The sequence below is a fragment of the Hevea brasiliensis genome, chromosome 3, assembly GCF_030052815.1.
Source record: "Hevea brasiliensis isolate MT/VB/25A 57/8 chromosome 3, ASM3005281v1, whole genome shotgun sequence".
Classification (NCBI taxonomy): Eukaryota; Viridiplantae; Streptophyta; class Magnoliopsida; order Malpighiales; family Euphorbiaceae; genus Hevea; species Hevea brasiliensis.
In genome coordinates this window covers 99,537,742-99,609,830 of record NC_079495.1, presented here as the reverse complement: position 1 = coordinate 99,609,830, position 72,089 = coordinate 99,537,742, and the positions used below count along the sequence as shown (strand labels likewise).

At 32.3% G+C, this 72,089-nt stretch overlaps 5 protein-coding genes across 10 annotated transcripts; 3 read left to right on the top strand and 2 right to left on the bottom strand.

The window, feature by feature from the left end:
- Positions 1 to 20,350: 20,350 nt before the first annotated feature.
- On the bottom strand, positions 20,351 to 22,619 carry LOC110641472 (protein trichome birefringence-like 3). The gene is made up of 6 exons (XM_058143486.1): positions 22,352 to 22,619; positions 22,000 to 22,237; positions 21,701 to 21,872; positions 21,203 to 21,402; positions 20,960 to 21,118; positions 20,351 to 20,846 (listed from the first exon to the last, which is right to left on the bottom strand). Exons 1-6 carry the CDS (start codon positions 22,527 to 22,529, stop codon positions 20,513 to 20,515), a joined length of 1,281 nt encoding a protein of 426 aa, XP_057999469.1. The 5' UTR covers positions 22,530 to 22,619; the 3' UTR covers positions 20,351 to 20,512.
- A 4,633-nt stretch (positions 22,620 to 27,252) lies between these two features.
- LOC110641471 (PHD finger-like domain-containing protein 5A) lies at positions 27,253 to 28,893 on the top strand. The gene is made up of 2 exons (XM_021793195.2): positions 27,253 to 27,368; positions 28,210 to 28,893. The coding sequence occupies exon 2, from the start codon at positions 28,239 to 28,241 to the stop codon at positions 28,569 to 28,571; it is 333 nt and encodes a 110-aa protein (XP_021648887.1). The 5' UTR covers positions 27,253 to 27,368; positions 28,210 to 28,238; the 3' UTR covers positions 28,572 to 28,893.
- Positions 28,894 to 33,702: 4,809 nt separating this feature from the next.
- Positions 33,703 to 36,764, top strand: LOC110641483 (UPF0481 protein At3g47200). 4 transcript variants are annotated; one of them, XM_021793208.2, is made up of 4 exons: positions 33,712 to 33,829; positions 33,938 to 35,852; positions 36,139 to 36,179; positions 36,252 to 36,764. In XM_021793208.2, the coding sequence occupies exon 2, from the start codon at positions 33,938 to 33,940 to the stop codon at positions 35,237 to 35,239; it is 1,302 nt and encodes a 433-aa protein (XP_021648900.2). In that variant the 5' UTR covers positions 33,712 to 33,829; the 3' UTR covers positions 35,240 to 35,852; positions 36,139 to 36,179; positions 36,252 to 36,764. The 4 variants fall into 4 exon arrangements, with proteins under 4 accessions (XP_021648899.2, XP_021648900.2, XP_021648903.2 ...); XM_021793211.2 differs by having other exon boundaries at positions 36,120 to 36,179; XM_021793209.2 differs by having other exon boundaries at positions 36,095 to 36,179.
- A 16-nt stretch (positions 36,765 to 36,780) lies between these two features.
- Positions 36,781 to 50,722, bottom strand: LOC110641484 (selT-like protein). Of its 2 annotated transcripts, XM_058144158.1 has the most exons (5): positions 50,451 to 50,722; positions 50,254 to 50,354; positions 48,888 to 49,206; positions 37,104 to 37,237; positions 36,781 to 36,965 (listed from the first exon to the last, which is right to left on the bottom strand). In XM_058144158.1, the coding sequence occupies exons 1-4, from the start codon at positions 50,622 to 50,624 to the stop codon at positions 37,121 to 37,123; spliced, it is 711 nt and encodes a 236-aa protein (XP_058000141.1). In that variant the 5' UTR covers positions 50,625 to 50,722; the 3' UTR covers positions 36,781 to 36,965; positions 37,104 to 37,120. The 2 variants fall into 2 exon arrangements, with proteins under 2 accessions (XP_058000141.1, XP_058000140.1); XM_058144157.1 differs by having other exon boundaries at positions 36,781 to 37,237; positions 50,451 to 50,721.
- A 10,354-nt stretch (positions 50,723 to 61,076) lies between these two features.
- Positions 61,077 to 64,322, top strand: LOC110641083 (uncharacterized). 2 transcript variants are annotated; one of them, XR_009147647.1, is made up of 3 exons: positions 61,079 to 62,199; positions 62,306 to 62,732; positions 64,137 to 64,322. XR_009147647.1 is itself a non-coding variant. In XM_058144155.1 (2 exons), the coding sequence occupies exons 1-2, from the start codon at positions 61,251 to 61,253 to the stop codon at positions 62,626 to 62,628; spliced, it is 1,272 nt and encodes a 423-aa protein (XP_058000138.1). In that variant the 5' UTR covers positions 61,077 to 61,250; the 3' UTR covers positions 62,629 to 62,875. The 2 variants fall into 2 exon arrangements, 1 of the variants encoding a protein (XP_058000138.1); XM_058144155.1 differs by lacking the exon at positions 64,137 to 64,322 and having other exon boundaries at positions 61,077 to 62,199; positions 62,306 to 62,875.
- The last annotated feature ends 7,767 nt before the right edge of the window (positions 64,323 to 72,089 follow it).

Genomic DNA, 72,089 nt, shown 5'->3' with positions numbered 1-72,089 from the left:
ACTCAATCTCCTCCAACTTCCTTGATTCAGTTTGCATGAAATACACTTCTATAAGCAACAATCTCAAGCATTTACATAAGGTTCTCAATCATTTACACAAACCCTAGTTTTCCAAGTTTCAAATTTGCACAAACACTACACAATCAAACTTCCAAATATTTCAACTCATCACACATTCTTATGGAACCATTTTTCATCACTTAAAAGCAACAAACCTTAAAAACAACAAATCTCAAGTTTCATGGCTGCCGAAAATTCAAGGGTTCTTTCCTCAAGATTTCCTTTTCATTTTCATGATATTTATACTTGGCTAAACATGCTTTTCATGTTTAATAAAGAGAAGAAGAGGGATTAGTGCACTAACCTTTTTTGTAACTTGTTAAACTTCACTTCCTTTGCTTCTTATGGGTATCTATGGCTTCCTTATGGAGTGGGGAGTAATTTTTGTGAAGTGAGCTATGGGTTTTAATGGGTAGAAGCTTGGGAAATCAAGCTTGAAAGCTTGACAACAATGGTGGAACATGGAAGCTAGCAGCCGGCCGTGGGAGGGAAAGAGAGAGAGAGAGAAGTGGAGGAAGAAAATGGTTGGTGGGTTTTGTCTCTAGTGGTATATATATATTCTAAATTTTGTACTTTAAATTTTTAAGTTTCCTAAGTTTTTTCTTTTCTTTTTCTTCTTCGTTTCTTCCTCTTTTCTAATTCAATTCATAAGGTTTTTAACTTATATTAATTTTTATTCTCTCAATTTTTAATTTGACATTTAGGTCAAAATTCATCTCTGGGAGGTTAAATGACCAAAATGCCCTTCGAGGTGCATATCGGGTTATTTTTATTATTTTTTGTACCAATTAATAAATTCTCTAAATTTTATTTTATTTTCTTTAAATTTTCTTTAAAATCTTTAATGTCAATTTTACCTAAATAAACCTTAAAATTGGGTTCCAAAATAATTTCCTATATTTATTAAATTTTCTTTACATTTATTTCATTAATTTAGGTCTCTTCACTATAGTTTAAGTGTATTTTCAGACATTTTGACTGTCCGAACAGACATTAGTCATCAGAACAGTAAAATGTACGGACTACCTACGGTGAGGGCGTTACACTATCACCCACTTTCTATCACACCCTACTCCTCCGTAAGGCATAACATGATCCCGTAGTACACCTAATGAATTACCGTACTTCGCCTACCGGTAATCCATTAAATATACTACAAGGGATTTTAAAACAATTTCCATTCAATTTTAAGTTGGTGGGTAATTTTTATCAAGTATTAAAAACCTTTAATTGACACTAAGTCATAAATCAAATTCTCAATTAAAATCTGGTGTTGCAAAAATTTTTCCAAATTTCGGCAGAGTGCCTGCTGTATTTTGAGAAAACAGTTCTTCAAATCTGAAAGGAAAACACTTCCAATATGTTTTCTCAACTACAACTCCAATACAAATCATTTTCATATCCCAATTCAACACAATCAACTCAATTCAATTTTCAAGCCATACATGGGTTCAAAACTCAAGAGGAAATTTGAATATCATACTCATTAGGATAATAAAATTAATATTACAACAATATACAAGTAAAGAAATTCTCAAATTAATATTACAATAATTTGATTTCATTACATACCAAAATAATATTACAAGAGTTTTTATACAACTGCTCAAACAATTTACATACATATAATTACATGCATACATCAAACTCTAATGTACAAGTGTATACCTTTAATATACCCGAAGCTAATCCCAATGAGTCTTTAAGGCGTAGCTACTAGAAATCTCACTCGACTGCTCTATCTTTACTTTCACTTGCGACAGCATATAAAGCTATCGCTGAGTGGTGAACTCAGTAGTGCACAACTATAATTTAAAATATAATATACAATACCTTGCCAAAATTTTAGCAAAGAATTTCGAAATCTTGAAATTCAATCAAAATTCCAAAAATCAAAATATTCGTTGCCAATAAAATAAATCATTTGTTAAAAAGACTCTGCTCAAGAATTTTAATTTATCAAATCATAACTAAACATTTAAAGTAATTCCAGTAATTTATGGAAACAAATCTTAATTTCAATAAAATCAATTATGCATAACTCCCATTTGAAATCATAATTCTTACTATTCAAAACTCATTCTTCATCTCACTAATTATGCAAGACTAATCCGTAAGGGCCATCTTCGGGGCGATTCTAACTCTCTATGGTCGGGGAGGTCAAATCATCATGCACAGTACACACCACAATAATGCAACTTCCGAAAGGGCCAATGGAAAACTTAGATCTAACCTCTAATAAGAGGAGAATCTAAGCCTGTGCACGTACCATGGTAATCAAAACAAAGCTAACTCCATTGTCTCCTCAACAAATGAAAGAGACGGATAATAACCTAGTCAAGCATCTATAGTGAGATATAAAACAATATAATGAATCTCTTTGTCTTTTTTGTGAGAATAAATCACAACACAATTCAATTCAATGTCAATTCCAATATCCAATAATTTTTATGCCCATCACAATTCAAAACATCTATTTGTATTTTTTTTTCCATGCAAATCCCATTTTAATCACAAATTTCTGAAACTGGATTCATTCAATCCATATCAAAAATAAAATCATAACTTAATCATTTTTCCACAACTAAACTCATTCATACCATAACACATTTCAATAATCATTGAAATAAATTCAATAATTGGTAAACATAATACATAAAGAAACTAAAATTCTTTAACCAAATAAAATATGCAAAACTTTAACAATGTAAAACTAGTTGTACACAAACCTCTCTGTTGACTAATATACTCCACCTTTCGTTTCTCCTTCGAAGATTCCTTTTTTAACTAAAACACATAAATTTAAAATGCTTCAGTATCCATTTCTAATACTTAAATTCTAATAATTTCTTTACAGACTTATCCTACCTATTACGGTTTATAATTTCAGGTCTTTCACATTTTTGTGTATAGTGGTACTATTCATGGCACTATTTGAGTCAAAATATTGACTTTTCCATACTTAATAGGTTTGTTAATTCTAATTGCACTCATATACCACATTTTGGGTGTTAATTTTGTTGGCATTGATTGCCAATTCAATTTTTAAGTCTCCTAAGAGAAATTATAAATTTTTAGTTTTGGGTTATTATTTTCTACTATTCCATTGGTTTGGTTACTGTAGAAATTTGCCTAAATGTCCTTTATCAAAGTTGTTCCTTATTGTCTTAACTTTAATTCCCTTTTTGAATCACTCTATTTGGAGTTTTGTAGCTCAAGTTATACCTATTTTTCTAAGGCTGGCCAGATTGGTTCAAACCCAGAAATTCTGGGCAATTTCTGGTTCTGGCAGTTTTGGTGACCCAAATTTGGGTGACAATTCAACTTGGTTATGGGCAGAATTTGAGTTGGTGTTCTTCATAAAAGTTATAGTGTTATGTCATATCTTTCCAATGCCACAAAAATTAGGTCATTTGGACCTTCTTAGGCCAAGTTATGGCCAAATGAACAAACACTGTTTATTTGGTCATTTTTGTACAGTGGCAGTGTACCAATTCCGGGTTTGACCTAATTGTTCACTAACTTAGAGTCACTTTCTGGGCATGGTTTCTATATGAAAAATGTGTCATTATGTGTCTATTTTCATCTCCAATTGGCCTCACACCAATTGGAGTGGCAGAATTATAGTTTTGGACCCTAAAAAGGATCTAGGTCAGGCTGTCCAGTAGTGACCCCTCACCAATCCAAATTTGACTTAACTTCTCACTATTCAAACAAATTATAAATTACACCATTTAACCATTTTAAACCTCATAAATTACCTTAATTCAAAGATAATTTAACAAATCAAGGTAGAAAGAAAAACTTACTTGTGAGCAGAATTTTATCCCATCTTTTCTTCAATTTCTTTCAATTCTTAACCTTCTAATCTCCCTCTTGAGGTTCCATTTGAAGTTTCTATTGTTTTTTACCAAGAATTTATGGCTTAATTTGGGTTTAGAAAGCTTGGTAACAAGCTTCCATGGAGAAAATTAGAGAGAGAATTGGGAGAGGAGAGAGGGACGGCTAGGGAAGTTGAAGACAACTTTTCATTTTTTTCTTTTTATGAGTATTTTTCCTTAAAATTGACTTGGTCATATTCTTAATCAAATGGGAAATTAATTTTAAGGTCATGTAGGTGATGGCACCATGATGTAATAATCCTATTTTCTTTTCTTTTTCTTTTCCTTTCTTTTTCTCCATACTTCTTAAATTTAATTCTATATTTCAAAATTTTTATTTCTCAGATTTTATTGGATTGTTAGGTCATGAGTCACTTCTAGGGTTGAATTGACCAATTTACCCCTCACCGGTCTGATCCGGTTTGCCAATAATACTGTGTTTCTTTCGAAACCCTAATCTAATTATTTGATCTGGTTCTCTACCTTTTCCTGTGATTTTCATATTTTTTTTAGCTTCGCAATTTTTCTTAGGCCTGCGGTGTCACAATGCCCCATACGAATTTAGGGTTTTGACTGATCTCGCGATCACTTTCTGGTGCAGTCACCCATCGCTGTGACCCCTTGCTCATTTAACCTTTTATGTTCTATTTTTCTGATCTGTATTTAACCTTCTGATAATCACTACTAATTTATGTTCAGGGCTTTTCTAGGTGACTTAAATAAGATTCTAATCCTCTTAATTGTCCGGACCGACACCGATCACCGGAACAGTGATTTGCACAGGACTATGCATATATGGGTGTTACAATTCTCTTCATTTTCCTCTCCCCAAATAAGACCTTCAAGAAACTAGCATAATTTTATCCATACTATTTTAATGATGTTTTTGAAAAGGGGAGAGTTAATGCAAACTTAAACCCTAGCCGCTTCTTTCTTTAGATTCTCTCATTTATTTTTTTTCCCCTTCTTTATAAGCTTTTTAGGGTTATTACCAATGAGTATTTTCACCGATGGTTATCATTTCCTTTTCCATTTTTTTTTTCAATAATCTTCAAATTTACATTATTTTGGAACAAATCTATATTTGTCTTTAATGTATTCTTGTTGATATATCTAAATTTCGTCACATCCTTTAGGAGGATTTGATGTTTTCTCTTTTCTAAGGATTTGATATTTCCTCATTTGCGAGAATTTGTTGTTTCTTTCATTATGATGATCTTTTTTTTTTCTTTTTTAATCATAGAATTGTTAGTTGTTTTGTTTTATCATTTGAATAAAAGTGCAATCATAAGAAATACATACTTTCTTTTTATGAGGATATCAAAGTTTGAAAGCTTCCAGATCAGATTCGTATAAAGACCGTATAGTCGAATACTGATAAATAACTATTAAGTGGAATATTCTTCCCATTGAATAGCTAAATCTAATACTCCATCAACATGATCATGTTCATAAATTAAGATAATTGCTATTATATTTTGTATAAGTAATTTATCTTAAATTTTTTTATGTAAAACTGTATTTGTAACACCCCGAATTTTTAAATAATTATTTTATGTGTAGTATATGAGTTTTAACCAGTTGGAGGGCCCAGGAGGGGCCAAATGATGTTGTTGAGATGTGAATTTAAGACTTATAATTTTAGAAGTGTGATTTGAGCTACTTTACAGGTTGGGTAGGTCCTAGATATAGGAGAAATTCTGCTAAATTTTTGGCAAAACCTAGGCTGTCTTTGACTCTTTGAAAGTTTTGTTTTAAGTAAATATTAATCAGTTTGTAATATAATTGTTTAGGTGAACCGAGCTAACCTTCCTCCTCCGCCCAGCCACTGCAGTAACTTGCGAAGTACTGTGAGTAGATATTGATTTTACTTATAATCTCAATATTATTATGTATTCAAGGCATGTTCATGCATCACTTATAAATATATGTACATAGTTATTTGCTAGGCATGTCTTGTATTGCATTTATATTTAATGACATTGCTGTGGTTGATGCTTTATGACAACCTGGAGCTGCGTGTGTGAGTTGGTGTGCATGTGGTGTGTATATGGATATGGGTAGGACAGGTAGTCACAGTTGGAGCTTGACTCGCCGGGACCCAATCCTTATTATAGATAAGTCGGGGTAGGCACGGCTTGAGTTGATCTCGCTGGCCTCCACATTTGGATATTAAGAGAAAGTCTGGCTTTGAGTTGATCTCGCTGACAGAGGTTGAAACTAAGAGAGCTATATAGGGGATCAGCTCTCATATATATATGTGTGAGTATTGATTTAACACACGGGTGTGTGAGTATTGATTTGACACACGGGTGTGTGAGTGCTCCAGATTGCCTTTGGTGTGATTATGACTTGACTTGTTTGAATTATGTGAAGATGTTGCATTTCATTCTTAGGGATGCACTAGAATTAGATAGTTACAGAATTTGTATGTAAAATCAATATCTTACTCTATGAATCGAACGCTCACTCTTATTCACCTTATTTTTTCAGGCTACAGGAGGAGTTCTTTTTCAGAATAACCTGCTTCCTTCATCGCATGTTTATTAGCAGTTATTTATTTGTATTATTATTTTTTAAAATTGTAATATAAAACTCTGCAAGTGTTAGTATTAGTAATAATCTTGTCAAGTACTATGTAAATTTAAGTTTTGGTACTTTAATAAATGCAAAATTTTTTTGATATTTAAAATGTTTGCAAATGGTGGTACCAGGGTTGAGTTAAACTCCCCTGACTATAGTTTTTTATGGTTATCGAGTTGGGTTGACCCAAATAAAAATGTAATATTCTATTTTATTTTATTTACATGTTGGGCCTCAGTTTTTAGCCCTGGTTATGGATTCGGGAATAGTAAGGCTCACTACGAGCCTCGGGGGCTTTATGCTAGCCTAAGTCCTAGTGCCGGTCCGACCCAGAATTTAGGTCGTGACAAAGTTGGTATCAGAGCTTAGGCTCTAGATTCATGAGAAATGTGCATTTAGGATTTTAATAAGAGTCTTTTTAGGAGGTTGCATGCGGAATATAGGATCTTGTTTCGCCTTCTTTTGTAATTCCTTCTTTCTAGATTCTACGTTATTCCTTGGATAGTGTAAGAGTACTTCAGTTTAGTGATTCAATTTTTGTGGAATACATAGTAATGTGGGTTAAAGTTAGCAAACGTGTTGAAGTTTGCCTTAGAAATATGTACTCCAAAAAAATGTTATGTTTCTATCATAGTAGGGCTAAATGGTGTGCCTATCTAATACAAGGCATGAGTACATAAAGGCAAGTTATGACAATGTAGCTGCCCTAAATAGGGGTGAAGGTATCACTGCTGGCAATAGTCAGTGGATAGCCCAATCAAAGAAAGTTATGGCATCAGTGGGTTTGAGAGAGATAAAAGATTAGAAAACATGGTCTGTTGGAATGTACCGTAGTAACTATGCAATGTTCTCGATATTTGTGCTATAAGCTGCAGATTATAGTACCAACATGGGATTATTGTGTAGAGCTGCGTGCTTCCCCACGGTGTTCCATGATGAGAGTGTTTGCAAGTAACCTCTGGTTTGGTATAGATATGCCAAAACAAAGTTCTATATCTGCAAAGGAGTTGGGAACTACTAGTTAGGGGTTTAAAACCCTTGAGTTAGAATATCAAAGGTCATAGTTGGGTGGTAGCTAAAGTCAGTAACTCGATTACCCTAGCATGAGCTAGAGTTATATCAGAAGTTTCCATAAGATTAGAGGTTTCAGTATAGTCGCAAGTAAAGGTAGCACCTGCAAAGTGAGATCATCTAGTCTCCAATATCGGGTCTTGGACAGTTTTGGCATTATAATGGACATTTTGCCTAAAGTTTAATGAAAACAGTATCTTTTTTGTGCGGCAATAAGGTGCAGGGTACAACTTTGCTCCCCTAAAAAGGAGATTGGATGCTATGAATGGTGTTCATAGCTTGTGAAATAACGCTTTAAGGAGTTTGCAATATGATAAGAGAGCAGATAGCCTGACATGGTTGTGACAAGGTGACAGATGTAGTACTTCTTCTGCAGTCAGTTGTGATGTAGGGTATGGTCTTATCTTTTCAAGAGAGACAGAAGGTTACTAGTGTTGATGGTGACCTACAGAATAGTGTCCCAAATGGTACCGTAGAGTGTGGTAGAGAGTTGTCAACTCAGGTATTCTGAAAAGGTACAAGTTTCATTGTAGGAGCCATAAGTGATTAAATCATGATGGATGTTAAGCCTTTAATTTGAATAACAGGTTTGGGTATCCAGTATCTTAAGTTTTGGGTAAGTGAATGGATATGGAAAAATAGAATCCCTGTAGATCCCCTCCTCGAGTTAATAAAGGGTAGTATATGGTCTAAAGGACAGAAATAGAGATCATATAGTGAATGCATGGCTACTATTTCCTGAGTTCCTCTTTAGCTTCTTATTGCCCAAGACAAGAGTATACTCTAAGTAAAGGAAAGGATAGGGACAGAAGTTAGCATAGATAAATCATAGAATATGTATATATATATAGAAGAAGTGCAAAAGGGAAAGATAAAATAATTGGTTCAGATGTAGCAGTAGAAATAACACAAATGCCAGTGAAAGTGCTAGTTAGAGTGGTATGAGGACCAATTATGAACAACACGAAGGTGTAGATGATTGATAGAGATAGTGAAAAGGTAAAAGTTTTTGGCATGGCAATCAGGTCAAAAAAGAGAATAGAGCTAAAGAATAAAATAATCAAAGTTTGATTTTGGGTAAGAGAAAAAGAGTCGGCTAAAGAACAAATTGAAAAGCCCAGATCAGGATAAGATTAAAAAGAGTAGAGTTAAGATACAGAAGAGGCAAATGTGGTTCTAAAGAAGGTAAACAGAAGGGTAAGGATATAGAAATCTTGGAAAAGGATGACATTAGGGAGAACATTTGTCATGGTATAAGATCCAGAAGTGCAAAACTCAGAGCAAGTCGTAGTTAATGCAGTGTTAGGAGCCAAAACATAAAGCTCAGAGCTGTAGAATCTAGAATAGATTTTGTTTGTTTTCTGCCCCAAGGTAGAATAAGGTGTAATGGGACAAAGACCTTTGAGATTGTTAATAGTATGAGAAAAGTTAGGTGAGATATGCAATCAAAGTAGGTAGTAACCTGAAGGTGTGCAACGGTAACTCGAACTATCTTATCAGACAAAGAAGCAAAGTCAGTAGGCAGTAAGTTGAATAAAACTCAACTTAATGGATTCAATTATGCATGATGAGAGATAAGAATAAGAGATAATGAAAATTCAAAGGAGGATCAAGAGATATGGGTAAATTTGAGGCTGAAGTTTGGAAAGCTGTAGGCAATAGTTGTAGCTATATCAAGAAGAATGAATGCATAAAGTATCTTGTCTGGGATTGTGGTACAATACTCATTTCTCATTACCATGATAGTTCATGTATAAATTATAGGTTCAAGAATACCTATCTAACCATGAAGAGCAATTCCTTACAAAGGATATTAGGGAACGATAATGTTTTGATGGTCATGTTAAGAAGGAGATACAGGAAGAATCATATATTATGAATGGTTGTGTTTCATAAAATGAGTAGTAAGTTAGTACTATAGTACGATACTATATGGTGAATGTGTTGGTAGAAAATAATCGCAGAGTTATAATTTTGGAAGTAATAGAGTTAGTAATCAAGTTAGGATTAAGAAATAATAAAAAGGTATATTTCCATATTCCTGGAGTAGAAGAGTTTAGCTTTGATGATGACAGGAGTGTAACTACATACAATCTAGAGTCAGTCATAAGTGCCAAAAAGATATTAAGGTGTGGCTGTCAAGGTTATGTGGCATTAGTGAGGGACACATCTATTGAAGGTACTTGTGTGAAAAATGTACCTATTGTTAGGTAATTTATGGATGCTTTTCTTGAGGAGTTTCCTAGAATGCCACCTGATAAGGAGATTGAATTCTGCATAGATACTGTGCCAGGTACAAACCCCATTTCTATGCTACCCTACAGGATGACACCAACAGAGTTAAAGGAACTGAAGGAGCAACTGTAAGAGCTTATGGACAAGAGTTCCATCTAGCCAAGTACTTCATCTTGGGGTGCTCTTGTTCTGTTTCTGAGAAAGAAGGATGGGTCTTTGAGGTTGTGTATTGATTATAAACAGCCGAATAAAGTGATTGTTAAGAATAAATATCCACTTTCTTGGATTGATGACCTATTTGATCAGCTACAAGGGGCTAGATTTTTCTCAAAAATAGACTTAGGGCTGGGTTATCACCAGCTGAGGATCTGAAATAAGGATGTATCGCAAACAATATTCAGGATAAGGCATGGCCATTATAAGTTATTGATGATGTCTTTTGGACTCACTAATGTACCAGTGGCCTTTATGGATTTGAAGAATAGGGTATTTAGGCCGTTCCAGGATCGCTTTGTCATTGTATTCATAGATGACATTTTGGTATATTCCTACATTAAGAAAGAGCATGTTTAGCACCTAAGGATAGTACTGCAGACCTTAAGGGAGTATCAGCTGTATGTAAAATTTTCAAAATGTGAGTTCTGGCTAAAGAGTATCTCATTCTTGGGACATGTGGTCTCTAGTGAAGGTATTCAGGTGGATCCCAAGAAAATTAAAGCAGTAACTGATTGGTTTAGGCTTATAATAGTCACTGAAATGCAGAGTTTTCTAGGCCTAGTAGGCTATTACAGGCACTTTGTGCAGAATTTCTCCAGAATAGCAGCTCTTCTGACCAAGTTGACTCTAAAGAATGTCCTGTTCTTCTAGTCAGACGAGTGCGAGGATAGTTTTCAAAAGCTTAAGGAATGCTTAACTACAGTCCCTATGTTAACATTTCCTGTAAGTGGAGAAGGATATATAGTGTACTGCGATGCTTCCAAAGTTGGATTGGGGTATGTCTTAATGCAGCATGGTAAAGTGGTGGTTTATGCTTCAAGGTAGTTAAAGAGGAACGAACAGAACTACCCCACTCATGATATAGAAATGGCAGTTGTAGTCTTTGCATTAAAGATCTAGAGACACTATCTGTATAGTGAGGTGTGCGAGATATACACCTACCATAAAAGTTTAAAGTACATCTTTCAGTAGAGAGATTTAAACCTAAGACAGAGGAGATGGATAGAACTTCTAAAACATTATAACTGCACCATTCAATACCACTCAAGTAAGGCAAATGTGGTCGCAGATGTCTTAAGCAGGAAATCTTCTGGTAGCTTGGCGTATATATCAATGAAAAGGAGATCGTTGGTTTAGGAGATACATGAGTTGATGGACCAGGGTCTGATCTTGGATATATCAGATGAGGGTGCATTGTTGGCACCTTTTAGAGCAAGGCCAGACCTGTGGGACAAGATTAGAATTGCTCAACACAGAGAGCCACAATTAATGAGAATTGTAGAAAGGGTGTAGCAGGGAGAAAAGTGTGAATTTGGATTTGATATAGATGGTGCTCTTATGGAAGGCTCCAGAATATGTGTGCTAGATGTGGACAACCTCAGACACGAGATTATGTAGAGGCATACCATGCACCCTACAATGTCCACTCAGGCTCCACCAAAATGTACCATGATGTAAAAGATAGGTACTGATAAAATGGGACATAGCAGATTTTGTGTCTAAGTGCTTAACTTGTGAGAAGGTAAAGTTTAAGCATCAGAGGCCATTAGAGAAGTTGCAGGAGATTTCCATTTCAGAGTAGAAGTGGGAAATGATTACTATAGACTTCGTGACCGGGTTGCTTCGTACCACACGGGTATATGATTCTATTTGGGTGATAGTGGATTGTCTAACCAAGTCGGCTCACTTCTTACCGGTACGAACCACCTATTCAGTAGTCCAGTATACAAAGGTGTATATTCGTGAAATAGTCAAATTGCATGGAGTTCTTGCTTCCATAATATCTGACAGAGGGCCCTAGTTCACTTCTCGATTTTGGAGGAAACTCCAGGAGGCACTTAGCACACAATTGAACTTTAGTATAACCTTTCACTCTCAGACAGATAGGCAGTCTGAAAGAACAATTCAGACATTAGAGGATATGTTTCGCATGTGTGTCATGGATTTTAGAGGTCAATAGAATGATCAGCTACCATTAATGGAGTTTGCTTATAATAACAGCTATCATTCTAGTATTGGAATGACATCCTATGAGGCATTATATGGTAAGAAGTGTAGGTCCCTTCTGTGTTGGACAAAAGTTGGAAATGCGAGAGTACATGTTTTAGATCTAGTACAGTACACTTCAGAGATGGTTCCTTTGATCAGGGAACATTTAAAGACAGCTTTGGCAAGTAGAAGAGTTACGCAAATCCAACGCAAATCCAAAGAAGAAAGATATAGAAATTGCAGTGGGTGATTATGTGTTCTTAAAGGTCTCTTATATGAAAGGGGTTATGAGATTTAAAAAGAAATACAAATTAACACCCCGTTACATAGGACCTTTTAAGATCACAGACAAAGTGGGAGCAGTTGCTTATCGGTTGGAGCTGCCACCAAAGTTTTCTCATGTCCACCCAGTATTCCACATTTCTATACTTATGAAGTATGTTCCCGATCCTTCTCATGTGCTGCAACTAGACACAATGGAGTTAAATGAGAATTTGACCTTTGAGGAGTAACCAGTAGCCATAGTAGACTATCAGATGAGACAGCTTCGATCAAAGCAGATCCCTATGATTAAAGTCTTATGGAGGAGTCAATCTGTGGAGGAATGCACTTGGAAGTCAGAGTGGGATATGTGCCGCAAGTACCCATATTTATTTGATATGTGACTTTGTGTCATTATTCTACCTTGTATAAAATTCAAGGACGAATTTTTGTAAGGGGGGAAAGAATGTAACACCCCGAATTTTTAAATAATTATTTTATGTGTAATATGTGAGTTTTAACTAGTTGAAGGGCCTAAGAGAGGCCAAATGATGCTATTGAGATGTGAATTTAAAACTTATAATTTTAAAAGTGTGATTTGAGCTACTTTGTAGGTTGGGTAGGTCTTAGGTATAGGGAAAATTCTGTCGAATTTTCAGCAAAACCTAGACTGTCTTTGACTCTTTCAAAGTTTTGTTTTAAGTAAATATTGATCAGTTTGTAATGTAATTGTTTAGGTGACCTGGGTCAGCCTTCCTCCTCTGCCTAGCAGCTACAGTGACTTGTGAAGTACTCTGAGTAGATATTGATTTACTTATAATCTCAATATTGTTATATATTCAAGGTATGTTCATGCATCACTTATAAATATATGTACATAGTTATTGGCTAGGCATGTCTTGTATTGTATTTGTATTTGATGACATTGCTGTGGTTGATGCTTTATGACCTGGAGCCGCCTGTGTGAGTTGGTGTTCATGTGGTGTGTATATGGATATGGATAAGACGGGTAGTTGCGGCTGGAGCTTGACTCGTTGGGACCCAATCCTTATTATGAATAAGTTAGGGTAGGCACAACTCGATTTGATCTCGCTGGCCCCCGCATTTGGATATTAAGAGAAAGTTCGGCTTTGAGTTGATCTCGCTGGCAGAGGTTGAAACTAATAGAGCTGTATAGGAAATCAGCTCCCATATATATGTGTGTGAATATGGATTTGTTACACAGATGTGTGATTGCTCCATATTGCCTTTGTTGTGATTATGACTTGACTCGTTTGGATCGTGTGAAGATGTTGCATTTTATTCTTAGGGATGCACTAGATTTAGATAGTTATAGAAATTGTATATAAAATCAATATCTTACTCTATGAGTCTAATGCTCACTCCTGTTTACCCTATTTTTCCAGGTTACAGGAGGAGTTTTTTTTCAGAATAGTCTATTTCCTTTCTCATAGGTTTATTAGCAGTTATTTATTTGTATTATTATTTTTCAAAACTGTAATCTAAAACTCCGCATGTGTTAGCACTAGTAATAATCTTGTCAAGTATTATATAAATTTAAGTTTTGGTGTTTTAATAAATGCAAAATTTTTATGATATTTAAAATGTTTGTAAATGATGGTATTAGGGTTAAGCTGAGCTCTCCTGACTTTAGTTTTTGCTGGTTATCGGGTTGGGTTGACCCAAATAAAAATGTAATATTTTATTTTATTTTATTCACATATTTAGTCTCATTTTTTGCTCTGGTTATAGATTTAGGAATAGTAAGGCTTACTACGAGCTTTTGGAGCTTTATGCTGGCACAGGTCCTAGTGTTGGTTCGGCCCAAATTTTGAGTCACGACAGTATTAGCATGAAATTTTGCACTTTAATTATATTCTATCTCCATTTAATGAAAGCTCTATCTTTCATTGTTATATATATATATATATCACAATTATAGGCATATTTAGGTAAAAGAATGATAATTATATATATTCATAATTAATACTTGGATAATTTTATAGGTGCCAAGGTTGCAATTAGCATATATTAACGCAACTCAAGATGCACAAATAATTATACCTTAACACACCCTACTGCTCAAAAACTAATAAAAAGCCAATACTTGTCCATATATATATAAAGTTGACATATCCATAATTAATTTCACCCCTTATAGAATAATCTAAATATTTATTTATTTTTTCAAGCTCCAGATAGAGCACTCATCTAGTGGACCACTTCTTCCTCAGTAAATGCAGCAATTAGGATCCAAGTTTTCCGTGATAATCAGGCACAACATTGTTGTAGTCCAACGACTCAATCCTCGTATATATATCCCACCATTTCTTCACAAGCAGCTATATGTCCTCTCTCTCCATGTTCACTTCTTTCCCGGTGTATCTCCATGGCTTTACACCCCACAACAATTGTTAATTTCAGCAAGAAACCAATTTAATTCAAATATTTATCACCATGATCCAATTTTTTCTCTTTTAATTAATTCACTAGGAAATTGCTGGTGCTTATATATATATATATATATATATATATATATATATATATATATATATATATATATATATATATATATATTGAGATGCTATCCTCATTGAAGATATTGATGGGAATAAGCATATCTATGAACATGTAAGTGAATAATTTAAAACATCTGAAAAATATTATCACACGATTTACAAAGAAATCTTGCCCATAAAATGTGAAATCAAGATATTTAAATTCCATCTAGTAGGTCACAGTTTCCTGATCAGAATGGACAATTCGTTTTTTTCCAAATATTCTTAATTTCAAAAATAAGAGCTTTCCTAAATCACAATTACTGAAACTAAAGGATTGATTATCAATCTTATCCTTAATCTCCTAAGAGATTTTTCATTAATTATTATGTAAAAGGTATACATATATAATTTCTTATCAATTTAAATTGTAATTAATTTGCTATAACTTTAGCAGGTCAACTTCATGCGGCAATATTGAAAAAAAAATTATATGTTTTATGTATATATCACTACAAAAAATAAAGGCTTTAATGACACTTTTTTAACATCATTTCATAAATGATGTTAAAGTAATAAACAACATCAAATAATTTTTGTATTAAGATAACATATATCGTAATAAATAATAGATATAATATCTAATATAATAATATTGTACGTTAATATAAAAATGTTGTTAAAAACTTTAGGTTACGAAATTTATAGACATCATTATATATTTACTAATAATTTTTATTAACAACATATTTTAAATTTTTAACAACATATATCGCATACTATCAAAACCTAAATTTACTATAGATATATAGAAGAATGTTTGAGAAGGCAATAATATCATTTGACCATTCAAACCTTTTCTTTTTAAAGGGATTGATTAACTTATGAATAAATCAGACTCAGCAACCATTCAGAACGGTTGAATACATAACTTGTGAAATTTATTTTTTTTAATGGCAAAGCCACAAGAACCAGTCGTTTGCGTATTACTGCCGGATTTTTTTAGTGAATGCTTGACGTGGTGAAATATCATATAGGATTAAGACCTTTTCCCCTCACGTTCTTGGAGAAGGTATCCCAAAACTGGCCTGTTGCTGGCATGGAAATTTTTGCAGCCCATCTTAGTTGACTGTTATGTTACGATTATGAACAAAAGTTGAAACTCGAAACCCTGTTATTTACAACTATCCATTCCAATTAACGAGACATCTCACCAGTTAATGCAAACTCTTCATTTCTTGAACAAAACTTGAAATTAATAGACAAAATATTAACTTTAAAACCAGATTCTGCTTAGCATTAAGATTCATTTACATTGGTGACTCAATGTTATAAGCTAGAATGAGGTAAATGGTTGAAAAGACAAAGCATCAAGAGACAAGCCACGAAGATGTCAACTACTGTGAACATTTCTGCTCTCTCACAAGCCAACAAAATCATCAAAGGCAATCATAAAAAGAAATTAACCGTCACGACCCAGGCCCGCGTGAACTACTGAGCTAACAAGTAAGGCAGGACTGGGCCTAACCACATGACCCAAAAATCAATTCCTAGGTGTAAGAGTTAGTTCATTAAGGCTCTCATGCCCATATCAAATCGGGAAGCCCTTAAGTATTGAAATCATTGACATCCTTGTCGAGGCCAATATATAGCCTCATGGCCTAGAAACTGGGCCTGCCATGCATGTCACAGATTTCTCTCACTGACTTAGACGAGTTATTACTAGTTCAGAGGTCATAAATAAAAAATGATAAATGACCACTTGACAATTCATGGATCATTCGACCAATGACAAGCCTAGAAGAATTCCACTTAATAAAATGCTCACGGAGGAAACCAATTTTTTTTTTGAAAAATTTACAATTTAACCTCTACATTTTACTATATATTACATTTTAATTTTTAAATTTAAAAAAAATAATTATTTAATTTCTTTAATTTTAATATACATAATAATTTAATCCTTATAATTTTAATGTTTATAATAATTTTATCTATTGATAAAAATATTAAATTATTTTATATATTAAAATTATAAGAATTAAAATATTATATAATATAAAATTTAATAATTAAATAATTAATTTTTAAAAATTTAACAATTAAAATATAATATAATATAAAATTTATAAACTAAATAATTAATTTTTTAAAATTCAGAAAATAAAGTGTAATATGATACCAAATTTAAAAATTAAATTATAAATTTCTTAAATTTTTTTTAACCATCTCCTTATTACTTTTTCAAATAAAACGAGGACAAAAATCAAATCTATTCAATTCCTCTTGAGAGACAAAGGTAGAGTTGGGGAAAATAATAATGATGACCATGACCATGATCATAATTTTCTCAAACATCCAAACCGGCAGTGCACAGCATTACACAGTGCAGGCACAATGACATGTAAGCTTTGAGACCTTTTAGCTTCAGGGAGCAAACTGTTTGGGAATGGGCTGGTCCTAGCAGCCTAGATAGAAGCTTTAAATGACACGTTCATAAGTCATTAAAGCTCAAAAAATTTGTTTCTCAATAAATAAATTCACAAATTGAGCAAAAAGGTATCTTGATTGTCTAATAAATATGGTAATGGAGGAGGGTTGATGCACATCGACAGAATAACATAATATAATATCAGAGACAAGAGCTCAACAAATGGTCCATCGTGCATCAAAAATTAAGATCTCGTTTGGTTAGCTAAAAACTCATTCAAGAATGGGAATGAAAATGAAAATGAAAATGAAATTCCCTTTATGTGTGTTTCTTGATACTATTTTTTTTAATTTTTCCATTCTTATAAATGAGGAAATGTGATTCCCACAACCAAGGATTCCCCTTCTAATATAAGAAATTACAACATGAGAATGAAAATAATTATTTTATTAAAAAGTTAAATACTCAATTCTACTTATGTAATTAAAACAGAAATATAAAAAATAATATTTTTATATTTTCTTAAAATTAATTAAAGTTAAAAATTATAAGTATAATAAATTAATGAAAATAGTAAAAATATAATTTTTATATTTTCATGTATTTAATTAAAATTAAACAAACTATGATTATAATTAATTTTAATTATAAATATTTTTTATATTTTCATATAATTAATTAAAAGTAAAAATATATATATATAAAAAGTATATTAAGATTGATTTTCATTGATACAAAACAAAATTTACCCTGATTCCGCATTTTATAAATGCGAGTCAACACCTCTCAAACATAAATAAAAATTTACCGTCCATCTTCGATTAACATAAGTTACATCTAGGGCGGCTGAGCAGAATTTGATTCAAACTGAAAAATCGAACCTAATCGAGTTAATTCGGTTCAATCGATTTGATTTTAAAATTAAATCGATTCGGTTCGATTTTATATTATAAAAATTTCAATTATTTTGGTTCAATTCGATTTTGAAGAGAAAAAAATTCGGTTAAACTGAACTAAATTAAATAGTAATTTATATAGTCAAATCAAATTAAATTGAACCGAATTGATTTTTGAATTGATTTATTTTTATAGAAAATTTATGAATTATATTTAATTTTATATATATTAATTGTTTAATTTCATTGATTAATGGTTATTATGTTCAAATCAAAGCTAAAATTAGACCAAATAACTTGAAAATCAAGTCTAAATTAAAAAAATAAAAAAAAAATCAAACCGATCAGTTTAAACCGAACTGAACCGAAATAAAACGGTTCGATTCTATTCGATTGTTTACCCATTTCAGTTCGATTGGATTTCTAAAATTTACGATTTGATTTTTATAATTTAATTCAGTTCGATTCGGTTTGAACCGAATGCTTACCCCTAGTTACATCACAAACTTCAAAATGCCAAAATGCATCACATGGTACATTAGACATACAATACAAAGACAAGAGACACTTATGCTTCAAGAGAAGCAACCGATGACCTATTAACCCCCAATGTTAGTCAGATAAAGAAGCCTACCCAGAGTGTCCCAAAAACAATTAAATCCAACCAAACGAGAAATGGATTAAAGTAAATATTTGTAGAAGGCAGAAACGACAATACCTGCTCGCTAGACCATTCACAACAAGCTGATTAACAACATTAGATATCAATCTGTGCATGAAATTTCCTCCCGCCATGGCTCTTTTATTTGATTAGTGTCACCTCTGTTAAAAAGATGAACTACACAGAAACCAAACAGGTACAAATCAGTAACAGGAAGGATATTGGGGAAATGGAAACGAAGTCGTTTTACATAAACCAAACAGAACCCTACAAATTCGGCTCACAAGAGAAAGAAGGAAAACAACAAATTAAAGCAAACCTTGGGGATGATTAAGTTCAGGGCATTCATTCACAAATTCCACAGAAATATTGAAATAATGCAAATATACTTGATTCATAAATCGAATGAAATTAATAAAATCGTAGAAGGGATTCTTACCAGTGAAAAGATTATACGCGCAAAGTTCTGGAACCTACCCGAATTTGCGAAAATTGCGTGCAGAGAAAGCCAACCTTGATCTTACTGTAAGAGGAGCGTCTTTTGGGTTGGAACGATTTGAGGCTCAGAACCAAGGCGCATTGGCTCAGTTCCTTAGTTCTTTGGACTATGCATTAAAACAACGCCAGTGAACCGATAGCCAGGATAAATGGGCTGAAGTGGCCGATAATTAACATACTTTTAATGATGGGTTGAGGTTGATTTATTATAATTATACTAGTTTTGCTTTTTCTTTTCCTCCGATTTGTAGTCCACCTGATGAGCCTCAGAAACTATACAAATCTACCATCCATTAGGCATATCACTTATTTATAAGTTGCACAATTGACTAATATCTGCGCTAATATGAAAATGAAACCCAAAATATTGAAAAGCAAACTCAAAGTATTGTCTAGATTTTGGTAAATTATTAGATGTACTTAGTGTATCTGCACCTTCATTTATAAAATAATAGATTTTATATTTTTATTTTTATATTGTATTTACTTTTATATAAATATGTAATACAGTATTTTTTTAATACACCAGATATACTATATAATTTGTTATAGATTGTTAACCTTATTTTCAATTATTGTAGATTTATATTATTAAATTATTAAAAAGAAATTAAAATATATGAAAATGTTTTTTTAACCAAAAGGAAAAAAAATTTGTTTTGCTCTAATTCAGTTTAACAGATTTATCATTGAATAAAAAAGAATTTTGGGGATTACAACCTATTCAATCAGCTTTATAAACTAACTACTTTGATTGTTTTATTTTAAAAAATATATTAATTAGTATTTATATTATTTATATTTTTATTTTGTTTATTTTTTAATTCATTTATTCAATTAAATTAATTTTTCTGTTATTTAATATATTTAAAAGATAAGAAAATTATTGTTATGGGACTAAATATTTTAATACTTAGAAAATAAATGGACTATATAGTTATTTTTTTCGAATTATAAGGATTGAATGAAATTCAAACTAGCTTTGAATGACCGGAGAACTAAAAAGTGAATGGAACAAAAATATAAAAACTAAAAAGGGAATGGAACAAAAATATAAAAACTAGTTAATGTATTTTTAAAACCGGAAGACTAGATATAGAGGTACTAAATAGTAAATTTTCAAGATTTTTTTACACAGGAAAAATCAGAAATGGCATGATATCTAATGTGTACAGTTGATCAGAAGGAACACATGAATTCCCTTCATTTGCTTTTGAGTTTGCGGCTACAGCCTACAAATATGCAAGAAGTATTTGATTCCAGGTATCTGGAACTCCTGGCAAGCACCAATGTATGCAATCTGCATGGTGCAGTGGGTCGGCCTTTTCTTTATCTGTCAACACTTTTCCCTCAGTCTCAGTGTACACTGATGTATGAGCATCGATGCGGTACTCTGATAACTGTGTTATGTTGAGGATTGTAACTGGAACATTCATTTTCCCCACTATACTTGCCACCACACTCATCATTTTCTTATCAGACCCACTTCCCCAGTATCTCTTCTTCATCACTGGCTTTGTTTCATTGAAGCATTTTATCCCTTTTGTATTGTTCCAGTCTTCGCTTCTGCCCAGGAAATATTCCAATTATTAGCATTCATTTTTCTTTTCACTGATGCATTGTGTCGGGGCCTTCCTGCACTGTAAGCTAACGACCGAGAAAGAAAGAAAGGAATGTACCTTGTGTGTGTAGGTGACATGGTAGTAAAGAAGACACGAGTCTTGTTGGGATTAATATTTGAGTCTGCCCAATTAGCCCATGTCTTCAAACCTATTTTGTAAGCAACTGGTGTATCCAATTCTTCATAACCTTCTGCCCCATTTGCAAATGAACCCCATCTGCATTCAGTTACATATAAATTAAATGAGTTCAATTAAGAAAAGAAAAGAAAACTTCAATGGGTTTGAAGGAACTGAACTCACAGTGTTTTGAGTCTAAGACCACTCATCCACCAAACATAAGTATTGAACACCAGAATATCAACTCCTCCCCAGTTTTTGGCGTGCTTTTCTACTGAATCCACTTTTAGTATTCTCTTCTTTGGATCTCCTATGATGGGTTGATCAGTATTGGACTCAATAAGATACGGAGCCCAATAGAATTCAATGGTAGCATCATATTCCTGAAGCATTGATAAGAAGGAAAAAAAAAAAAACAAACAATTAGCTTAATTTGCTATAAATTATGCTTTTTAATATATTAAAATTTGTAAAAGAGAGAGAGTGTCATTTTACTGGAATACTACTGAACTACTAACCTAACTGTCTTAAAATATGCTAGGATTTCTATAATAATGAAGCAACTTGGCAAAAAAATGTCGGTGGGAAAAATATTCTAAAGGACATAAGCTTGCTTAGAAATTATTTTTCATGTTCAAGTTGCTTGGAAAGGCGTGGATCCAATGCAAGTAGCATATATACCTTGGCTCTGAAGACAGAAAGAAAGTCACCCCGTTTCAAGGACTTTTTGTCGTCAGGTATAATCCATTCTACCATACAGACAAATGATTGCCATTGACCCCTTTGTAGTGAATCTCCTACGAACATCAGCCTCTTCCCCCTTAGTTTCTTAAGTGCAAGCTTTGGATTAAATCTATACACATGCATTAATCATCAGATACAACTGTTAGATTGATAAAATATAATATATATTCTGTTCTTGCGCTGATTCTTAGTTGTATCCAAGTAATAGTACAGTATTAACTTCTCCTGTTATCCACCTGGGCAAAGTACAGTCGTCGGGCTGCCATTCCCAGTGCTGGTAATCGGAATCTCGCCGTCCATTCTTGACACAAGAAACTTGTCTGTCTAAATAGGGACAGCTTCTGTCAGTGTAAAAAGGCTTGAGTGATTTGTTAAAAGCCCACTTGCCAGTATTAACAGTGCACTCTTCAGGGTCGAATTCGAATCTGTCATCCATTTCGAAGCCTTTAAGATTATCCCCTGCAGTTTTGTCCTCTGTTGGACAATGACATTCACAGTAGAACATGTGAATTTTTTTTACAACTCATTATATGTAAAATCTAAGCAGGGGGGAAAAAAGAACCTAATTGGCAGATTCCTGTTACTTACTCGACTTTTTAGCAGCAGGTCTTCTAGGACAGGATTTAAGGTTGAAAAAGGACCTGGAAGTGTCAGCATACAAGAGAGCAAGAAATGCAAAAGAGCAAATCACAATAGTGATGGTGAAGAGGGGTAGCTTTCCTCTTGGAGGTTTCATTGAAGCAGATGGAGAGGAAGCTACGCTCATTGCAGGAGCTAGCCTGGGACAGAACTTATTATAACAGTGGGATAATTAAAAGGTATATCACTAAATGGGCAGGCAAACAGAATGATGAGGACTTGGTTCTATGTTAGGGGTTATTTTATGGAAGGTTTGAGTAGGAGTAAAGCTAAAGCCATTTATAGGTTGATTTTTTCACATCTTTTAAAGTATGTGTAATGGAGGTTAGGAAATAAGTTGGAAGGCACACATCTTGGGCTCCTTCTGTCTTCTCCATTAATGGAAGCTAAATCGCTCCCTAACCGCTGATTTTGCTATAACTATCATATATACCATTTCTTTATAATTTGTTCATTAGGTAGGAAAAGTTTTCTTGTTGCAAAAGTGTTAATTTGCACAATCCCTCCTTCCCTTTCGACTTCTGTTCACGTACACAGTAAATTTTTTGGCACATTTTCCTTGCCTGGTATTAACTTTTTATTTTCCTGGTCCACGTAGATCAGTACTTTCTCTGTATGGCAGCCGAGAACAAAACTGGGGACATACTTATAATTTGTTCAACTTCTATACTCACATCTAACATAAGAAAGTGAGCACATCGACTTAGAGAAGTATGAAGCTGAAGTTCCAACTTCAACTCAGCTAGACTAAAATAGAGCTCTTTATGGATATGTATGAATCTCATTATGCAATCTGTTCAGCCATTAGCCCATATGGTTCTCCAACTGTAAGGGCTCAAGAATCTACATAATTTAGAAGAAGACAACAAATGCTCAAGCAAAGCTAGAAAAAAACTAAAGGTACGAGTTGAATTTTGTGATAACTTTGATTTTAGTTTTTCTATCATTTAACGGTGGAAAACAACATGATCCAAAATTTTCATTATTGTTAAAGATGGCCAAAGAATTGTTAGCGATCCTCTTGCCAACTATAGTGGTAGAACCAACGTTTCATATGAAAGAAAAATATTAGATGAGCACCTATCTAGGAATCGCTAAAAGTTTAAGCTTGTATATAAGATTGAGCTAAAGTTGAAAATTGACTATTAGAGAATACAATTGAGACCACCTATGACAACTTCACGAGTCGAAGTAGCGTCAATTCAGGCCAATTCAGTAGTTATACAGTTTGAAACTTCTTTATATGTGAAACGTTTGCATACCTATCCTACTCGGTGAATGGAAAGCAACCATGTCTCATTGCAGAAATGGGAAATCTTTTTCCATTAAAAAAAATATATATAAAATATTTGGCATTCAATGAGACGGGAGGTGAGAAGTATCATTTTAGTAAATAATGACATACATTTTCAATCATGAGTGTACCATATAATTAGTTACGCCTCATGATTACCATATAAACACCAATCATAAAATTTTTTTTATTTATATCCGGTCTATTACATACTCAAAACGTAAGATGTATAGTAGGGCATAATTGATATAAACAGCCTTACCTTCATTTTACATAAAGTCTGTTCTGTAACTTAAACTATGACTTTTATATCACAAATGGAGTAACTTTACTATTACATCAAAATCACTCTCTGAAAAATAATAGTAACAGAGAAAATTTGCTAATCTTTTGGCCTCGCACAAAAGATTATTATGTGTTTGATATAGACATAACAACTGCACATATTGCCGCATGATCTGTTCACATGAAGAAAGTCAATCAATAGAAGCTAAATCACACAGCACAGGAGAAATTATGTAAAAATTCAAGAATGAAGAAGATTGATCAAGGAAAATTAACCTGATTATCTCGTAATGAATTAACAGGATAAAATGGCACATCATTAATGATTAGTTAATTTGAAATTTTGAGTAATGTGGATTGCGGAGGTGTGGAGGATGCTGTCGCTTGGGAATGGGATTTAGCCTTACGATGTTTACATCAAGTGACCTCAAAGTATCAGGTTCCTATCAGAAAGAATCGGTAGACTTGAGGTTCCAATCGTGGAGCCGCTTGGCATTATAATAATCAGAGCATAAGCAGATTATTTCGTTAATCATTGTCTAATTAACATTGAAAATGATAGTTAATTAATTGAATGCATTTTCTTTTTTCTTTTTTCAATTTGATTAAGAAGAAATTTGTTCTTTCTCAATATTCTTGTACTTGGTAATTTAAATTTAATTAAAAAATGAGACCGATATTAATTTAACAGTCATTTAACTTTAATTGAAATTCAAGTTTGATATATATCATTAATTTTGATAATAATTTTAGTATCATAACTATTGAAATTTAAATTTATATATATATATATATATATATATATATATATATATATATATATATATATATATAATGCAAGATGTGAGGAGCAATGTCTCGCTCAGTTGGTTAATATGGTGGTATATAAAAGAAATGTGTTTATCAGCATTTAAACACATGCGTTGGCAATTGGCAAATGTGCTATCTTCAAATGTAGGGTCACTTGTAAAGACACACAATCCACTTCAATGTCTAACATTTTAACTACCATAACTGTAATTTGATCGGTTGTGTGGCTTGTTTATCTTTCAATTACTATACCCTTATCAGTATCTGTCAACGTCTTTTGGTGATTACATATGAGCCGATTAATAGCGATAGATATCTTAGAAGAAGCATTCATTATTTGATTATAATTAAATAATTGAATTAAATTGATAAAATTTAATTATTTTATAAGAGTAAATTTGATTTAATTTAGTTTTCAATTAATAATTATAAAAACTTTTGATTATCAGTTCAATTAATTTTAATTTAATAACCGAATTAACCGAACTAATTAAATTTTTATTAATTAATATATTAATTATACTTTTATTAATAATATATTATTTATATTATTTAACTTATAATTATTCTCTTATTAATATTAAATTATATTTATTTTTTTACAAATAAAAAAATTTTAAATATATTTTTATTAATATATAATTAATTAATAATATAAAATATATATTATTTTTTTGGTTAATTCGATTATAACCGATTGAATATTTTCGGTTTCTATAAAATTCAGTTTTCTCCCGATTTCGATTTGATTCGATTAATAATTTTAGAATCAGTTTATAATTCAATTAGTTGAAAATTCGATTTGATTTAATTCAGTTAACCGAATGCTTACCCCTAACTAGGACTAATACTTTTTTCTATGTATAACTAACATGTACTTAGTAATTAATGAAGGTATATACAAGCGGTTTATTTTTATTATTTTATATGGCATAAATTTTGAATATGTCTTCATGGTTCAAATTGTGACCTGATCCTAAAGTTTTGCATTGTTTTTTTTGCCGTTTGCAATAGATTTATGAGATATTTAGGAAGTACAATGAGGTATCGTAATAAAACTTTTTCTTTCGTCTTACATGTGAACATAAATGTGTTATTCCTCTTCTCTTTTTTATATTATGTAATTAATTGTGTGATTGTGTGTATACTTTAAATTTGTGTCTGGTTCAGATTTATGTGTTTGTTATAACAATTTAGAATTTACTAATTATGTAAAAATATTGAGTAATACGGTGCTTTTACTTTAGATTTGTATTATGTCTTCATTTAATGGTATGAAGGTGAAAAAATATATGAGAGTAATAATGATGATCAAATCTTATAGGAGTTCTAGGAAGATTCTAAAATTCACTGGAACACTAAAATATAATACTTCCTACAAAAATAAAAAGTAGTTTCTTCTTTAATTTCAGAAAGTGGATTTCATGTATTATATGAGAGATTGTATATAAACATCTGGTGCACCCAAAGAATACCAAGACCAAGGGTAATAAAAACAAATGGATGATACCATACATGAATTCTTAATTATTATAATAAATATGCTATGAATTAATATATGATCTAGCATGCTATAGTTATCAATATAATACAGCTTTTTAATTATTACATTTCCAGGTGAGCAGATACTTCATCATAGGTGCTGAAGGAAAAATATTAATGGAGCAGAAAGGAAAAATTAGATCTTACTGCATTGACTGCCTGTAAAAGTATTCGGCATTGACTGCCTTCAATTCATATCCCATTTGTAATACTTTTGGAAGAGGGGAATGGTTAAAAAATCACTACACTCTCAACAGAAAAAGGTCCTTCACCATCCCAGCATAATGGATTCAAATTACTCTTTGTATGCAATATTTTTCTGTTGGTGTTTAAGCACACAGATATATCATGACATTGCTATAACTCCTGTCTATATATATGTTATCATTCCAATCACCTTTTTGTTAGATCATGGCTGCTCGCACTCGCATGCAGGCGTGCACTGACAAAATCCCTTTCTGGATTATCATAATAGAAACTAGCCACTCTTTATCATGAAGAAGGTAGGCAGTAGCTTGGATGAAGTTTTTGCCTGTGATCATTGCAAGAATATTTAAGCAAACAATAGCGCTACAGCTTTGATACACGTTTTAAGCATTAATGGAAACAATACGTACATCTTTGAAAAGAAACTGTGGCTAATCAAATCCAGCTTTGCTCTTCCTTTCTCCCTCTCTATCTGATGTTCAAACAAGAAAATTTAAAGAAATTAAATTTTTTTTCTTAATTCAGTTTCCCTCAATCCAAACAAATATATATAAAACAATTACATCCCCAATACCGAAATTCTTCAAAATCTAAAGCCATATCTTTAAAGATAATAAAAGGCTAATTGAAATTAAAAGTTGAAACACGTGCGTTATTTTTTAGTTATAGTAAAAAATTTTAATTTTGAATAATAAAACCAGTGAGGGCAGAACGGTAATTATGAATTCGAAGAAAGCAGTAGCATAAATGGTACCCTTCTCTGGTAAAAGAAGGGTATACGGGAATGAAGTTGATTAGAGTAGAAGAAAAAGGAAAAACAAGAATCAGGTTCGACTTCTAATCCTTCTTCGTTTACCATTCTTGAGCAGAAAAATGAAGAACTTATCTGTGTTTCTAGTTTAACATCTACTGCATTGTACTTCTCCCTTCACTTCCTCAAAACCCTATCTTTCAGATTTATCTCCTGTTTGTTTCCCCAGAAAATACTTCCCTAAAGCCCTTTATTTTTTGTTTTTTATTCTCCTTCAGTTTACAAAAAGTATAATGATTCTAATTCAGTGCCAGAAAATGTGAAATTAAGCAGTCACACACTTTGTCTGGGTTGACTCGTTGTTTAACTCAGTTATTTTAGAAATTATAAAATTCTCTGCTTTTAGAGGTATAGGCGAGAGGCCCAACTTAATTGAGTCGTCTCTGAAGCTTTTCTTGGGGCCACTCAATTTAATTCCTTGTACTTTGAAGCATGGATTTGTTTTAAGTGATTAATAGTTGCCAGCTTATTACTTTTTTACTGGGTTGATCTTCTTAGCTTGTCACTTGTCAGAATCCGACCCGTGATTAGTCTAGAAAATGAAACTTGCAACTTTATGGGCTAAGCCATTCCCAAATCACAACCTTGTAATTTGTTGCCGGAATATGATTCTGTGCAAAGCAGTGAAAACCGGAAAAATTATTGTTATTGTATCAGAAAATTTAGTTGTCTTGGTTTTTTAGTGCTTTACTGAAGGTTTATTTGTATACAGATCTTGAGTAATCATTTTTAGCCGTTTTCTTGATTTGTTAGCTTAGCTAGAATGCCAGCTTATGATTTTATTTTATTTTATTTTTGTTGTTCTTTTTAGCTAATATCAAATATATTATACATGAGTTTCACACTTGATACATGCAGAGAACTTGTGGTGTGGAAGCTAAGACAGAATGGCAAAACATCATCCTGATTTAATAATGTGCCGGAAGCAACCAGGGATTGCAATTGGACGGCTATGTGAGAAGTGTGATGGTAAATGTGTAATATGCGATTCTTATGTGCGTCCATGCACGCTTGTGCGGGTCTGCGATGAATGCAACTATGGATCCTTCCAAGGTCGGTGTGTTATATGTGGAGGGGTGGGTATATCTGATGCTTATTACTGCAAAGAGTGTACTCAACAGGAGAAAGACCGAGATGGATGTCCGAAAATTGTCAATTTGGGAAGTGCAAAAACAGATCTATTCTATGAAAGGAAGAAGTATGGCTTCAAGAAGAGATGACAATCATGGGTGGTCATATCTCTGCTTGGTAGCAAATTGCTTGCAGTGAGTGTAAGTTCGTTTCTAATGTTAGTCATCTCCTTTGAGATTCAATTTGCTGCAGTATTTTAGTTATACAATGCGGTTTCCTCGAGTTCCCAATCGGGAATGTTTTTGGTACCTTCTTGTTACAATGTATTCTAGTTTTACAATTCATTGTACTTTTAGATGTTCAAGTCTGTTGGAGGGCATTTGTCTTGTTTTTTATGATTTTTTATTTTGGGCAACATTATCCATCTTCCATCATCCATGAATCAAATGTACTCATCTGGCTTGAACGTGATTTTTTTTTTGGACTTCTGTGCATTAAGCTGAGCTACTTTATTATTGCACTTGCAACTTCATTCAACCTTAGTAGCGACATCTTTAGCCTGAGCTTTCTTGTGATTTTTACTGTTATTGAGCGCAACATCATCCACAAATCAAATGTTCTCATCTGGCTTGAACATGAATTTTTGTTGGACTCAAGTGCATTAGGTAGAGATTCTTTATTACTGCATTTGCAACTTCACTCAACCTGAGCAGCAACCTCTGAATCATGATTTATGCTGCCATAATGTGCATAATCCTTCTATCTGGCACCAGGAATTAACTATCTACTGATTCTGGGGTTAAGTACTGTTTTTTTTTCTTCCCTGCCATTATTCAATGCTGTTAAAAAACATGTTAAATCAAATCCTTTATTTTATTCATTGTTCTGATGCTTAACTTGCATCTTTTGATCGGGAATGTGCAAGTGCAATGTCTAGCTGCTGAATGCTACAATTATAACTGGTTTGCAATAATGGGTTCTCAAGTCCAAACCCAGCAAACGTCTTTGAAGATTGCAGTGCAGAGATGCAGCTTAAATGAATTGTCTGTAATTGTTTTTTAAGGCTTAGTTGTTGTTGTTATTGAATGTTCAGGTACTGTGTGATGCTACTATAAAAAAATGTATACATGCATCTTAGTTGCTGTGAATTGTAGGCTGAGTCAATCCAATGGCATTTACCTTCAAACATAGTTTATGCCTGTTTGGTCTTTTCCTGAAAATAGTATAATACTAATGTGTCCAAGTAGTATTTAACGTTCATGGGTTTGTAGTGTGAGCAGAAGGGCAAGCCAGTATAAGCTTATTTTCAGTTCTGATTTCCTTCAATTTCGTTGCTTGTTAAAAAATAAAAGGTCAATAGAGTGGGGCCAGCTATAGGCAACTTGGCAGTTGGCACTGCTGCGTGAGTTGCGCTAATTGTAATTCATCACTAGCAATTGTCGCAGAGCTGAGCCTGCATTCCAATTCGCTCCCTAAAAGACCGCCGTTATCGTTGTCCCGCGGACGGTAGCCCGAGCTCGCCTGATGCTGCCATCGCCAGCAGCACCATTGTAGCAAGTGACCACTGAGCACCCAGCCAATGATTAAAGTTGGATCCCCTCTCCATTCTTGTCTGCATTACCTCGTTCTGTTGTGTTGTGTGGGTATTTTAGTATTGAGGCCCATATGGAAATCACAGCGTCGGTTAGGAATCTATGATTCCTTATTGCCCTCAAACTTTTGATAAAGATATAATTAAGTTCAAATTTTTGGCTTAATTAGAAATGATGTTTTCGTTTAAGAACCCTTATTTTTACCCACAAAAAAAAATAAAATTTTTATTTAATAATAAAAAAACTATTTTTTTATTCTTTAAAAAATATAAAACGTTTCAATTTTTTTTTTAAATCATATTTTAAATGAAAAATTAAGGGAGATGGATGCTTCCAGAAAGGCACGGGTTTCAGCACGGCACCAGTAACTGAGCATTTGCCCAAATTCATGGTAAAACAGTTGAATTTTATCTGCTATCCTTAAACTTTAATAGTTGTTTAAGTAATATTTTAAAATTTTGATTTATATGATAAAAAATTTTCAATTTTAATTTAGTTCTGCATAAAGTCTTTTACACCATTTTTTGATGGTCTTTCAAAGGAGATGTTAAGGTGACCATGCCACATTGACATTTTAACAATAAAAAAAAAAAAATCTCTCTTTCCATGCCTTAATTTCTATCATCTCCTTTCTCTTTTTCTATCCATATAATGAATCAAAATCAACAGAGAAACAAAAACACAATCCACAAATTAATTTATCAAAACACTCAAAAAACTAGAAAGTGAAATTTATTAATAGTTTAAAAAACTAGAAATTGAAACAATTCTACATTTGTTTCACCAAACTCCCAAAAATGTCCACCCTTGATAGCTCTCGAGTGACCTGTATTTGCGAAATCCAAGAGACAATCTATGAGTGATACCATATTGGATAGATACCATGAAATGCAATCTTTCATAGTTATACATGTTTCACCTTGAATTTGTATTGTCTTTCCATGTCATTCAATGGCCATCTGTTTACTCTTTCCACACATCCTTTACGATTATTTGAAACCAAAATTCTCAACTGCTAAGTTGAATCATAACTAAAGAGACAATTTTATGCAATTAAAGGGGATTTTTTTTTTAAACAACAGGGAATTGAAATGTTTCTTTAACATGCATATATATTTTCTCTTGGTGTTTTAATAACCCTAAGATGGGAAATTTCATGGAGGAATTGATTGAAGTCATCTTAATGAGAAAAAGAGAGGAAAGGAACAAACAGATAAATCCAAAATCTATATACCCATTACGGACAAAATAGAGGAAATAAAAATACCGTAAACAAAAAAATTGAAAGGCAAACAAAACAAATCCAAATAAGTCCAAGAAGAAGCAAAAGGGCATGTAATAAACATACTATTGGCATAGTTTGTAACAATTGAACCCCAAATCCAAGAAGATCAAGATCTAGAAAGAAAGAGAAAAAAAGAGGAAAAACAGAAACTAATACATACCCTGTATTTATCACCATATTCCAGCTTGAAAGCATCGCGAATGACCTCAGTGGACGCACGATGGCCACTTCCGGTGTTACTCATAAGGATCAACATATTCTTGATTCTTTCAATGACAATTTGGACCAGTTCCATTGTCCCATCTTCCTCATCAAAATCATCTTCAATCTCATTAATCAAATATTTCTTAGGTTAATGATAATGGCAGAGAAAGTGGTGCAGGGGTGGATTTGTTGTAGGTAGGGGTGAGTATTCGGTTCAAACTGAATCGAACAGAATTAAATTATAAAAATCGAATTACATATTTTAGAAATTAAATCGAACCAAAATGAATGAAAAATTGAATCGAACCAAATCGCTATATTTCGGTTCAGTTCGGTTCAAACAGATCGGTTTTGATTTTTTATTGATTTTTTAATTTAGACTTAATTTTCAAGTTATTTGATCTAATTTTGATTTTAGTTTGAACCTAATAACTATTAATCAATAAAATTAAATAATTTATATATATATATATATATATATATTTTTTTTTTTTTTTCTCCATAAAAATAAATCAATTCAAAAATCAATTCGGTTCGATTTGATTCGATTTGAATATATAAAATTACTGTTCAGTTCGGTTAGGTTTAACCGATTTTTTTCTCTTCAAAACTGAACCTAAATAATCGAAATTTTTATAATATAAAATCGAATCGAACCGATTAAATTTTAAAATCGAACCGATTAAATTTTAAAATCAAACCGATTGAACTGAATTGATTCAATTCGATTCTATTTTTTGATTTGAACCGAAATCTGCTTACTCCTAATTGTAGGGAAGGGGGTTGGTAGAGAGAAGCTATGTTGAGGGGCGATGTTGGAGAGAGAGAGAGAATGGAGAGAAGGGGGATAAAGAAGCATTATGGAGAGAGAGAGAGAAGGAGAAAGACAATAAGAAGAAAATTTTTTTATTATTAAGATACCAACATAGCATGTTTACATCAACTTTTAACTAGAGAAACTATTGCAAAGTAGTTTGGAGGACTTTTGATTGTGGTAAATTAAAATTTAAGTATTTTTTTAATACAAATTGAATTTGAAAGATTTTAATAAAACAACCCTCAAAGTTGAAAGACAATTTGTAAAAATTAACCTGCTAAAACCGCGAATCCATCTGCCATTATTGTCTCTAATGATTCCACCTCCTGTTGCAACACCCGCATTACTTCTGTAGGAACCGTCAGTGTTGAGCTTGAAGCCTTGAACCACGAATGAGAAGGCTGGTTCTTAGAGATCCAGCGATTCTCCATTATCTCATTGTTACCAGCATTTTGTTCAAAACTAGACATTGCGAGGTTATCCCTTTGTTTGAATCTTAATTGTGCAAAAGAAATTGAAAAAAAAAAATAGATGAGGAGAAGAAAAATGTGAAATAACTATTACGTAATTTTTTTTTTCTTATATCTATTATATTATAGAAAAATATTTAAATATTTTACTATAAATAATACTCATTTTTATCCATTGCACTAAATTAAATTAGATTATTATAAAAAATTGAGAAATAACATTTTTTCTCTTAAAAAAATTAATTTTTTTTATTATCTTTTCTTTTTCTCTCAATTTTCTTCATTCAAAAGTAAAAATGAATGAATAGAATACTCGCAAAGACCATCCTACTGAACCTGAACCTAATTAATATTCTTAAAACTCAAATTTATTTCAAATTCAATTAAAACTTATCTGAATTTATTTCACACTCAATTATTATTACTAAAAATAATAAAAAAAACTCAAACTTGTTTAATTTTAAATATTTTAATTAATAATTTATATAAAAAATTATTTAGATTAATAATTTATATTTTAAAATTTTAATTATTCTATAAAATACTTAAATTTTATTTTATATAAAATAAAATATATAAAAATTTATAAATATTATTATAAAAAATTATATATTTTATACTTAATTAAATATTTATATAAATAAATTTATATAATAAATATCTAATATTTAAAATTTAAATTCGAATAGAATCTAATAACATTTTTTAAATTCGAATCTATTCTTTATTTTATTAAGATTCAGATCAAATACACCAAAAATAACACCCCTACCTAAAAGCTTTGGTTCCGATGAACCTGGCAAAGTCCGTGAGCGCTTTCCCTTTCATCATCGAAGTCACACCTGATACAACGGCCCATCTATGGCAAGTCAATGAGCACTTTCCCTCTCATAATTGAAGCCATTTACCCCTTACCGTAGTAACCGTGTTTCTTGTGGGTAGCCATGGATATGCAGGGCAAATGAAAGCACAATAAGTAATCCTCAAATTTTCACTTCTTTCCATCCCAGTGGATTAGTTATATTCTTCAAATTAACCAGTAAGTAATTAGCTGTTACTCGATGCATGCCAATTTTTTAATCTATGGATTCATGATTTTGGTTAATGAATTTGTTTGTTATAAATTAAAATTTGATGCTTTTAACAGATGGAGATAAGCGGGGAAGCGGACTCTGACAAGGCCATTGTAGACGTTGTAACGCGTCGTATTTGTGAAAAGCTTGAAATGCTTATATCATATGTACCCTGTCCTAGTTGCGTTTTCAAAGTGCCTAATCATCTACGAAGCGTTAATGATGATCCATATGAACCGCAGATTGTTGCAATTGGTCCTCTTCACCACGGTAAACCTCATTTAATTGCCATGGAAGAGCACAAACTACGATATCTGCGAAGCTTCCTTCTTCGAAGTGATGAGAGTGTGTCAAGGTATGTCCAAATCATACTAGATTTGGAGGTAAATGCTCGTAATAGCTATGCAGAACCTGTCTCACATACCACAGAAAATTTTGTAGAAATGATGCTTCTTGATGGCTGCTTTATTATTGAGTTTCTATGCAGAATGTATAGATTTGATCCAATAGATCGAATAGACGTTATTATAGGGTCGAATCATATGTTGAATAGATTAATGGTGGACCTGTTGTTACTTGAAAACCAACTTCCATTATTCATACTGAAGTTGCTCGTCCCAAACATCACAGAAGTGGAATTCATTCGGATTATTTTTAATGTCTTTGGGCCTTTTCTTCCACGGCGAATGCATGCGCCGATAGACAATCTGGCAACGTTCATGAATCTACTGGGATTCTTCCATAACATCTGGCAACCTTCCGATGCAAGAGGAGTGAGTGATGCTTTGGAAAATGGTGGAAGGAAAAAAAGATTTATAGGCTGTGCCACAGATCTCACAGAGGCAGGGATTAAGTTCAAGAGTCTTGTGGATGCTAATAACTTGTTTGATATAAAGTTTAAAAATGGAATAATTGAAATCCCAGAAATACGAATCGGAGATGAAACAGAGCGTCTCTGGCGAAATCTCATTGCCTACGAGCAGTTAACCTCTTCCCGAGGTCCACAATACTTCTCTAATTATATTGCTTTCATGGATGACGTCATCGATTCTGCAAAGGATGTGGAGATACTTCGTAGCCGGGGGATCATTGTGAACAGGAAGGTTGACGATGAAACCATTGCAATTTTATTCAATAAGATTGGGAAAAATGTCTTCTGCGACAGAGCTCTCTATGCTGATATAGTGGAAGATGTAGACAAGCATTGCGAAGACAAATGGAATAGGTGGATGAGTAAGTGGAATCAGTGGATGGCCAATTTATGGGACAATTATTTTAACACGCCATGGGCTTTCATTTCTTTTTTGGCTGCTATCATGCTGCTCCTTCTCGCCTGGACTCAAACTGTGTATACGGTTCTTTCTTATTATAAATAGATGCCTAGTTCCTGCTTCTTCTTGTCATGAAAAATTGTTTTTTTTTTTTTTAATTATTTTTTAAAATTACATGTGTATGCAGGTACTATTAGTTCTTCGTTGTTATTGAGTTCGTTTTCTGAATTTAAATGCATGAAAGCTTGTGTAATAAAAATGTGCAGTTCCTATCATACATGTGCTAAACAATTCATAAGCAGTTTCCTCTGAAATGGGATTGCATTTGTTGCCTACTCCGCCTGATGAAGTTGGAGATTTTTTTGGGTCCAATCTGCAGGGTATTCAGTGGCCGCGTATAGACAGCTCAATTGATTTGCTGGTTCCTTCTGGGTTCCCCCCTCCCCTGAATCCAAAAAACAATGCATAAGTCAAGTCTGTTTTATGAGCTAGTTATGCTATATAAGAATCTTGACTAACATAACGTTTTTCCAATGTTTTTAAATCCCTCCCAGCTATCATTCTTAAGGGCAATTCATTGATGTTGGTGATACCTGCACCTGGGCAGATCTTTTCCACATTTTGAATTGGTGAAAGAAAGCTCCTTAATGTCAATTCTTAGGTGGAACTTCAAAACATGGAGAAGATGATGAGTTCTGACAATGGTCTAATTACATTGGTATCCTTTCTTTCGAATTTTTGAGATTATTGCTTGTTAGGCACTCTTCATTATTCATTAAATGGTTTGCTTCTAATGTTGAGGATTCTGTGGGTAAATGGGTGTGAAATGGCCTTCTTCTGACTACTGTCTGGTGAAAATGGTTTCAGTTATCTTAGACAATGGTTGACAAAAATACTAGCAAGATGTTCAAAATTTTAACAGGATTTCACTGTTGTTTTGTTTTTCCCCTAAAATTCCAGAGTCTCTTCTTTGTTTTATGATAAGGTCCTTGCTACTGCTGCAGATACTGCCATCAGTTTCTCTTCAAATCAGAAGAAGCAGCAGGTCCAAATTAACAATAAATCTTTTTCCATATTTATATCATCTTTCTTTTGTAGCTTATATATGTTGCTACAGGTTACTAAACCTCGGATTCTAGCTGGCGTCAAAGGCTTTAAATCAGGGAAAATAGAGCAGACAGTGTATATTATTCCAACACCTCACTCCATTTTTAGTCACGTAGAGGGCATTTTCTCGAGGCCTCCATTCTCTGAATCATCTCCAGCTGTTACAGATAGTCAGGAAGCTGTAGAGCTTAATATAGGTTCACCATATTCCCTTCTGTCACTTAATTTTCTCACTGATTGATTTATTCAGGAATATAGGAGTTTATCCCAGGCATTTAAATCGCAGGATATTACGGTCCCCCTTTAACAGTTGAAATTGTAGCTTATATTTAAGTACTTGTAATTTAGGAGTGAGTTTTCATCATCTATGATGTAAAGCAGATGATGTTATCTCACAGGTTTTTCTTTTTTCGGTAAATACTGCTGCTTCCAGCATTTTTATTTTTACATTCCCTGCACAGGAGATTTTTCATTTCCTGTTCAGAATCAAAACGAAAGAATAGTGAATTTTCATTGTGGAGCATTCCCCCTTGTTAATCTGATACGAAATGGAAGATTTCATTTATTGATTGCACTATTAATGAATCTGGTAATCCAGACAATGTATCACAAATAATATCCCAAAATTATAAATAAAATTGAAAATTATTTCCAATTTCATTAAAAAAAAAAAAAAAAAGTCTTCAGGAGAACTGTTAAGTCCCTATCACAATTAATGCCAGCCCTGAGAATGAATGGAAGCAGAACTGCAGAAGTAAGGAACAGAAAAAGAGGCCATATCTTCTCCATCATTAGTGTATCTGCTTCCTGCATCATGCATATGAGAAGTATAACTCACATCGACTTGTCAGAGATAACTCACGTCGACTTGTCAGAGCACTAAGACAAGACACTTCCATCGCCATGAACAATTCTTGTATGAGCAAGTTTTTTGCCAACAAGATCCCTCAACTCGATTTCACCAGGGAACCTGTTTTCTGTCAGCTTGGAGAAAACCTACAATATCCAGTGAGAAACAATAATGAGGACATGCAAATATGGATCTTTATGTGGCTTAATTTCACCCATGATTATTGAACTTATTACGGAACTTCAATTTATATCAACTTTGATTTTGTTTCAATAAAGTTGGCATAACTAAAATTTTATGTAAAGCTATAGTAAAAGTTTTTATGTTGCCATGTAAGAAAAGTCCAGCAGTTTAGCTTTAATCATGAAATTAAATTAGAAAATTTCTACTTGGCTATTATATAAAATTTGGCTACAATTCTACCAAAATCAAGTACCAATAATCTTATTAAAATAAAATCAAAATAAAATTCAATTATCATATTGAAATCTGGCAAATAAAGTTCAATAATCATAGAGGAAATTAAACCATCACAGAAAGACACATATAAACATGCTGATATAAGCAGCAAATTGAAAGTTTACGAATTATGAGAGATGTTACAAGGTCAAGCAAGCTTAGGAAAGAGCTGCCGCAAACTGCCACAAATTGAGAAGTGTTAGATTGCTACAAAAGTCAGAAAGTTTTCTTACCTAATGCGTTAGTCTAAATAAAACAATATTATGCATTCCTAGTCAAAATAGAAATATATAATGATTCATAGTCCAAGTAGGAATATAATCAGTAAAACCTATTTCTATCCTAAATTTCTAATTAGGAACAATCAGACATTCCTTGTACTATTGAAGAAGAGGCAGCCTATGAAGAAAATTATCATATTGAGTCCTTACGACCCCTTATTCCATCCACAATTTCATAGACCCATAACTCGATCCAAGACTCGGGGCCTTATCAACTTGGCATCAAAGCAAGGAGTTATGGGAGACCGTACCATTCAGCAGCAGTTTGAGGATTTCCTGAAGATTTACCTCAAGTACAAGCAAGCGCTTGCTGCCTCTAGCTGTGAACATTGAAGCACCCTGTAAGCGTAGCTAAGCAACAACGCGACAACCAAGTCAAAGGGAATTCCTGCACCAAGAGGGAGACCAATCTGGGCAAAACAGAGGATGGTTAGTACATTCCTCGGTGTGCTAGACTTTATTTTCCAAGCTTCAATGGACAAGGAGACCCTTTGGGCATGTAGAATAGGTGCAAGTGCTTTTTCCATCTCCAGCACATCTCGGAAGAAGAGGTTAAGGAACCCTAACAGAGAATTATAAGAGAAGTAGAGAAAATTAGAGAAGAGAGAGAGAGAAGAGAGAGAGAGAAGAGAGGGATAGTTGAGAGAGAATTGAGAATTATTATTTCTGTGGTAATTCTTGAATAGCTCTACAGATTAGCTTGTTGAGAATTTATATCTCAACTCAATAACTACTTTCTCTAAAGTCAAACATAGCAGTTACCAATTCTGTTACAGAATCAGTTATACACTTTTGCTCCTTTCCCTCCAATATTCCCCTTCCTATTACTATTATACTTTCTTCTATAGTATGTAACAATACCCCTTCCTTCAGCACTTTCTTGTCCCCAAGAAAGTGGCTGTTCTGGAAATTGAGCAGTGATAAAACTTCTATCCTCCCAGGTGGCATCCTCTTCAGGCAATTGAAACCACTTGATAAGTCCTTGTTCCACCTTCTGATCTCCCCTGGAAACCACTCTGGTCTGTAATACCTTCTCAGGAAAAACTACAAACTGATCTTCTTGCAGAATAGGCAATTCAGAAATTGAAGTGATCCCCTCACCAATCCTTCTTTTCAACATTGAAACATGAAAAACGGGATGAATTGTAGAAGAAGATGGCAATTGTAACTTGTAAGCCACCTTGCCCATTCTAGCAATTACTTGAAATGGCCCATAAAACTTAGCAGATAATTTCAAATTCTGCCTCAGTGCCACTGAGGTTTGCCTATAAGGTTGCAATCTCAGATATACCCAATCTCCAACAGAAAATTCCCTTTCAGATCTGCCCTTGTCAGCTTGCTGCTTCATCCTATTCTGAGCCTGTTGCAAATTGGCCTGGAGAAGAGAACTAAGCTGTTGCCTGTCATGGATGAAGGTATCTACAGCTCCTACCTTCACACCATCAAAAGGAAACATAGGCAAGAATTGAGGGGCATACCCATATAGAGCCTCAAAAGGTGACATTCTGATGGCACTATGGAATGAAGAATTATACCACCACTCTGCTAGGGATAACCAGTCCACCCATGTTGCAGGTTTCAAGTGAACCATACATCTTAAATAGGCTTCAATACACTGATTCACCCTTTCAGTTTGACCATCTGATTGAGGGTGATAAGCTGAACTCATAGCCAATTTAACCCCCAAACACTTGAATAATTCCTGCCAGAATAGACTTGTGAAGACTTTATCTCTGTCTGAAGTAATTACCTGAGGAACCCCATGAAGTTTAAAGACAGTATCCAGAAAAACATGAGCTACTGATGCTGCTGTATAAGGATGGGACAGAGAGATAAAGTGTGCCACCTTTGTCAATCTACAAACTACTACCAGAATAGTATCTTTACCTCTTGACTTTGGGAGACCCTCAATAAAATCCATAGAAATTTCTTGCCAAGCTTGGGAAGGAATGGGAAGAGGCTGTAACTTCCCTGGATAAGGGCATGTTTCACCCTTACATTTTGCACATACATCACAAGACTTTACCCATTCCATCACTTCTTTCAACATACCAGGCCAAAAGAAATACCTCTTCAATCTCAAATAAGTGACATTAATCCCTGAATGGCCTCCCACAGCAGAATTGTGATAAGTTTGCAATAAGGTATGCTTCAAAGTTGTAGAATTCCCTACATATAGCCTATGGTTGTAATATAGGACACCATTCTTCAACTGATAACCTGCAACAGCATTATGGTCCAAAGAGAGCTTCTGAATTAACTCTCTAACTTTATCATCCCCTTCATAACTTCCCACCAATTGCTGCATCCAAGCAGGAACTACCACAGATTGAATAACACAAGAATGAAAGTCTGCAGGCCTCCTTGACAATGCATCTGCCACTTTATTTTCAATTCCCTTCCTATACAGTATCTTATAGTTCAACCCCAACAATTTAGAAATACCCTTCTGCTGCAAATTAGTATGTAACCTCTGCTCAAGTAAGTATTTTATACTTTCATGATCAGTTTTAATAAAGAACTGACCCTGTTCTAGGTAATGTCTCCATTTACTTACTGCAAAAGTGATAGCTAGCAATTCCTTCTCATACACAGATAAAACCTTACTCTTAGGCCCAAAAGCCTTAGAAATGAAGGCAATAGGATGCCCTTGCTGTTGCAACACTGCTCCCATTCCCCAATTACTAGCATCTGTCTCAATAACAAATGGCTTAGAAAAATCTGGCAGAGCTAAAACTGGAGCTGTAGACATTAATTCCCTAAGCTTCTCAAAAGCCTTTTGAGCAATAGCATTCCAGTGAAATGAATCCTTCTTTAATAGATCAGTTAGAGGCTGACAAATAACCCCATAATTTTTGATAAATTTCCTATAATAGCCTGAAAGTCCCAAAAAACTCCTGAGATCCTTCACTGAAATAGGAACAGGCCAGTTTATCATAGCAGCAATCTTTTTTGGATCAGTAGCAACCCCCTGTCTTGAGATGATATGCCCAAGATATTCAATTTCAGTTTGCCCAAAGAAACATTTAGATTGTTTAGCAAAAAGATGTTGGGCCTGCAGCACCTCAAACACTTGTCCCAAATGCTCCAAATGACTCTCCATATCCCTACTATAAACCAAGATATCATCAAAAAATACCAGTACAAATTTCCTTAAGAAAGGTTGGAAAATGTGATTCATTAAGGCCTGAAATGTAGCAGGGGCATTAGTGAGCCCAAAAGGCATCACTTTAAATTCAAAATGCCCATGGTGTGTCCTAAAAGCAGTCTTAGGAATATCATCCACCTTCATCCTTATTTGATGGTAACCAGCCCTCAAATCTATCTTAGAAAAGATCACAGCCCCATGCAATTCATCTAACAAATCATCAATAATAGGGATTGGAAACTTATCCTTAACTGTCAAGTCATTAAGTCTCCTATAGTCAACACAAAATCTCCATGTCCCATCTTTCTTCTTCACTAAAAGAACAGGAGAAGAATAGGGGCTAGTGCTAGGTTGAATGATGGAAGAGGAGAGCATATCTTTTATCAATGTTTCAATCTCTGTCTTCTGGTAATGGGGGTATCTGTAAGGCCTAATATTAACAGGCTGAGCATCATGCTTTAGAGGAATAGCATGATTGTGACTTCTAAAAGGTGGTAACCCTTGAGGCTCTTCAAAAATGCTGCTATATTTCTGGAGTAATTGTTGCAGTCTCTCATCACACCCAAAATTGGATGTAGCTGATAGCAAGGAGTGGTCAGAATGCATAACACAAAACAAAGGAGTCTGAAAATCCTTACCATCTTTCCTCAATATATTGGCAGAATACCAAAGCCTGCACTGAGCTTATCCTCTCCAATTCCATGCAAAACTACGATCTTCCTTCCACAAGTAATAGTATGTGTTGATGACTCAAAGTCAAATAGTATTGGATTATTCTTCTTTAACCAATCCACTCCCAATATCATATCAAAACCCCCTAATTCCAGAATCTTCAAATCAAAATTAAACTCATTATTGTCGATTGTCCATTTAAATTCTTGACATTGTAAATCACACCCTAACTTCCTCCCATCACTTGCTGTAATAGCAGTGTGTGGTGTTGAAACCAACTCCAATTTCAATTCTTTAGCTATTCTTTTGTCAAGGAAACTGGTGGTACTACCACTGTCAATTAATATCACCAATTGCCTGTTTTTATGAAGCCCCAACATCCTTATTGTATCAATGCCATGACTACCTTCCAATTGCATGAACCGTGAGTGTTGTCTTCCATATTTTCCCTTTCCTCTATCTCCATTCTGCTTCAAACCACTCCTCTTCACCTCCATCCTCATTCTTCTCCACGGAACAAATTGCATTTAATGTTTTACGCTTACATTGATGCCTGGAAAATACTTGTCCCCACATACGTAACATGGTTTAGGCTGATTCTTAACAGGATTTGAAAAAGAATTTGTTGGTTTATATCTTGAAGATAAAGTAAAAGCAGTGATGGATTGGGTGAGTTGGTCTTGGGTGAGTTTTAATTGTTGTAGGGTTGGATTTGTCAAAATTTGGTGGTCTTGGAGGGTTTTGATAGGTCGATATGGCTTGGCATACTGGTTTGGGTAATTAGTCGATATGGAGTTAAAGGGCGATGGATTGGCTTCTAAAAGGTTTGGAAAAATTGCTTGTATTCTTAGGCTTTTCTTGACTTCCAACACTTGTTCTTGAAGCCTAGCTACTTCTATAGCTGAGATAAGGAAAGCAGCTTCATCATTCTAACAACCAACCTAATTTCATCCTTTAAACCCCCCATAAAAGCGGACAGAAAATAAGATTCACCTAATTCAGGCATTAATCTCTCAATTCTTATTCTTAATTCCTCAAATTCATCTTGATATTCTTCTAAAGATCCCTCCTGCCTCAGTTTCATAAAACCCTCTACTAAATCCTCTAGCCCTTCATCGCCAAATCTACTGCAAATTCCCTCCTCAAATTCTTCCCAAGAATGTACTCCACCCCTATTCCAATTATGGAACCATGCATCAGCCCTATCCACCAAAAACAGGCTCGCTATTGGTACTTTTTGATCAATAGGAACCTTATAGATCTCAAAATATTTTTCACACCTTCTCAACCAAGCCCTAGGTTCTTTCCCATCAAAAGTAACCAACTCTATCTTGGGCAAAATCTGTGGCATACCTTCCATAAAAGAAAATTTTCCAAGGTTATTAGAGTTACCTATATTCTGTAAATTCTGGATCCTTGTAGGGTTAGGTAATAAACCCATCCCATTTCCCAAAACTGACTGAAATTCAACATTTTCAGATCTACTTCCACCTTCAGCAGAATTACTAACTTCCTTACTCCTTCCAGCACTCATGTAGGCTCGCAATTCCTCCAAGATAACATTCTGACCCTCAGTTTTCTTCATCATATCTTCTTTAAATTCCTTCAGATCTCCAGCAGTTCTTGAAGCCACTTCTTGCAGATTCCGAGAAACTTCTTGCAAATTTCTCACTTGTTCTTCCAGCTCAGCAATCTTCACCATTTCTGGACTCACTACAACTGATCTAGTCATATTTCCGACTTCCAGGGACCAATTACCCACTGATTCTTGGATCTGATAGCTCTGATACCAAATGTTAGGGTTAAGGAACCCTAACAGAGAGAATTGAGAATTATTATTTCTGTGGTAATTCTTGAATAGCTCTACAGATTAGCTTGTTGAGAATTTATATCTCAACTCAATAACTACTTTCTCTAAAGTCAAACATAGCAGTTACCAATTCTGTTACAGAATCAGTTATACACTTTTGCTCCTTTCCCTCCAATATTCCCCTTCCTATTACTATTATACTTTCTTTTATAGTATGTAACAGAAGACAAGGTGGGATTGACTTCTTTCCACCTCAAGGGTGACGACCAGCTCTGGTTTCTCAAATTGGAGAGGACTGACCAAACCTCACCTGGGAAGACTTCAAAACGTACAGTAACAATGCACTTTGGGCCTCCAATCCACGGTAAAAAATTAGGGGAGCTTTCAAAATTATGGCAAGAATGTAGTGTTGAGGACAACCAATGCAAGTTTGAACAACTTGCTGCAACCCACACAAACACACTGTCCGCAGAACAAGAGATTCAAATCTTCACTAGTGTCTTTAAGACTATATTGTGGTGGAAGTTGAGTCGCAAAATCCCATTGATCTCAGAAATGCCATGAGTTTGGCATGTCTATACAAATGAAAGAGGGTTGAGGGGGAGGGGAAGGGGGAAAGAGAGAGAAGGGGAGGGGGGGGGGGTGCGTGGGTGCTGGGGTGCGGTGCATGCACTGCCTAATTTATCTGTATCCCCTCAGAATACAAATTCTGTGAGTTAAATTGGATAGGTGTCCCAGAATCTGGTTATAAAAAGCTTATCAAGAGGGAAATAGATGAATAAGCAGCTAAAGGCCTCTGCTTTAATTGTGATGAACATGTTAGGTAGTAGCCCTAACAGTAGATATTCCAGAGTAGAAAGAGAAGAAATAATAGAATAGAAGAGAGAGAGAGAGAGAGAGAGAGAGAGAGAGAGAGAGAAGGGAATTTTAGAGAGAAGATAGAGAATATTATTGATCAGAATTCAGAATGTCTAATACAGGTGTTTCATCTCCCTTTTATAACAGATTCTCCTCCAATTCCCTAATAACTACTCTTTAACAACTACAGCTGTCACTGCTCATAGTTTCCCTCCCAAACAATTAACAACTACTCAATAGACCTAACAAACTTTCCCTCCACAATTCTAATTTGCACTACTAGCCCAATTACATAAACCTTTCCTTATTTCTATATTTTCTCCTTCTCTATGTAACAATACCCTCTCCATTAAAGCATTCTTGACCCCAAGAATGCTGGAAGTCAAGAAATTGAGTTTTGGATAAATGTGGTATCTTCCTAAGTGGCATCCTAAGCTGGCACTTTGAACTAGAATTTCTTTCTTTCTTTCTTTCTTCCTTCCTTTCTTTTTCTTTTTCCTCTTCCAATATGATCATATTGGAGAATTGCAGCAGATGTCAACTGCCCCTGGTTGCCAATGAATGAAATCATGGGTAGTGAGAAAAGACTAGGTCTGAACTTCCATTTGAGAAAGACACATGAAAGTATGAACTATTAATTGACAAAGAGCTAACTTTCTTTCTTTGTTTTCTCCAAATTTCCAATTTTTGTTCCTTTAAGATCACCATACCACTTGATGTCCAGCCATAAATGGAAGCCATCTCCTACTTTTCCTTAACATTTTCAGCAAAAGGAAAAATGCTCTCTGCAGAATTCTTTTTATCAAATCTCATAACACTTTTGCAGTTTACTTTGTCATTGCAGCACAAATTTCCAATGCAATCATCCCTCGACAAGGAATTTATTTTTTTCCTCTGTCTTCTCCAGATCTCAAACTCATTCTCCTTGAGTATGATATGATTACATGATCTCAACTCAAATATGCGACCACCAAGATTCCAATACTTCTCTTCTTCATAAACTTCCATGTCTTCTCCTTTAATAAAAACATTCTCAGCAAGGGAAACAACCTTTTTGTTTCCAGAAATTTTGACAAGTCTAGGGCCAAGAAGCATACCTTTTAAGATTTCAATATTTTTATCAGCACTATTGATACGTATGTCATCTTGAATCCCAAATGATTCCTCTTCAAGGCACCCATCTCTTATGGAAGAATTCAGGTTGAGGGTAGGATCTTGATCATTATTACCATCTGATTGACTATTGAAATGCTTAAGAGATCTTCATATTTTCTCTTCAAAATTTTGTTCATCTTCATCCTTAGTCCAAGCATCAGTATTAATTGCTTCTGGGGTAGGACTAAACACTCCAAGTGTAATGCTTTGAATGCCTGATTCCATGACAGAACTAGAATTTCCTAGAAGATTCAGAGTTTCCTTAGGCATTGGTAAGGAATTCTCACTTGTCACTCCATTGGAATCAGAATTGATGATTTCTTTCCCCTTTTCACCAAAAAACCCTAACATCAGGATTTCCAATCTTCCCCCCTCATTTGAACTACTGCTCTCCTTATTCCTTTCCACCACATGAGTGATCATCATTTGTCGCAAGTCCTCCAGAATGGCATTATTTGTTAAAGAAGTCTTGTTTAATTCCTCCTTCATCTCCTTCTTGAAATCATTTAGGTCCTCGGCATTCCCTTGAGTTGCTTCTTGCAAATTCCTCATTTGTTCCTCCAATTCTGCAATCCGCACCATCTCTGGGCCTATCACAACAGATCTAGTCATGGCTGCAACCCCTAAGGAAAAATTACCCACTGATTTCTTGGATGCAAAGCTCTGATACCAATGTTAGGTAGTAGCCCTAATAGTAGATATTCCAGAGAAGAAAGAGAAGAAATAATAGAATAGAAGAGAGAGAGAGAGAGAGAGAGAGAGAGAAGGGAATTTTAGAGAGAAGATAGAGAATATTATTGATCAGAATTCAGAATGTCTAATATAGGTGTTTCATCTCCCTTTTATAACAGATTCTCCTCCAATTCCCTAATAACTGCTCTTTAACAACTGCAGTTGTCACTGCTCATAGTTTCCCTCCCAAACAATTAACAACTACTCAATAGACCTAACAAACTTTCCCTCTACAATTCTAATTTGCACTAATAGCCCAATTACATAAACCTTTCCTTATTTCTATATTTTCTCCTTCTCTACGTAACATAACATTATGTCAAAGGGCATCAATATAAATGGCTTTTTTGGTTCAAGTCATTTGAAAAAGATAATTGGGAATAGGAACAAGGGGGAGTAACTGCAGAACCCAAGAAATCTCTTCGCACAATTACCAGTTCTGCAAACCATACAGGTATGGGGTACTATTAATGGAACTCCTTTGCTCATTTTAATCGACTCCAAAAGTAAGCATAGTTTCATGGATACTGCCCTTGTGTCTGAACAGGTAAGTATGAGGGATTACGTTTTGTAGTAGTTAACAGAGAAAGGGTACAAACTTTAGGCTTGGGCAGGAAATTCCTTTGCTCCTAGCAACCAATTATTTTATTATAACCTGCATATTTTACCTTTGAGTGGTTTTGATGTTGTTCCAGACATGAACTGGTTGCAGACACTTGGGCCATTAATTGGGACATTTCAGCTTTGCGAATGGGTTGTAATTATAAGAGGCAGTCCATTGATTTATTAGGAATAAAGGGGTTGCACTTGCACTCTTAACCTGCTCCTCCATTTTCTGCAACACTGGAATTGGTTGATAAGAAGGCAGAGTTTCAACTAGTAATGGCCGCATTTGATGACTTTATTTCAGGAAATCAAAGGGCTGCCACCTAATTGTACTCATGCCCATAAAATTTTTTTAGAGCGAGGGACCAGGCCTGTAATTGTACAGCCTTATCATTATCCCCAAGCACAGAAAGATAAGATACAATGACAGTGTGCTGAAATGCTTGCCAATGGAATCATAAACTAGTCAGTCACCCCTTTCCCCTCCAATGTTATTGGTAAAACAATCGGATGATGCATGATGCTTCTGTGTTCATTACCAAGCTTAGAAAGCTAAGACCATGAAGGACAAATTCCTATTCTGGTAATTAGCGAGTTGTACGAATTACATGGTGCTAAATACTTCACAAAATCAGACTTGCCCTGCACATATCATCAGGTAAGGATGCATTCCTCCAATATTGAAAAAACAGCTTTTCGAACTCATCACAGGCACTTGGAATTTGAGGTGATGTCTTTTGGTTTGACTAATGCTCCTTCAACCTTCCAAACCATAATGGTCCTCAACCTTACAAGCCTTACTCGCATAAGTGAAATGTATCTGCAATATTTTACTAATGATTGTCCTATGCGATGGGTTGATTGGGTTTAATGGGATGAATATTGTTACAACACCAGCTTTCACACTTCTTTACGTTGTCCTCCTTTCAAACTAGTATATGGTCATCCTCCACCACAGGAATTATCTTCTTATGCAGAAGATGCTAAACTACAAGCTGTTGATTATGCGCCAACGGATCGTGATCAGGTTTTCAATGATTTGCGGGAACATTTGATACAAGCACAGCAAACAATGAAATCTACGCAAGATGCTAATCATCATGAAAATCTGTTTAATGTTGGTGATTTGGTGCATCTAAAACTTCAGCCCCATAGACAACTTTCATTGGCTGGGAGATGACAACGGAAGCTAGCTCCCAATTTCTATGGGCCTTTTCGCATTTCCACCAGTATTAGTCCAGTGGCTTATAAATTAGAATTAACCCCTTATTCCAAGATACAGCCAGCTTTTCATGTATCTTGTTTGAAGAAATTTCATGGTCAACTGGAACTTGAGGAGCCCCAAATTCCTCCAGTGGAACAGCTTGCTCATCCTCCATTTTTGCAAGCTATGTTAGGAGCAAGAATGCATAACAACAGCAATAAACTACTGGTTCACTGGGAAGGCTTATCTCCAGCTGAAGCTTGTTGGGAAGACATTGATAGTTTCGGTTAGCTCAAGCAAGCTAGCTTTAGAAAGGGCTAGTAAAAACTACCAAAAATTGGGAAGTGAAAGTTTTTGAGAGACATAATAAGGCCAAGCAAGCTTTAGAAAGGGCTACAAGTCAGTTAGATTGCTACAAAAGTCAAGGAGTTTTCTTACATAATAAGTTAGTCCAAGTAAAACAATATTATGTATTCCTAGTCAAAATAGGAATATATAAGGATTCCTATCTAAATAGGAATATAGTTAGTAATTCCTATTTCTATTCTAATTAAAAGGAATAAAACATTCAGCCTATGAATGAAATTATGAGAATTATTTTTACCAAAAGGCTCAAGTCCTTACAATTCAAAGATTCAGGGTTCTCTCTAAAGAGCCCTAACTTATTTCACTGTAAGTGGTTAAAGAACAAAAGCTCTCAATCCTTTATTCGATCCACTAGTCCTTAGATCCATAACTCAATCTCAGACTCAGGACCATATCACATGCATCAATACAAGTTATCCAAACAAGTAAACACCTACTGAAGGCAAAAGATTTTGCTCTCAAGAGAAAAAGATAGCATTACAAATTACAAAAGAAGGGATCTTACCAATTCACCATTGCAATATACTTCAAAAGCACCAGAACTCTGGAGAAAGGATTGAATGAAGTTTCCAAAAAGCCAAGTGCTCGCAATACTTCCAAATCTGTTTGCACGTAAAGAATAGTACCAAGGAGGTGGAACTGCAAATCCTAACCTTGGAAAAATTTGTTCACCAGCCATTATTACTCCAATGATTCCAAATTGAAAAACTGGAACAACTTTGCTCAGTAAGCGCTTTGGAAATGAGGGAGGATAGTTCGCCAAAATTACATTAATACCAGGAAATTGTGTTTCCAGCATGTTTTGCATAGTTACAGCAGTTCCTCTGCCAAAGGCAAACAATAAATTGCATGTAAAAACACATAAACTCAACTCAACTCAACTAAGATTGCTTGTTATTATTAAGAAAACACATAAACATATAAATATTGCTTGTTATTATTAAGAAAACATATAATTTGAAATTTTTTTTTTTTTTAAAAATGCTTATTATTATTAATTATCATTCCTATTTTTATCCAAATTTGTAATTAGCGCCAAGAAAAAAATTATTAAAAGAAGGGATTACGATGCTAATGTTGGAAAAACTTTTCAAAATTTCTATTTGAATTGAGCTTTAATTTTGTTCAATTAAGTAAAATTTTGAAATATTTTACAATCAAGTACATCTGGTGAATCTGAAGACCACTTTTGTTAACTTCAACAAAATTAATCAAAAATTAATATTATTTGCCTGTGTCTTCTATGGTTACTTTGATTTTTTAATACTTTTTTCACTTTGTTCTATCCAATCCACAAGATTTGGATTGCTTTTATTGTTTAATTGACAAAGTAATATATAATTTGATTTGAACAAAATAACAATAAAAAAACCCTTATTTGCTACATTATTGTCAATATTCCCATGCCAATCAACATTAGTGTTAATGTACGGGCATTTGAACAAAATCTTTGCCTCATGATTTTTGTCCTAGAAATAGTGAACTTATTACTAATTTGTGGCCAAATTAATTAGGAAGAAGCAATGAAATTATTTTATTGCTGAAATTGTTAGTCTTGATAAGCTATATTGGATTGGTACCGAGCTTTAATGCGTCAAATTCAACAGGTTTCAATGAGCATTATTAAAGGAACAAGATACGCATATGAAAACATGGTGGCAGACTGGCAGTAATGTGATCAGAGATGGATAATATTAATTCTACATTGATTTTATGCTCCAAATGCACTTATTCTAAAAAGTTTCATAATTCATGCACTTAATTGAACAAAATCAATATAAAAAACAGATAATAAACATAATTAATCTTTTAACCAGAAATAAACCAAAGCAATTCATTATCGACAGAAATGGAATTAATGCAAGAGATACCTATAAGAACAAGAAGCACAGAAGTCGATATTAATGGTGCTGCCAAAGCCAATATTACCAACGCCGCCGCCTACTCCTCCGATAGCGGATGACGATGATTTCTGCAGTTTTAGCAAGGCATTACGAAAATTTTCTCTGGATAACAATAAAGCATTGTAAATGTATATAAAACAGAGGAGAGGCAAGCTTAACGGAACCTGAATTGGAAATTGAAGGGGCTGTTGGTGGAGAACTGAATTGGGCTTGGATCGGAAGCTGCTAAGATCATTTTGAGCGGATTTTGGCGGTGGTGGTACCGTAAATAGATTAACAACGTCGGTGAAAAATAGAAAGATTGGTAAACCTAAGAGCAGAAATTGAGATCGATCCATTTTCCAGTGACACGACAGACGCAGAAAGAAGCCAGACAGAGAGGCGACACGAGCAAAGGACGTGGGCTGTTTCGTTAAATGGGCTTCTCAAGGAAGACGAAATGTAAATGGAGGAAAGCTCAAGAATGTCCTCTTCTTTCACAATATTTAATTAAAATGAATTTTAATTTTTTAATTTAATTAATTTAGAACTTTTAATTGGATAAATTATTCTGAAGTCCTATATAATGCCAAAATTAATTAATTTTTGTTTCTATAAAGTCAGTTAAAATCCCTCATTATTTTGTGAAATCAAAATTGTTTAGTATAATCAAAATATTAGAAGGATGTCTTTAGTAGTAAATTAAAAATTAAAGAGTTAAATATCATATTTATAAATTTTAACTTTTAAAAATGATAATTATCAATTGAGAGATTATTATATGTACTTAGTGCACATGCATTTCTCTCTAACAAATATGAGTTTACCTTCCTAAAAATAAGAATAACTGATTTTTTGTATCTAATGGAGTACTATTTTTTGGTATTTTGGTGTATTTAACAATTAGTCATTATTAACATATTCCATCAAAGTTAACATTTAAGTATAAATATTAATTAGATGAAAAGTTAGTATAGTCTCTTTTAAGTATCCAAACAACATCAATGAAGGGTTAAAAATTATAAGAGTAATAATTACCCCTTATTAACCTCATATTAAATGCCCTCTTGGAGTGTGTTTGGTAGAAGATTAAAAAATTAAGAGTTTGTTTACACTATAATTTAATTTTAATATTTTTATGCCCCAGCTAATTAATGGTTCTTGAATATTAAATAAAAGTGTCAATTTAATCTGATTAAGCCCATAACTCAAGCTAGCGAAAGACCAACAGTCAGTAAGTATTAATTACATAGAGCTAGACAAATTAAATAATTCCTTATGCAAGTGAGTATTATTTATTTAGTATCTACAAATATCTACTGAAGATAAGCATGGGAGCAGAGTAGTGAGCATGTAGAGAAAGTGGTATAGTACGTGGTTATGAGAGTTATGGGTGGTGGCTTGGTGGTCATGAAAGTTATGGAAGTGGAGGTAGTAGTGAGAGAAAGGTGCTAGTAGTGGAAAAAATGGCAACCACCTTGCTTGGTCAGAGCAAAAGGAAAAAGACACACAGCCAATCAATCAACATGTGAAAAACACAATATTTTAGCTCAAATTATTTCTAGTTTAGCGATCTTTACTTTCTTAAGCAATCTTTATTTTTTCAGCCAAGCAATCAGTCTTTTATTTTCAATTCAAGCGATCAGTTTATATTTTTTCTTGCACATATACTACAAGAAATTAAAAAAATAGCTATAAAAATTACCGACTAAATATACTAAAATTTCGTAGGTAATCAGTGATTACCGACGAATTACCGACGAAATTTTTTCGTTTACATATACTAGCGTAGGTAATTTTTACCGACGAAAAAAATGTTGTCGCTAAATTTACCAACGAAAAAAATGTTGTCGCTAAATTTACCGACGAATTATTTAGTAGGTAAATTTAAATTTTTTTGTAGATAATTTCGTAGGAGATTTTGCTCTTATAAATTACCGACTATTTACCGACGAAAACAAATTTTCGTAGCTAATTTTTATTTAATATTTTTTAATTTAGTCATTACTTTTTAATTTAATTTAATTTTTAATTTTTTTAATTTAAATAACTTTTAAATTTAATTTAATTTAATTTAATTTAAAATTTTCAAATTAATTTTTTAATTTTTAAATTAAATATTAATTATTAATTATTTTAATTTATAATTTTTTAAGATTTAATTGACTTTAAAAAATTACTAGTGGAGCCCAACGTAGGCCCCATGTATGTGACTATGCCACAATTACTCTATGTTAGAGAGTAGTTCTCCTTTTACAGATAAACTCACTACCCTCAAATCTATTCTCAAACGATGTGGGAATTTCACATTTTTTGTGATTTACCGACGAATTACCGACTAAATATATTTCGTAGGTATTTTTTTTAAATTTTATTTTCAATTTCCCCTTAATATTACTCACGAAAATCGTTTCGTTGGTAATTACCGACGAAAACAATTCGTAGCTAAAATTTTTTAAGTTTTTTTTAATTTTTTTTCCTATTTTCTTCTTAATATTACCTACGAAAAGTATTTCGTTAGTAATTACCGACGAAATACTTTTGTAGGTAAAATTTTTTTAGTTTTTTAGAATTTTTTTCTCTATTTTCTCCTAAATATTACCTACGAAAAGCTTTTCGTTGGTAATTACCGACTAAAATTTTTTCATAGGTAAAATTTTTTTAGTTTTTTAGAATTTTTTTCCCTATTTTCTCCTTAATATTACCTACGAAAAGTATTTCGTTGGTAATTACCGACGAAATACTTTTCGTAGGTAAAATTTTTTTAGTTTTTTAGAATTTTTTTCTTTATTTTCTCCTAAATATTACCTACGAAAAGCTTTTCGTTGGTAATTACCGACTAAAATTTTTTCATAGGTAAAATTTTTTTAGTTTTTTAGATTTTTTTTCCCTATTTTCTCCTTAATATTACCTACGAAAAGCTTTTCGTTGGTAATTACCGACGAAAAATTTTTCGTAGGTATTTTTTTTTAGTTTTTAAGGAATTTTCTTTTCTATTTTGTCTTAATATTACCTACGAAAAATTTTTCGTTGGTAATTATCGACGACAAATTCTTCGTAGGTATTTTTAAAAAAAAAAATATTTTTTATTTTCTCATTAATATTACCTACGAAAAGTGTTTCGTTGGTAATTACCAACAAAAAAAATCGTAGCCAAAATTTTTTCAAGCTTTTTAGATTTTTTCTTCTCTATTTTCTCCTTAATATTACCTACGAAAAACATTTCATTGGTAATTACCGACGAAAAAAATTCGTAGGTAAAATTTTTTAGCTTTTTAGAAATTTTATTCTCTATTTTTTTCTAATATTACCTACGAAAAACTTTTCGTTGGTAATTACCGACGAAAAATTTTTCGTATGTATTTTTTTAAAAATTTTATTTTCTATTTTTTTCTTACTATTACCTACGAAAAGCGTTTCGTTGGTAATTCTGACGAAACATTTGGTCGTTATTTTTATTATTTGGTCGCTAATTTTGCTGCTAATGTTAGACACCACTTTTACCTACGAAATTACATCGTCGGTAATTTCATCTGTAAAAATTAGTTTAAATTTTATTTTTCTTTTTGTCAGTAAAGCGTTGGTAATTCGTAGGTAAATTACCCACGAAATTTTGTAGTCGGTAATTTTTGTAATTATTTTTAATATTTCTTGTAGTGATAGTTCAATTCTTGTAGGCGTCTTTTTACTTTTTAATGCAAATTGCTGCTTTCGTGCCTATATCTTTTTTCAAGCAATCCGTATATTTAATTTTTAATGTTTAATTTACATTACAAGCAACGATTTAATTTCTTATAGAACAATTAATTTACTTTTTCAATGCTCATATTTAATTTTCAGTCAAGCGTTTAATTTATTTTTTCAATGCAATCTTTACATTTTCTGCGATGATCAATTTAACTTTCAAGGAAAATTTTAAATGATCAATTTACTTTTCAAGAAAAATTTTACTTTTCAATGCACAAGCTCTCATTCAAGTTTTCACAATCAATTAAGTCATTTTTCAATTTCACAAAAGCTGAATGAGTATATATCCTGACAAAGTGCATCCTAGTGAAGTTAAAAACTCAAGAGAAGATTAAGTCTTTTCTGTCCCATCAATCGTCCTATTCAGAAGTCAGACCGGTGTACATTTATTTAATATTGGGATCATACACGTCCCTAACATGCCCGTAATCCAGTTCATATATGAGAAAATGCCATATGTATTTTTGACACATATAAATTGAGTAAAATAAAATTTATAGAGAAACATGGTTAAATGTTACCCTTGTGAGTTTTAATATTTAAAAAGGATAATTATTAACCTAAACTCTCAATGTTAATATTTAACTTTTCAAAGTATAAATATTAATAAAGTAAAAAGTTAACCTAGTCTCTTTAAATATCCAAATAACATTAATGAGAGATTAAAGGTTATGAAGGTCTCATTCAAGTTTTCTCAAGCAATTAAGTTCTTTTTCAAATTCACAAAAGCTGAATGAGTAGATATCCTAACAAAATGCATCCTAATAGAGTTAAAGAACCCAAGGGAAGATTAAATCATTTCTATCCCATCAATTGTCCTATTCAGAAGTCAGACCGGTATACATTTATTTTATATTGAGATCATACGCGTTCCTAACACGCCCGCAATTTAGTTTATATATGAGAAAATGCCATACGTATTTTTAACACATATAAATTGAGGAAAATAAATTTTATGGAGAAACAGGTAACTCCTCAAAGTATAAATATTAATGAAATGAAAAGTTAATATAGCTTTTTTAAATATTTAAACAACATTAATAAGGAATTAAAAATTATGAAGGTAACAATTACCTTTTTTAACCTTGCTAACCTCGTCCCACACACCAATAATGCTAACATAAGGAAAAAAACATTTCACAAAGAGTGTTTTTACGACTTTCCCTCTCTTTTTTGCCTGTTTCTCTTGGTCTAACAGAGCCTATCATCTGGTTCCATTTGCTTCCCCTCCCTTAACGACAGGGGAAGACACTGTCTTTATCTCATCCTAGTGTGCGATTGCTCTCCATTGTTGGGTTGGAGTAAATAGGGTTTTGTTTTGTTGTGTTACTACAGATCTGGAGTTCCAAGTGAGAGCATTTCTTTAATTTGTGCAATGTCTATGGCTTAGTTGGAGCTACACTACCCATTAATGTTGGTGGCCTTCGACTTCCTAGAGGGTCCTTGCATGTTTGGTGGTGGGTAACTCAGGGTTGTTTAGCTAATCTTAGTTGCTGGCTGTCCTCCCCTTTCCCCCTCCTCCCAAGGATGTAAGAGCCTGAGAGGTTATGAGCTCTGCCACCTTCCCCTTCGATGGTAGCCAATGATGGTTGTTTTGTTGCTCATGAGGTCCAAGTCTAGCTCGATTGATGTCAAAGGTGATGACTTTTAGTGAGTAAGTGGATTGTCTTGTGATGCTAAGGAAGCTTCGTGGTGTCAGCCCTCCAACTTGCTCCAACTCTGCCTACTGCGACAACCTGTGGCACTAAATGGGTTCCTAATGGTTTGGTTGCTCAAAGTCTCCTAGAGTTGATTTGTGGGTAGGGTCTAGTTTTATGAGTTTGGTTGGTTTATGGGTTTAGGTTTCTTGTATCTGTTGGGCTTGGGCTTTACCATTTTTTTTTTATATCTTTGCTGGATTTCTTGTATTTTTTTGCATTGGGCCTTGTTAATGCAATGTTACAATTCGAAAAAAAGAAAGAAAAAAAAACTAAAACAAGATGATGTAATTAATGCTAAATTACTATCAGATCTCCTTATAATATCAACACTAACTAGCTAGTCCCTCAAAATTATTAATTGTAAACAAGCTACCGGGTATCCTTAACGTTGCTACCATCAAAGCTCTTGAATTTGGTGAGCGAGTTATGCTAGATTTGCGCCCAAGGATGAGTTAGAAGCTAGGCTTGCACAGTTGAAAAGTGAGTTGCCTAAGACATACTATGTTTATGACCAGCAGAAGCTTGCTGGGAGAATTTGTCAAATTGTTTGATGGGGTTTCTGTTACCAAAGTGGGGTTTGCAATAGAGATTGAGCTTTGTCAAGAATCCAACACTTACTGTGATAGAAGACGGCATTGCGCTCGCCTGACTAGTGGTGGTATTGCATGGGTTCATCTCACAACTCCCGTTTCTGCAATGTTTGTAACGTGAGGATTGACGCAGAGCAGATCCATCAAGGATTTCTTTAATATTGTTTTTAACATTTTCTGAAACGTGCTTCTCAATTTCTTTTTTTTTTTTTAATTATATGATATAATTGAATTTAAATTAAGGTTTTTATGGATTATATACAAATCTTTTAATTTTAGATAATTTAATTATAATTTTTAAAATTTAAATTTTATTTAAAATTTTATTTGAGCATTTTATTTTAGATAATTTAATTATCAAACTCATATTTTACTAAACCGCATAAAATTCCATCAATGTCATTGCAGGCTGTCTTTCAAATGTTGTTAAATCGCTGCTTGGATGATTGGGTCCATATGAAACAGACGTTTATTCAAAAGAAAAGTGAATTTAAATTTGTATTTTAAATAAAAAAATAATAAAATATTGATACATTATTAAATTTAAATATTTTTTATTTTTATTTTTATTTTTTTATCCATTCAATTGGATCATTTTCCGTTGCAGGTGAGCGGTCCACATTAAACAGTGACAAGACAGTGAGTGGCAAATGGTTGAATGCAAATGGAGATTCTGAACCTATCCATTTATTTATATGAGAGATTACTCAGTTCTTTGAATGTTTAAACTTAAATCAGTCATTAAGGTTTTCTCATTGTTCTAATTTTAGTTTTAATTTAAGTTTTGATTTAATTTAATTTAATTCAATTCAGTATTCATTAAATTTAATATTTCAGATTTTTTAATTTTTAAAATAAAAAATTATTTTTATTTAACACTAAAAATACTTGAACAATTTTAAAAAATGTAAACTTATATTTTGCCTTCCACAACAAAATTTACATTTTAATTAAGGATTCAAAATATTATATTTTTTTAAAATATATAAATCAATTAATTAATTTTAAATTAAATAATAATATTTTTTAAAATATAAAAATTAATTAATTAAATTTATTAAAATAAATTTAATTAAATAATAACTTAATCGATATTAAAATTCATTGAGAATTAAATGATTAATTTTATTAAAATATAAAAATTAAATAATAATTTCCACAATAAATAAATAGATAGATCGTTCACAGCACGGAATGTTTATGGCCTGACTCAATGACTCGTTTGCATGGTGGCTGTGAATTTTTAATTAAATCAAATATATTGTTCACGCAATTGCTTTCTTGAGATTTTGTAGTAAGTTGATATTATAATTTTTTTTTAGAAAATAAAAGATAGAAGTTTTATTAATGAAAACAAATTATAAATTTAAAATATAAAATTTTATATTACATTACATAAAAAAAATTAATATAAATAATTTATATATACAAATTTTCAGTGGAAAACATACTCCACTCGGTAGTAAGTTATTACTATTTGATTCTATGATTTTTCTTCGAACTTGACGTAAAAATCATCAAACTTTGATATAGAAAAATTTATATTTTCTACCATTATACTTCTACTCAATAACAAAGTAAAATATCTAACAACTTTATGATAAAAAATAAAAATGAATTCTTGCAATGGATAAAACAGTAAATCCTCACAATAAAAAAAAATATAAAATCCTATCAAAGTAAGTGATGAAAATCAAATCTATTAATAAAAATAAAGGGAAAACAAATACTGATATATTACAAAAGTATAAAAATATATAGATTTGAAGATTATTGAAAAAAACACATAAAACGAAAAAAAAAATTAAAGAGTAACTATCGATGAAAATACTCACTAATGGCTACTAAAAAAAACTCACAAGAAAAAGAAAAAAAAAAGGAAAGAGGGAATTTAGAGGAGGAGGCAACTATAAAATTATATTGGATTTTATTATAATAATAAAATTATATGTTTTTTTTTTAATTTATAGAGAAGGGAAAATGAAAATTAAGACTTGAAATAATTATCCAAATAAAGGAATAAATTTATAATTTTTTTTTGTAAAAAATAATTAAATACATGTATACAAATGATCCAATTACAGGACACACTTTGTTATACAAATAAGTTTATGATTGTTCTAAGAACTAGAGTGTTAAGATTACAAGTTTAATAACGAACTGAAGAGTAACAAATTGACGTATCAACCAAATCCTCATAGCGGCTCATGTGCTAGAAGCAAGTCACATATGACAGAATATTTATAGACTCTGTGTGTGGTCAAACAGCTCACAAATGGCTCAACAGATAGCTTTTGTGTTCTGAGGAATCTATGGCCTGTTAGTTATCAATAGTTGTGGAATATAAATTTGCATGTTGATGTTGCAGCGGCCAGCTTGTACTCATGTATATCATAAATTCTGAAAGAGAAAGGTAATTGTGGAAGAAGCATATCATATTTTTGGCCCAATGATTAAAAAAAACAAATAAATAAATATTTTTGTATTTCTGTAATTATGTCATATTCTTTCGACTTCAGTATTTTTATTTCAATTTGTTTGATAGTCAAATTTGAAATTAAAGACATTTATGTGACATCTTTTAATTGTAAGACCAACATATATGGCACGAAATATTTGTTAAAATAATATTTAATTATAGATTCATAATTTTAAAAATAATATTTTCATTATATACTCGTTAGTAGGGGAGAGCAGTTTTCAGTTTAAACCGAAAAACCGAACCGAACCTATTAATTCGGTTCAATCGGTTCAGTTTTAAAATTTAATCAGTTCGGTTCGGTTTATAATTTTGATAATTTCAATTAATCGGTTCGATTCGGTTATTTTCATTAAAAAATAAAAAAACCGAACCGAACTGAAATTATTAATATATATAGGAAATCAAAAAAATCAAACCAAATTGAATCGAATCAAATTGAACCGAACCGAAATCAAAGAAAACCGAACCGAACCTTAAGATTTTTGAGTTTTGATTTCTAATTTTTTTTTGTTTTTATTATTTAGATTTAATGTTAAAAATATGAAATTTTATAAATTTCGATTTGATCGGTTTAAAACCGAACAGAACTGATATTTATCGGTTCGATTCGGTTTGATTTTCTCTTATCAATCGGTTCGGTTCAGTTTTTAAAATTTTTTATTTTTAATTTTCAGTTTTATCGGTTCGGTTCGGTTCGGAACCGAACCGACCGGTTTCACACCCCTACTCATGAGTATAGCAAGGGTGGACCTACAGCTCCCTCAGTGGGATCAATTGACCTACTGAACTTTTTTCTTTTTATATTATTAGTTATCATTAAAATTTTTTTCTTATAAATATATCTTTTTTTTTCTTAATGCCTCATTCAATTTTATTCAATATTTTGAAAATTTTTCCCATTGGATATATAAGAGTAAAAATTTAATTTAGAGTGTATTAAAATTTTGTAATTGTTTAATTATTAATTAAAAAAATAACTTGAAAATCTTTTATTGAGATTCTTACATTTAAAATTGCCTAATTATAGTTTATGAGCTAAAGTTAAAAAAAAAATTCATATTTATTATGAATAAATTATTTAATTGTTTGGTAACTAATTATTAATATTTATATTTAATATATAATAAAAATATAAAAAATAGATATATAATTATTTTTTATCACTTTTTTATGAGATATAATGAATGATATAATTGAATATTGAATAATTCATCTCAAAACAAAGTTTAATCACTGGTGAGTATTTTCACTGGTGGCAATTCTCTTATTTCTTCTTTATTGATTTTTTTTTTTAAATTTTTTCTAATGATTCTTAGATCTTTGTCTATTTGTAACATATAAAATTTAGACATATTTTCTCTTTATATATGATTAATTTAAAATTAAATTTAATATATTTTAATAATAAACTGTAAAATAATATAATGACTTTTTCAAATATTTTTTTTTAACAGATAAAGTTCTTGTTAGACTTTTATTAATTATAAATACAAGATATAAATGATATAAATATGTAAAATTTATAAAATTAATAAATAAATTTTATTATATATATAATCTTGAGTATATTGTAAATTAGATTTAGATAAAAAAAAATTTAATGATACTTTTCTGAAAAATATTTTTTCGGCCGGAACCCAATAACAAACAGGCCTGTACGTAAAACAAATTGTAAAATTTTCGCCGTGTACAGTGCATTAGCCGAAGCATTTCTGTGGGATTGTTGAGTACTGGAGTCCCCAGCCCTTGTCGGTGAGTATGCATGATTTTCCTGGAAAGACAACGGTGGTCCAGCCCTCATAAAAGTCAAATAATAGTACACCCATAAAAGTCAACAAACACGGCTGCTTTCTTCCGTTGAAAATTTTGAACCAAGTCTTCTAAGAAAATCTGCTCTGCACAATCATCAATAGAATGATGCAATGCGATCTATACAATCTAAATCTTTAATTCTCATTACATAAATTATGAAAATACTCACTTTAGTTAAAAATAATAATAATATAATACAAATAACACTATTTATATCATTTTTCATCATCTAATTATTCAAATTTTCAATTCCTCCGATAATCAAGATCACTATTATGCATAAAAATAAAAAGATAAGGAAAGATGATTGATTGATAAGGAGGTTTTTGTCTTCGCTCACTTTATAGTACAGTCTATGACACCACCAAAAGATGCCTAGCCATGTAGCATTTCCTTTCTTTTTTCTCAATGTGAATCCAACGACCACACACAGACAAGAACAAGAACTTCCATTCCTATCTACCGACCCTCTTGCCCTGCGCATTCAAATAATCAAATCCAAAGCCCGCCTATCTCTCTCTCTCTCTCTCTCTCTCTCTCTCTCTCTCTCTCTGTGTTTTTCTCCCCCTTTAACCATTTTTAACCCTTGTCTACCATAATTATTATGTCATAAGCCTATCTTTCTCTTCTCCTCTCATTGAGTTCAACCAAACTATGACCATTTCTAATAGTGCGGCAGGTTCTGGTTCTGGGTGTCTTTCAGGCATTGCTCGCCTGCTTCTATGCAAAGGCAGCCTCCAAACACACCCATCTGATCAGATTACTTACCCCAACACAGCTGAATTTGATCGTGTAAATAAATATCAAAAGAATGAAGTCAATATCAAGCTTGAAAATGGAACTACTACTGCTACTGCTCCTGCTGCTGCTGCTGCCCCGGGAGTGGTGGCAAGGTTAATGGGGTTAGATTCGCTGCCCGATACCAACTGGGTTCCAAAAGGAAGAACCCCAGATTCAGTCACTCGGAGTAGGTCAGTGAATTTTATGGATTACTTGCTTGACTTTGATTTATCACAAGCCCAGCATCGCAGAGTCAAGACTTCGGTCTCCTTTCGTGAGGTACCTACGTTGTTAAATCAACAAAATCAGCATGATTTCTTCGTTCTTTACTTGGATAATACGGAGAAAACTAAGAAAGGAGGATCCAAACTAAGGAAATCTGAAGTGGGTCTTGAAGAGTTAAAGCAGCAGAAGAATAAAGAGAAAAGCAAGAACAAGGTGATCAATAATACACCAGCTGGAAGAGCAGGCATGAAGAAGAAGGAGAAGAATCAACGAAACAACTTGAACATTTCCAAGTTAAAGGATGAGCCAATGAAAGTGTCTAACAATAAACAAATTTCCAGTTTCGGTAATTGCAAAGGAGCTCAAGTTTCATCAGGCTTTGTTTCGCCTCGTAAGAAGGATGGAATTTCCAAGGCAAAAAGTCCAGTGAAGCCCATGAATCAGAAGGAAGTATTGGTCGAATCGAAATTCATGAAGAAAATTAAGAATCAACATGCAATTAAAAACGCGCAATCTGATTGTAGTTCAGAAGATTCAACTCCAGTCTCTGTTCTCGATCTCGACGAATTTCTTATTCATGATTTAACACATTTGTCAGGTTAGTTTTCTAAAATTGATAACGAAACTGTCGTTACTTGGAGCTTTTTCTTGAACCCTCTCTCCATCACCAAAGCTAATTAATTGACTACTATTTTGTTAATCAGATTATGCAAGTCCTCAGGAGTTTAATCCAGGGAAGAAATCTTCACCAAAAACCACTAACTTCGACTATCCATTTTCACAAGCCACTCGCTCATGGAGCCCTGGCGATGATGCCAAGTATTACATAGAAGCAGCAAGAAAGCTCACCAGGTTAACAGAGGATGACATTAAGGAGTCAAATTGGCTGGGAAAGAATTTGTTCAACTTAGAAAGCTTTGAAGAGATCTGTTTGGATTTTGCGGGACAAATCCTCGATCTACTTGTAAAGCAAGTAGCAGAAGAACTTGTGGGACTTCACGTGGAAAATATACAACTACTTCAATGATGATTGATGGAAGTGTTCGAAAATGTATACACTGAGCAAAGTGTTTTTTTTTTCCCCCAAATTGATTACTTGTCTAATTAACGAAAACAAATTAACAAGATTGTGTTGTCCCAAAATAGTTCAGGAGGGGGTGAATTGGACTTTTATAATTTTTCGACCCTTGCTTGTAGCCTAATGAAAAATTGTACTTTGTTCAACTAGATGCTCCTTTATATATATATAATGAAAGTAACATGTGTTTCAATAATGTGTCCCTAAATTGCAATTCAAGTTTTAATCAATATTTATGGCAATTTTTAACATAACATGCATCACAAAATATTCAACTAATTTCTCAACTTACTCAATATATTCTCAAGTATATTAACTCGATCTATTCAATCAACATTCAATATTATGTATAAAAATTAAATTGCACAAAAGTAAGGAGGTCAAGGTTAGAGAGATCAAACACAATGATTTTTATAGTGGTTCGGCTTAACTAGCCTACATCCACTCTCTTAAAGAACTCTCTTTAACTCTTCTCTTCACTATTTGCTCTTTTAAAGGCAAGAGACCAAAAGCCCTTTACAGCTTTTCAACACCAAGCTTTTACCAAGGTAGCTTGAACCTTTGATAAGTGCTATCTCAAGCACTCAACCTCTCAAGCTTCAATAGGTGCTTATACAACCTCTCTTAAATGCAACTTAAAGTTTTAACACTCACTCTTACTAAATACAAATCAAACTATAAAAAAGAGATGAGTTGATTTGCCAATGGTAGCTCAAAGACTTTAAAGCTCTTGAATGAAAATAATAAATGAAAAATCAAGGTTGGAGTTCAAATGTGAGCTTTCATCAAGTGTAAAATGAAGTAAAGAAGGTGTATTTATAGTCCCAAATCATTTTAGTCCGTTTGAAACCTTTTTGAAATGTTATACACTCTGCTCTAGACAAAATAGCCGTTATTTTGTCTTTTTATGCGAAGTTTAGTAACTCTGATCATTTAGCAAACTAATGAAATTTTGGTAACAGTAGTAAACTAGTTAGTAAACTAATATTTTAGCAAACAAGTTAGCAAACTAATTCAACAGTTGCATGTCTCAACTTGTAATATTTAAAAAATCTGATTTAGACCTTAAGAAAAATATGTTCCAATAGTAGTGTCCAAGGTCATTATGAGAAAAAAAATTTATAAAATAATTAGAAGATAAAGTTTCATTTTTGAGCTCCATTAGACTAAACTCTCATCTATTCTTTTTACACAAGTCTTAAGACTCAATTTCTATCTCTATGACTTTCATACCTTTACTTTGAGTCTTGGCTTACGTAATCTTATTTTTTCTCATCTTGAATTTGTCTTGAGATACCTTTGAGTATTCTTCCTTCTTAGATGCAACTTCAAAGTTTTTTTATAAATAAGAGAAATAATATACACATCACTTTAAAATTGAGTTAGATAGATTCTATTTGAGTTTTGTTATTATCAAAATCAATACTCATTTTAAGCAACACGGATCAACATATTAGTGATCAGATTGTGGGGTTGTGTATTGGAATTGTAATGTGAAAGGAGATCGCCGGCTTTGCCTGGGAGTGTGCACCAGGCGTGTCTGCACATGAGGAGCAGAAAAGCTTCACGGGGTTTTGGATTATTAGTACACTATCATAGTATCATATATGCAGATACTGAGCAAATGTTTGACATTTCCATCTTTTTGAAGGAATATATATATATATATATATATATATATATATATATATATATATATATATATATATATATATATATATATATATATATATAAAAGAAGAATCACCGTCAAACGTGCAAAATATGGCATGCTAAAAGCAAAGATCTCACCTTCCACTCTATACTGGCAATTGTGTTCAATTTGGGGAGAAGGGGAAAAATTAAAAGAACCTGATGCCACATGCCAATTTGGCACAACAGCATATTTAATTTTTGACATTTTAATTTAATTCTTTTAATTTTAAATAAATTGTCTAAAACTTTAAAATTAAAATAAATTTCATCTAAATTAAAATTAAAATTGGAAGGAAGTTTGCTCAATTTGATTTGTCATAATAGATAATTTTTTGTATTATAAACATGTGAAACTCCCGGACAAAGCAAAATTAACTGTCTCTATGGAAGTCTAGGAAAAAAATGCTGACAAACCCAGAAGTGCTTCAATGGAGGAAGAGTATAAGCTCAGCCAGAACACTACACAAAAACAAAAGAAAAAGGAGAAAAGAATGTCATCCCTCCCTTGTACTGTTGGATCTATGCTAGTTCAGAAAGCTTGGGAAGTGAAGCAGTGCTTTTCAAGAATTTGTTGATGATGGGTTCAAGACGTGGATGGCTGGAAGTACGTTTATCTTTTTTTAGCATTGGTATTACATTTTTCAGCTCTTTGTGTGCCCATACATTCTCTTCAATGGGTTGGGAAGGTTTTTGAGCCACACAAAGAAAGTAAAGTACATATTCTTGGGCCCAAGCTGCTGTTTATTTCCCTTAATTTATGTGGGCATTTGAAAGCTAACACATTGGGGCTTCTTCCAACTCATGCATCAAACTAAGTCTCTTCAATGAAAATCAGATTTGAGGTATAGATTTTAGTAAGTGTATTGTGTGAAGAGTGAAATTGAATCTGTGAGAAAGTAAAAGAAAGTAATGAAAATGAAAGGGGATTTTTAAATGGTCAGTGATGGAGAAAGATTTTTTTTTTTTTTTTTTGGGGGGATGGTGGTGAGTTTGAAAGTTTAGTTTTAGCCCCATCAAGAGGGTGAAAATGGAGAAAGAGAATGAGTGGCTAGGTTAGTTCTTTTTATCATTTATTATATGTTCTGTGGGCCTATATATTTATAATAAAAAAAATTATGGTGACATTAGATTATATACTCTCTTAATTTTAACTTTAAATTTAATAAAATTCATCTCAATATTGAAATTTTGATAAATTGATTTGAAATTAAAAAATTAAATTAAAATGTTAAAATCCACTAGGATGTGAATTTTTCAAGTCGTTCGGTTTAAAAAATAAATTACATGTCAACATTTTCACTGAGTCACATTTCCACTGAGTCGCAATGAAATATTTAATAAATATATTATTTTATATGTAATAGAAAAATTATACTAAAGAGTATAAATTATATTTTTATTAATCAAATTCAAATGGGATATGAAAATTAATCCTTAGTGGATGCCATAAAAAAAAAAGGCCTCTAATAACAGCTGTTACTATTAGCCCAAAAGTCAAATGGCCCAATGACAAAATGAAAGCGATAGGTTAAAAAAAACCACATTTTAAAGTGTCATGGGTATGGTATGCAAATGGTTGGTTCGGTTTCGAACTTAACTGAACCGATAAAATTAAAATAAAAAATTTTAAAAATTGAATCAAACCAATTAATATGAAAAAATTGAACCGAACTAAATCGATAAATATCAGTTCGATTCGGTTTTAAACCGATCAATCCGAAATTTATAAATTGAGCATTTGATTTTCAATTAGGTTCGGTTCGATTTTAACTGATCAAACTTAAATCTTATGGTTCGGTTCGGTTTTTTTTTATTTTCTTAATGTGTGTGTGTGTGTGTGTATATATATATATATGTATATTTTCGGTTTGGTTCGGTTTTTTTTTTTATTTTTTTATGAAAATAACCGAACCGAACTGATTAATTGAAATTATCAAAATTATAAATCGAACCGAACTGATTGAGTTTTAAAACTGAACCGATTGAACTAAATTGACTCGGTTCGATTTGATTTTTCGGTTTAAACCGAAAACTGCTCTCCCCTAGTCATGGGTTTTTTTTTTTAATTTAAGATTTAAATAACTGTGATATTATTATTATTATTATTATTATTATTATTATTATTATTATTATTATTATTATTATTATTATTATAAAATTCAAATTTATTATATGTTTTAATTTAATCAGCAATTTTAGACTATACAGAAAACATGATGATACATCAAACGAAATCTTATATATAGTTTAGAAGATGCTTCTTCATCATGAAATTAATTGGCATGCCAAATTAAATTAAAAGAAAAAAATAGGGCTGTTAATTAGGAGAGTTTATTAAAAATTTGAATTTAATGATAATAATTAAAAATAACTATAATTAGAAATTTCTAATTTCAATATGAAGTCACAACTAAAAATTTTTGTAATTAATTTAATATGATGATATGAAGTCACAACTAAAAATTTTTATAATTAATTTAATATGATGGGAATTAGGGTTGGGAAATATTTTAAAATTATTAATTCTGAATACATTAAGTTGATGTGAGATAATTAATTCTTAAGATCATTCAAATAAGGGACATAATTTTAATGTGCAAAAGTTGGTGGGAAGATATCTCTTAATAATAATAATAATAATAATAATAATAATAATGGAAAATCGCTATCAAAGACTTTAACCTTTGCTAATTTTTATAATTTTATCCAATTCTTTTTTTTTTTTTAACAATTGCACCCTAACTTATGGAGGTCGAATTAATTGCACCTTGCTGTTGACTTTCCTGTTGACACAGGGTTTAATTAAATAGTTCTTAAAAGGTTAGGGTGTAATTGTTAAAAAAAAAGGATATGGTATAATTATAAAAAAATAAAAAAGGTCAGGCTAAAATTATAAAAAAAATGATAGAGCAAAATTAAAAAAATTAATTAAAATTTTAAAATTTATTTTTAAAAACTTATTTAGAAATTTCTCATTATGCTTAGAATTAAGTGAAATTTAAAAGATTTTTTTTAAAAATGTTTTACTTAATACAAAATACATTAATAATTACATATTATAAATATTATGAGATATTTAAATGAAATATTCATTAACTAATGTAGATAATAAAAACTGATGTTTTATTCTAATGATGAATGTGACACTTATTAATGATAAATAAATGATATGAAAAATATTTTTTAATTAGAAATTATAAAATAAAATTTATAAAAAAAATTAAATAAAATTGATAAAATTTATTATATTTCACTAACAAGAAATATTTTGAAAATGTTAATAATATAAAAAATTATTTTTTATAAGTAAAAAATCATGTTAGAATTAAAATAAAAAAGTCTTAATTATTTTAGAGCCATTGACCATTCGATGCAAGGTTAAGCATATAATTTTTTGCATGATTTAGATTTCTCCAATTCTATTCTGAATTAAAAAATCAAGGAGAAAATAACTTGAGAAAATAAAGAGTTATATATATATTTTTCTTATTTAGAAAAAAAGAGAAAATAAATATAGAAAAAAAAGAAAATAAATGTTATTTTTTATTCATTTTAGAAAGGAAATAAGAAAATTTGTCAAAAAAGTTTTTTCAAAATTTTCATTTCTAATTATAGCCCTTTTTTTTTTATTAACAATTATAGCCTTACCTTTTGACATTGAATTAATTGCATCCTGTCATTAACGGCCCCTTTAATAATAGAGTGCAATTAAATCATTCCCAAAAAGTTGAGGTGTAATTGTTAAAAAGAAAAAATATATAATTATAAAAATTGACAAAAATTAAGTGTTTTTTTATGATTTTCCCTAATAATAATAATAATAATAATAGGATCAACCATTCGAGTCCAAGAGGCATTGACTTCTATCTTCTTTCATTTCTTATTTGATCAGTTCAATTGTGGTCAAAATTAACGTAATTAAACTTGATATTTAATTTAAACTTGCTTGTAATTAATTAAATTACCATACATGCTTGTAACTATTTTCAAATAATAAATATAAATTAAGTGGTATTATGTTATATAATTATATCAGTAATTATAAATTTTTTAATATTAAAAGAATACCATTCATATATTATTAATTAATATGAAATGATAATATTTTATTAAAAAACAAAATTTTATTTTCAAAAGTATATATAAATGACTCATGCACCAATTACAAGTTTTTAAGGATTGACTTTGGGAGGAGCTCCAGAAAGTAGGCAAATTCATGGGCTGCACTCTATAAAAATATTAGGGATAATAGCATTTTGATCTATGGGCAACAATAACGAACAAAAGAAAGGAACTTTTTATAAAAACAACTGTTGTTTATTTCACGCGCGTGCACAAACATATATGTATTTGAATTGATAAATTAAATAATATATTTTATAAAGATTTGCTAATAATCTTTTCTTTTTTAAATTAGTTTTTAAATTTGATAAAAATTTAACTCATTTTTTTCATATAGTATTAGAGTTAATCATTATTTAATGTTGAGCCATCCGTAAATATTTAAATTCTATAAATGTTCACATTCTATATATTTATATATAGGGTGAACAAGATGTGTTGTTCTATATTGACTAGACTTAAGGCAAGAGTGCTGAATATAAAGGCGTTCCCTTTATCTTGCGCTTACTTTGGGAGTTAAGGGTCTTGTCTATTTTTTTTATACAAAATCTTCTCTACAACTATTACAAGAAAGACACAAGTATAAGAGATAGATTTAGCGACAGATAATATTTCATTAATCTATATGCTTTAGGAACGAGGATTGCGGCGGCTGTCTAAAATCTATCATTAAAAGTTATTTTTTGAATTAGCAACAGATTATAATCATCACTGAAAATCTCGTTACTAATAAATTTTAATTTAACGATACTAACTTATATTATCAACGACGGATCCGTCAATTCGTTGTTATACTCTATTTTTTTTTAATGAACTATAAGATTTTAAATTTAAATTTCAATTTAAAATAAATAAATAAATATATTTCCTTGCATATATTTCTGTATTTGTTAGGCCACGGGCCTAACAACACAAAAATAAACGTACATTTTTGCAAGCAATTAGTGAAAAATAGGAAGCATTAACAAGCTACAATATTTCATATACGCCATGATAAGTCTCTCCTGTTGAAAAGGAACAAAGCACAATTATTATATGTGATCGTCATGTGGGAAGCTAGCATATCAATTCCAAGTCACTCATCAGTCATCCACACTCATAATTCATTTCAATTATTTTGTCCTCCTCTCCCTAGCTACTTGTTAATTTAATTTAATTTGTATTGCTTCGCTAGGCAACTAATCTCTGAAAATTATTGCTTAGGATTAGCATTTCTATACATTATCCCCTAAGCCTAGCCATTGTTTGATTAAGCTATCGTGATCCATGATTTAATGTTAGTGGTTTGCAATTAATTATTGTTCTAATTATTGTTCTAATTATTGTTCTAAAACCTGATCTAATAATTAATTATTGTTCTAATTATTACAATTTTAAATTATTAGCTGTTAAATTTTAAAATGTTGTATTTATTAATCTGTTTTACCTTAATCATAAACCCAATCAATAAAAAAATTTTGAGATATTGCTTTAATTGCTATAAAATTTTTCTTACCTGTATCCGATTCATCGTGTAACCAATAAGTTGGCACTTAAACCAATTTAAACCAAAGCCTAAATAAAGGAAGCTGGCACTTAAGTATTTGTCCAAACATATATTAAAGCAATTATCTAAATTATACGAGACTTATTAAAGGTCCAATTTTTGACATGTTCTGATTCGAGAAGACATGTAATTCGCTTAAATTCACATTCAACTTGAATGATTCACAAATTTGATCAATTCAATGATTTAATCAAAAGTTTACATGTATGGGTTTGACTAATGGCCACAAATTATTATGAAAATTTTTAATATATATAGTGATCCAATAAATAATTTAATTAATATCATAATTCAAATTGACTCAATTTGAAGTCAGCTCGAAAAAAAAAAAATCTAAATGATCCAAATCAAATCTTTAATTACCAACTCTAAAGAGACATAATTTATTCTTTAATTATATTTGTAGAGTCTTAATTACCTCTTTCATCTATACATCAACCCTAATAGAAGTAAAATTTGAAAGTTTTAGTAAAAATCTACCAGTACTCATTAGAGCGCTCTAACAAGAATTTATTAAAACAATAACAAATCGGTGTATGAAAAATTCTTATATAAATTCGATTTATTATCGACTCAAGATATAAATATAAGGAATTTATATATGTAATATGTAAGTCTCACCATAGATTGAGTTCATAATGAATTGAGTTTTTGCAAGAAAAATCCTTAATGCATTTATATGATATTAAGAAATTATTAAGCTAACGATACATGTGCTTCTCACATCCTTAATTTTCATAAACAACAATATAATAGTAATTGTTTCATATTAGGTATAAAGCAAAAGTGTTTAATATATAATTTAGATAATCTTCTTCTATGAGATGTCTTTTAAGATATAGTTAACTCGATTTATTTTATCAACAAGGTATTAAAGCCATTCCAATCTCAATGTTGTAGTAAGTACATCAACAAAACACATATAAACACGTTATATTATTTTTATCACCGCCATTCAAAAAAGAAAAGTAAATAAATACAGTCACAGATATGCTTGGTGCAATCTTTTTTTTGCTTTGCAGCAATCAACCTATAGAACAACCAAATCTCTAGGCAGAATCTTTGCCTATAAAATTTGGCAGATTTTTGAATTAGTGCATATGGGTATTGTTTATATCCTTCAAGTCAAAGTTTCAAAACAATATTAATTGAGAAACTGGACATTTCTATATGGTTAAAATTGCAATGGTCAATATGCAAGCTTTTCAAGCAAGTACACAGCTACTTCCAATGCATTGTTTTTCAAAGCAAGTACATAGCTACTTCATATATATAATTGCATCCAGACACCCTGCATGTGCATGATTCTAACTGCGCGGCCAAGTTCGCAGCTGTTTAGCAAAACAAGGTAAGAATTGACCAAAACAGAAGAAGGATGAAAATGTAATTAAATCAGACAGAGAGTATGTATAGTAATGTTTTGATTTTCGAGAGTATAATGTCTGACACAAAGCACTATACATTTGGGGAAGAAACAAATTCCTAAGGAAATTGATTAAGGTAAAACAAAGAACACGGTTACGTTCGTTTTGTACATAGCTATCTCTCACAGTTGTGAACTGGAATCAAGAATGTTCAAATAAGTTGGCTATAGCTTACGCGTAAAATGATGAGATGAGTTGGTTATGACTTACGACGTTATCACCACCATCCAACCAGAGTCCTTTTGCACGGTGGATCATACTCTAACTTTGTTAAAGTGATCCAGCTGATATATATATATATATAGACACACACATGCGCGTCCAATTATAACAAAGAGCCATACCCAAATCAATCATTCTTCCATCCATATCTAAGCTTTGTGACTCCAAATGGAACCATCTCTTTTATCACATAATAATTAACATTGACACAAGTTTCATACACGAATCATTATAATGATAATTACGTTAATTTCATGTTAAAAGACATAGAAAAAGATATAATACATATGCATAACAATATATAATATACAGTTTGTAATATGCAATCACATATATAATAAAAAATATACGTTAATATAAAAAGATTTGTTGTATCAACTCAGCTTCAATTGCATGGCAGG

Bases quoted from the DNA above. Each gene is read 5' to 3' on its own strand.
- LOC110641472 (XM_058143486.1), bottom strand. From the start codon at position 22,529: ATGAGCGTAGCTTCCTCTCCATCTGCTTCAATGAAACCTCCAAGAGGA. The intron at 21,403-21,700 runs GTATATATGCTA...TCAATGCTTCAG, and splicing joins TTTCTGTCTTCAGAGCCAAG to GAATATGATGCTACCATTGA. The intron at 21,119-21,202 runs GTGAGTTCAGTT...AACTGAATGCAG, and splicing joins GGTCTTAGACTCAAAACACT to ATGGGGTTCATTTGCAAATG.
- LOC110641471 (XM_021793195.2), top strand. From the start codon at position 28,239: ATGGCAAAACATCATCCTGATTTAATAATGTGCCGGAAGCAACCAGGG.
- LOC110641483 (XM_021793207.2), top strand. From the start codon at position 33,938: ATGGAGATAAGCGGGGAAGCGGACTCTGACAAGGCCATTGTAGACGTT.
- LOC110641484 (XM_058144158.1), bottom strand. From the start codon at position 50,624: ATGGATCGATCTCAATTTCTGCTCTTAGGTTTACCAATCTTTCTATTT. The intron at 50,355-50,450 runs GTTCCGTTAAGC...CTAAAACTGCAG, and splicing joins CCCTTCAATTTCCAATTCAG to AAATCATCGTCATCCGCTAT. The intron at 37,238-48,887 runs GTAAGATCCCTT...TGGATATTGTAG, and splicing joins TATATTGCAATGGTGAATTG to GTTTTCTCCAAGCTGACAGA.
- LOC110641083 (XM_058144155.1), top strand. From the start codon at position 61,251: ATGACCATTTCTAATAGTGCGGCAGGTTCTGGTTCTGGGTGTCTTTCA. The intron at 62,200-62,305 runs GTTAGTTTTCTA...TTTGTTAATCAG, and splicing joins TGATTTAACACATTTGTCAG to ATTATGCAAGTCCTCAGGAG.